This window comes from Mixophyes fleayi, chromosome 5 (assembly GCF_038048845.1).
Source record: "Mixophyes fleayi isolate aMixFle1 chromosome 5, aMixFle1.hap1, whole genome shotgun sequence".
Classification (NCBI taxonomy): Eukaryota; Metazoa; Chordata; class Amphibia; order Anura; family Limnodynastidae; genus Mixophyes; species Mixophyes fleayi.
The window spans coordinates 204001491-204053753 of NC_134406.1; the positions used below are offsets into that span (position 1 = coordinate 204001491).

The 52263-nt window shown below is 42.0% G+C and overlaps 1 protein-coding gene across 1 annotated transcript; it reads right to left on the bottom strand.

The window, feature by feature from the left end:
- Positions 1–802: 802 nt before the first annotated feature.
- VAPA (VAMP associated protein A) lies at positions 803–25022 on the bottom strand. Its single transcript, XM_075213289.1, has 6 exons — positions 24679–25022; positions 10014–10166; positions 8392–8495; positions 6252–6332; positions 5136–5273; positions 803–4280 (listed from the first exon to the last, which is right to left on the bottom strand). The coding sequence occupies exons 1-6, from the start codon at positions 24758–24760 to the stop codon at positions 4164–4166; spliced, it is 675 nt and encodes a 224-aa protein (XP_075069390.1). The 5' UTR covers positions 24761–25022; the 3' UTR covers positions 803–4163.
- Between the last annotated feature and the right edge of the window lie 27241 nt (positions 25023–52263).

The following is a 52263-nucleotide window of genomic DNA, read 5'->3' on the forward strand; positions in this document are numbered from 1 at the left end:
GTGGGAGTCCATTTTTGAAGATTTGCATTGCCATTTAATAGTCTCATTAGTTTCAAACAGTCAACAATGTGAGAAAACAAGTGAGATGTTAGACTTCCTTTATATTTTAAATTAGGAAAATGTTTTGTAAACGGAGTGGAATCAGTGGAACAATTGTGTTCAGTAAATACATAATCTATATTATTCCGGTGTTATGTGTTCATTAAGCAGGACAGAGAATATAACGTGCGACTGTATAGCCCAGTACCACCTCCAAAATATATCTTGGGACTATCAATGTTAAATACAGGAAACAGCTGTTAAAGGGGTTGTACACACCAGTGAACATTAAGTGGCTTATCACACAATTCCATAAACCTTGGATATTCTTAAACTTTGTATCTGTAATCTACCTTTCACGATTTAAAGATTACAATTTAAAAGAATGTGCTAGATTTAAAACAGAGACCAGTTTCATAAAGGAATACGTCATATATGGTCTTTCGACTGAACTCCAAAATTGAACCACGGAGATATTAACAAAAAAAAAACACAACAAAACAAAAACCTCCACAAACGAAAACAAAACAAAACACATTGTATACTATTAATCTGACAGCCCACTGCAGCTCTGTTCAGTACAGTATCCCTTCCCAGTCAAATGGGGCTTAGGGGAGTACATAGTGTTATTTATTATATAGCAAACCAAAAAAAAAAAAAATATAGGACCTGTTGACTGTTCTGCCTTAATATGTGAATATTTGCGTCATACCGTAAGATGCAAATTAAGTACACAAGTAGATCAGAAAAAAAAGAATAGACATTGAAGGAACAAAGACAGTTTAATCCATAGTTCATAATTTAGTACGATTGACTTCTTTCAAAGACACTGCTGATAGCAAAATATTCTGAGCATTACATTTTATATACAACATTAAGAGGATCACTATGAATCAAAGAACAGTCCAAATCTTACAGCACCCCGTGAAAGACTGATGGATTTTTGCACTAAATTTAAGCAAAAGTCCCACTTGGGACACTAGGGGTGAAATCAAACAATTTAAATCAAACTTTTAATATAACAGTATATCTCAAATAGCAAATAATTTCAAATAAGTAAATAATTACAATGTACATTTAATAAGACAAAGTCCTACATTGCTCTGAGAAATGGATTCTTCATTATGGTATGGTAAATACAAGGTCAGATATTCAAGTCTTCAGAATTGTAGGTCTGCCAGTTCTGTCACTTGCATATTAAAAGAAAAATAAAAGTCACATGGATGCATAAGGAACAGTCTGGATACAAGCAGCAATAGATCCATTTGCAGTACACATATGAACTGAGCACTAGGCAGCATGGATGTTTGTATGTTCAGTTTAAGATGGCAATCCTATGAATAACATGACTGATCCCTGCTGGATGCATGCGTTACATTGCCACAAGACATTCTCCATCCATTAAGTAGTGATTCAGCACTTTCAATGCTATCTTTATGACTACACAGTTTACCTTTGAAAGCTCAATGTGCAGCAGCACACCAAGGTCAGTTGAAGAGATATTGGGCTACATTTACTAAAATGTCAATAGTGAAAATCAAGCCTGGCACACGAATACATTATTACAAACACAAATTGTGCAAAATTGTTCATATTTTTACACTATTTAATCAAAATAGTGCTGAAAGGAAAAGACTATGGCCAAAATGACATGGTCATGTAAGTTTTGTTATTTTGCTGCAATTCAGAAATCAGTGGCTACCGATCGATATAAAATATGAAAACCGTTTATGCACAAAACATAACAAATGTTTACATCCCATGCCAAAATGTCAGTTTGTAAGCTACAATTTAAAGAATAAGCAGACCAAAAGCATTACACCTTCCCATAGCTAAAAATTGTGCGTATACTGTTAGGTTTAAGATACATTACTGAATGATCCACTGTGCTTTTTGAGGCAAGGTAACGTTTAAATATTCGGGCATAAGAACTAAACGTAGAACAATGAGGTATTATAGCAAGATTGCTCCCCTTTATTAAGACTAAAACAGTAGAACTCATTAAGTGGAATAATGACCACTGCATATTTCATATTCTGCAGACATTTTATGTCTGTAATAGAACACATACATTTCAATGTCAGAATACAAAACATAGTAAACCATGTAACTGCACCCACCCATTCCTGACAAAAGTACAAGCAACTGTTTGCTACATGGAAGACCATTATGTTCATGCTTCCTATGAAAGACAGGTCACTACCATGATCTTGTGAATGCAAGGTGTATAAAAAAAAACCAAAAACGAAAAACGAACCTTCTTTGATCTACAGGAAAATACCAAGGTGCATACTGAAGTCTTGTTTACCTTTTATTACATTTCAATGGTCTTTCCAAGTACAAAAGACCCTTATCACTTTGACAACACAAATAATTGCTGTGTTTGGCATACAAGCATTCTTAACAGTCAAACAAATTTAAACTCCTAAGCAGTGGTCTTGCAGTTGCCCCTCACCTGTTGAGTTGGTTGCACCAAAGCAAAGACTGAGATTTTGTATGAAACATTTTTATTAAATAAGTTGTTGCAGACATTTTTTTTTTATTCTGCAGAACAATCATTGCCACCGTAGACATCTACTTTAGCTTGCCTGGTCCGCTTGCAGACAGTTCCTCTACAATGCACACAAGCTGGAAAGCTGTGGAACACTTTCTGTGGAAACGTGACAGTTCACCAGTAAACACACATTTAGTGCAAGTGAAACATGAGGATTTTGCACACTCTAATAGGCTAAATGTACCCTTAGAACAACCAGCCCAGAGTGCCAGAGTTACCTTATACAGATAATGACTCACTGTGTAATTTTCCAGAACACAACAACACAGAACACATTATTTCTTTATGGGACAGTCAAGTGGAAAAAGAAATGGATTAAATGTAGCAGACTTATAAAAAAGAAAGGCACAAGAAAACATCAAGATGCATGGTCAGAATGAGGCCAGGTTATTGTTCGATAATAAGCAGCATATGCAGTTATAGTGTAAAACATTAGACAATGCACAAAGATTAGTAATGTGTCTAACTGGTAATGTCATCCCTACCTGCCTCAATCATATGTGCACTGGCAGATGTCTATCAGTGACAACATAAAAAGGTCATAACTGTACAAGAAATACTGCACACATTTCCTTAACAAAAGGAAAATAAATGTTTACTATAGGAAACATCACACAATTCAGCTTTGTGTATATCTGTGGACTAACTAGTTCTGTCAGAAAGGTGCTGCAAATAGGACGAGAATAAAAAATGTACATTAAATAACTTGGGCATTCTTTCACGCAATCCAAATAGCTGACCATATGGCTGAGCAATTTTTCTTATTGAATTGGGGCAGTTCTTCATTTAATACCGATATGATTTTCACAGGCTTTCATTGCACCTATATAAAATGCGGTGACCATCATAGACGCAAAGAAGACCAAATGTTACCAAAATCAGCACAATAACTGAACCGTTTCAGATGATTTATCTATTGTACAAACATAAAATACTATTAAAGTTGGGGAAAAAGATTTTGTCTTTTTTCTGGTTTTACCCTTTTCAATTTTAAGTAAAACGTGGCATGACTGAAGAGCAAAAATGAAATATGCAACATCTGCCCCGCACACAGAATTTGAACTGTCATTACAAATATACATTGCAAAATAAAGGATTTCACATTTACATTGAAGAGACACCATCCCAAGATACCTCAGTCTTATCCCTGAATGAGATTAGCAATCGAAGGAAACCATGTTGCAAAGGGTTAAGAAAATTTAAAATGATTAAAATAATATACAGGAAAGAGTTTTCCTTTAAACATATTAAAATTACAGGGGAAAAAAAATAAAAAAAATAAGTGTTTGATTACTCCCCCCCCCCCCATAAAGGACTGAGTGTGTGAGGGAGTCTTGATGCATGAACATACACTTTTTCCCATAGCCAAACAAACAGGTTTTTGTGTGTTTTTTTTTTTTATTTGCTAATTTTTGTGAATTGTGATGGTTAAAGGCATTGCCTATAGGCTGCTGTATGTAAACTGACGTGGCAGCTGAACAACCTTCTGGCCAGGAAGGGATAGTGAAGAAAAAGGGGGGGGGATAGAGGGAAGAAAGAAAGAACACGTGAAAGCACTTTATGCCTTAATTTACAAGATGAACTTTCCGAGAAAGAAACCGATGAAAATTGCTGCAATGACGACAAGAAGTGATGGAATGCAGTGGCCTTGATCTCCCAGCATTCCTCTGCCCTTTCTCCTTTCATCCTAGAAAATACAAGGAAAATATTAATCCCTTTTAATGCTGTGAATTTTATGTAAACTTAACTTCTTTTTACTTTACAAAATATGTTTTCGAGCTCACAGCCACGTGTTGGAGGAGAAATTTCTGAACAGTAGTACAGCTCAGATGAGTGAAACATTCAGGTACCCTGCTCATGGCAACGAGAGCAAGATCCCTGAAAGAGGCACAAATGCAACCTATGGTTCAGCAACATTGGTGATGATAGTTCATATAGACGTCAAGTAGTCCTCAATCACCACTCTTTACTCCTGTACACACACTAACAACTACAAGTCGCAGAGTTTAAAAATGGGACCTGAAAGAGTGCAGTTTTGAAGCTTGGGTGGTTTTTTCAAGTTATGCACCATCCTTAGTGATGCAACTAAACTCATAGTTCTAATGGGAATTTCCAACTATAAAAGACTTCTGTAACTGCAGTGTAGAATCAAACACTCCATGGGGGAGATTCAATTGTCCTGGATATGGAGGGCAGGACATTGAGCTGCGCACACTACCGGTAATTACGGTAGAAATCTATGCTCATTTTTTCCTCACACCTCTATGGGGTGAAAGGAAAAATGAGCAGAGATTTCTGACAAATCTCCACCGCTTGGTATCCTGCGGATGTTCCGGAGACACCTTGCGTAATTGAATCTCTCCCATAGCATAGTAACCCAATGGTCTTGTCAACGTATCATGTGAATGGCCTCATAGTAAACAAAAATAGACACTCAAGTATAGGACATGAAGGAGCTATGAATTCATTAATCTCTAACAATATATGAAAAAAACCAATACTAGATATTGTAAGATACAAGGAAAACAAAAAAGTATCTCACTTTCAGCCGCCGATTTTCATCTGACAGTTTTATTATCTCAGTCTGAAGTTTCTTACACTCCTCAACAAGCTTTCGTGGTTCAATATCATCAGTACTTTTTGCTGGCAGAAAAGAAAACAATCTTGTAGCTTCATGTGCCTGGGAACACAAACATAGAAAATCATTATACTATTCTAGTCTACCGGTACGACCTACAATATTAGTTTAAAAAAATATTTGCATTTTCTTCAATAATGATTTTATTAAAAAGTTTTACCTTTTGGTTACATGGTACAAAAAAACAAAACAGAAAAACATACATTGTAAATTACAAGGGAGAAAAAGGGGGGGATCGGGGATGGGAAGGGGGGGGGGCAATACACATCAATACGAGGCAAAAGCATGAAACGGTACCACTGAGCATTTTACAGATTTTACAAGTCGTTGGAGAAACAACATAGATAGTCACCCTTTGGTTTTACTGAGAGGTTACATGGGGTTCCCCCAGAGACGGGCAGGATTGAGGATTTGGCTACATATCGATTTTATTCAAACCATATGATGTGGGGACAGGAGGCAGAGGAAGAGTAAGGGACACCCAGCGTTTCCATGTCACAGCTTAACTGAACCTTAGAAATTATCTTGCCTATGGAAGGCAGCGTGGCTAATTTCCAAGCTTGAGCAATTACCGCCCGGGTGGCTTTAAAAATGTGGCTTATGACATATCGATCCCCAAATAACACTTGTGGGGGAAAAGAAATGCAGGAGAGCGACTTCTGGTGTACTAGGGATCGGGGTTCGAAAAACTTTAGAAATTAGGGCGTGCACCTCTGCCCAAAGATCTCTGACCACTGGACAACTCCAAAAAACATGGAAAATATCCCCTATCTCTCCACATCCAAGATTTGCATTTTTCCTAAATTTGTTACCATTATTTGAAGGATAACTTTACCCAAAACTAAAAATGTAAGTCTAGCGATAAACACAAAAGTGCGGAATGGGACCTATCAGGGAACCTGGCAGTAGGATTTTATTTTGAATTAAGTTATTCTTTATATGGCAGACTTCCTTTTACATGACTAGCTTGCATTAATATTACATTCCATAATACTGTAAAACTTTAAGATGGTAACATACCGGCTTCTCATGTTCATGCGGCATGTCGAACACACATTTTAATTTAGAATCCATAAGATCATCAGGTTTTGCTTCTTTCCACTGAAATCACAAAATGATCATGTAAAGACACCAAATATACTTTACAAAATCAGTACTACTACACACACATATATTATTACAGTAGATTTGTAAGGCGCCACAGTGCTTCGCATAGCCGTGCAGTAGGAAAAACAGGACACACATAAAACAAGGACATACCAGGCAGACACAAATGCAGACATGAAAACAAAGGGTATGAAGGACCCTGCTCATTAGAGAGCTTACATTCTAAGTGGAAGAGGGCACAGCTGAAACAAGAGGAGTGAGTGTGGCTTAGAGTGGAGATTGTGACAGCTGTGAGGGTGCATTAGTGTGAATAGTATCATCAGGAATAAGATAAGCTTTGTAATAAAAAAATAAAAAATTATTGTTTCTTAAAGAACGGCTAAAGGATTTAAAGGCTGTGGGAAAGCATGGATTTGGCGTGGTAGGAATTCCATAAGTGGGGAGCAGCACGGGAGAAGTCTTGAGGCGTGAGTGAGAGGTGGTTGCCAGAGATGAGACAAGGAGCAGGTCAGAAGTAGATCCAAGAGCGGGAGGAAGAGTATATTGATATGAGGTTTGAGATGTATGAAGGGGTAGTGTTGTTGAGGGCTTTGTAGGTAAGGGTGAGTAACTTGAATTAGATTCTGAAGGACACAGGGAGCCAGTGTAGAAATTTGCAAACTGATACAGCAGATGTTGAGCGGTGAGAGAGGATGATCAGTCTTCCAGCAGCATTTAGGATGGATTGAACTGTGGATATATTGGTGTCAGGAATGTCAGATAGCAGGAGGTTGCAGTAGTCAAGACGGGAGATGAGAGAATGGATAAGAGTTTTGTTAGCATGTTGAGTAAGAAAAGGGTGTATTCTGGCAATGTCTTTAAGGTGGAAATGACAGGACTGGGAGAAAGTGTGGATATGAGGAATAAAGCAGAGGGCGGAGTCAAGAAGGCAAAGGGCTTGGTAGACTGAGAAAATTGTGGTGCTAAGCTCTGTTTTTGATGTGTTGAGCTTTAGGTAACATTGGGACATCCACATGGAGATAACAGACAGTTGGTAACACGAGAGAGCACAGAATGGGAGAGATCAGGGGAAGAGATAGATTTGGGTGTAAATCAGCACAGAGGTGGTACTGGAGGCCAAATGAGCAAATTAGTGCCCCAAGAGAAGAGGTGTACAATGAAAAAAGTAAGGGCAATTAACAGAGCCTTGTGGGACCCTGATAAATGGGAGTGGAGGGGAGGATGTGCCAGAGGAAAAAACACTAAAGTAGCGGTTTGATAGGTAGGAAGTGAACCAGAAAAGTGTGTCTCGAAAGCCAATGGAGTGAGGAGTGTGTAGGAGAAGAGGGTGATCAACAATGTCAAAAGCAGCAGAGAGGTCTAGGAGAATGAGTATGGAAAAATGACCCTTAGACTTTGCAGTAAGTAGATCATTGATCACTTTTGTGAGAGCAGTTTCAGTGGAATGTTGGGGGCGGAAGCCTGATTGCAGATAGTCGAGAATGAAGTGAGAGGAGAGAAAGTGAGACAGGCGTTTGTACACTAATCTCAAGTAGAGACAGGTTGAACAGGTGAATATATATATATACACATATATATATACATATACACATATATATATATATATATATATATATTATATTTTTTTAAGCATCTCTTTTTACCTTCATAGTTTTGATATAAATCAAATTAAAATCAAATAGTGCTTGTTTAACATATTATGTTTGCCTAACATGCAAGCAAATACAATGCACTTTCCAAAGCCAGATTTTCGTGTGTATTTATCTTTGCAAGGTTATGCATTTTTCAGTATAGCAGTTTTGTAAGAAAAATACAAGTTCCTTCCTACTGTAAAACACATTCTGGCTGTCCGGGTTACTAGAATTATGTCCCAACAGACAAGAGAATCAAAGTAACAAGGTAAACATGTAAATAAATGGGGAGAACAAAACAAAAAGAAATCATGTAACACATACATAGAGAATGACAACGATGGGGACACAAACTTGAAGAGGAGCCATACATGCAGTTCAAATGACAAAATTTGTGATTACATTTATTATAAAAAACTTACCACTGTTTCAAGGTCAGATATATGAGATGGGGCAAATATTGTCTGGACCATGAACTTGTGCTTACTCTTTTCATTTGGATCATAGTCAAACGGCTGTAACATTACTGTTTAAAAGAAAGAAAACCGTTAACTGTAGTAAATACACTTCATACACCTTCCTATTGTCAAAACAAATATAAAAATATTGTTATGGTGAAATACAACCAAAAGACACAATCTAATGCATCTCAGTATTTGGTCAATTATTAATATTCTCCTAAAATGTCATTATATCATACTCATTTAAAAAAGAAACACTCATTTTATTCCTTTTTATAGACTCTGTCCATTTTATTAGGAATCTCTACCAATCTGTGTCCTTCCTCAGAACAGCTGGAATTTGTCAACTCAACTGGGATGCAGGACCACCTTAACTCCAATGTGTCCCATAACAAACTAGCTGGTGGTAGATATCTACTTCTAATAGCTTGTTACGTCTCAGAACTAGCTGGAGGCAGGTAGCATTAAACTAAACCTCCTGTTTGCAGATGGGTACGTTGTTAAATGACGTGATGCACTTGGCAAGTAATGATGTTCAGATAACCTGCGACAATCAAAATTGTGCTACTTGTATCAACGGACTAAGTGTGTCATACAAAAATACACAACATTACACCACCAGGCTGCATCGTTAACACTGAATGACTTTTTGAACCCCTCCGTTTTCATCATACCCTGGTACTCCCATAAGCGTGATACAGCAGGAACAAGGTTCAAGAGACCATAAAAGATTTTTACAAGCCTCCAGTGACCATGTTACTCAGCTAAGAGCAATCACACTTTTTTTGAATCTCGTTAAGAATTGGAACTCTGAGGTCATTGGCTGCCATACCCACCTGTAACAAAATGTAGTGAGTTATGTCCTCCAATATGCCATTTTCAATATCATTGTTGAACCCAGCAGTTGGCTGACTTGACTGTTACTCTGCATATGGAGCCAATTATATCAACAATATTATAAGACCGCCGTTGACTGGAGGCTATTTGGCTAGTATACTTCCATAAGATTGTCGTGCATGGAAACATCATAAATTGAAAGTGTGTATACTAAAGGAGTAGATTCAATTCCCTGCGCTGTTCTTTAGAATAAATAACTTATGCTGTGCAAGAATAAAACGTATCTGCAAACAATGCTGACTTGCCCTTTTACAGTTCATTACAAATCTAAAACACCTGCAGGTATGCATGTGACATGTCCCAGTGCATGGCAGTTAATAAAATTAAACCCAAAAATTAAATGTAATGCTTTGTAAATCAAACTATGGTTCAAAATGTAAATGAGGCAATTATTTAGGGCAGGTCTCGTTAAAGTTATGTGCAGTCCGTCTTTGATGTCTTGAGTTATAAAACATTGATTGGGACCTCAAGTGTGGGGCGGGAGGGGGCGTCGCAGAATCTGCTTTTGGAATCCCCATATTTACAAATACATAATAGTGTCATTGTTCTGAAATGGAACGTAGCACTTGGGGTAATTGTTGAAACAAATTGGAGCACCGCAAATTTAAACCTAAACTCTTTTTCTTCATCCTAATAAATTGCTCAAAGAGTAATGACAAAACTGTTAAAGCGCACATTACAATTACCTGAAACTGTTACTGTGGCTCCGGGATCTATGGTTCCACTGTTTGGCCGCACACAGTAGCGCCGAGGAGCTGTAGTTTTCACCTTGAAGCATACTTTCTTTTCGGACGGATTCCGCAGTTTGAGGTTTGTGGTGACAACATCTGTAAATGGACCTGAAAAGTATAAAAAGAGCAGTTTGCATTCAAAACTTATAAAAGTCATTGTATTTAATACCATTGCATTTAATAAATTACAAATCTTCAGAACTTCACTTTAGTCTATCCAAGTGACCTTTATAGATGGGTGGAGAGAAGGGAGTCATCTCCTTTAACAGCATGTCTAGTGCATCATTGTATGATCATTATAAAAAGGAACAAAAACAAACAAAAAAACAAAACATGTTTAATGTAGTCAGTCTGACACAGTGTGCCACTAGTGCACCTGCATGCAAAGAAACTGTAAAAATATATTCATGATGCTCATTGCTGGACAACAGAGGTTGTAGAAGGCTCTACTAAGACATTATATAGTATGTGCTTGCGTCATTGTTATATTAAGAGCTTATATATAGATGGTACAAACCGAGGGTTGGGGCCATGGAGTCCACCAGCGAGGAAGAGGAAAAGTAGCCTACTGTCTCATTTTATTGGGATAATACAACTAACCCCACCTGAAGCACAGGGGAAAAAGATATCTGAAAAAAAAGCCTGAAACCTACCAAATGATGAAAATATATATATATATCTATATCTGTTATAATTAAAAAAAACATTGCATGTCAATAAAAACGCAGTCAGACTTCACTTGATCAATTATTTCTAGCTAAAGAATCAAAAGGTTGAAAAAATATTGAGACAGCATGCTATCAGGCTTCTCACAGTTAATATTATGACACCAGTAAACAATGAGCCTGTACTATGGTTTCACCTGTGAGGGATCAATTTACCAAGAGCAGCATGAAAGGGGAGAAATAAGAGCAACTGCAGATTTGCAGCGCAGGTCGCTGAATACATAGATCAGCTTCCCACAATTTCTATATTCGACACAAGACTCTGGCTCAATTTTCCATGCTTGTCAACAAATAAACTTAGCTTAATATATAGGTCATCGAAATGGTGCTCTTCTTTGTATCCTGGTTATCAGGGGCAGCTCTGTTTGAAAACTAAATTATTAGAAAGGGGCCAGATTTGCATACTATTTAACAAGACTCCAACAGAGTCTGCTTTGTTGCTCGCTTTCTCATATACTACAAAAGGGTCGGTTTTGTATACTACCCACCAGAAAAGTGCACTTTTTTCTCATCCGCTACAGATCTGCATACCAGTCAAATGAGATCTGGCTGCATAACTCTATACTGGTCAAGACTATCGTTACACTATTGGTTCTGAATGAAGCATTTTCGCTGATAAATGATCATATGTGACAGTAAACTGCAATTCTTACCGAAAGCCATGCACAGTTAAAACAAGGTTGTGCCCTCCTTTCACACTGCATTTTTCTAGCTGTCAAACTGTACTAGTGTGCCTTTGCATTTACAGTCATGGCCAAAAGTTTTGAGAAAGACACAATTATTATTTTTCACCAAGTCTGCTGCCTCAGTTTTTATGATGGTAATTTGCATATACTCCAGAATGTCATCAACAGTGATCAGATGAATTGCAATTAATTTCAAAGTCCCTCTTTGCCATGACAATGAACTTTATCCCAAAAACAAACACTGCATTTCAGTCCTGGCACAAATAGACCAGCTGACATCAGGTCAGCGATTCTCTCATTAACACAGGTGAGAGTGTTTATGAGGACAAGGCTGGAGATCACTCTGTCATTGTGATTGAGTTAGAATAACAGACTGGAAGCTTTAACCATGGTTTCCTGCATGGAAACACATGCAGTCATTATTGCTTTGCACAAAAAGGGCTTCACAGGCAAGGATATTGCTGCTAGTAAGATTACCCCTAAATCAACCATTTATCGGATCATCAAGAACTTCAAGGAGAGAGGTTCAATAGTTGTGAAGGAGGTTTCAGGGCGCCCAGATACGTCCAGCAAAAGTTAGGAGCGTATCCTAAAGTTGATTCAGCTGCGGGATTGGGGCACCACCAGTGCTGAGCTTGCTCAGGAAAGGCAGCAGGCAGGTGTGAGTGCATCTGCACGCACAGTGAGACCAAGACTTTAGGAGGATGGCCTGATGTGGCATCTTTGCTGGCCTTGACTTCTCTCCAAAAATATTTTCCAAATAATACAGGGATTGGACTGCTGGGGTAAAGTCAGTTTCTCTGATGAATCTCCTTTCAGATTGTTTGGGGCATCTGGAAAAACGCTTATCCGGAGAAAGAAAGGTGAGTGCTACCATCAGTCCTGTGTAATGCCAACAGTAAAGCATCCTGAGACCATTCATGTGTGGTTGCTTCTCAGCCAAGGGAGTGGACTCGCTCACAATTTTGCCTAAGAACACAGTCATGATTAAAGAATGGTACCAAAACATCCTCCAACACCAACTTCTCCCAACCATTCAAGAACAGTTTGGTGATGAACAATGCCTTTTCCAGCATGAATGGAACACTTTGCAAAAGTGATAACTAAGTGGCTTGGGGATCAAAATATCGAAATTTTGGGTCCATGGCCAGGAAACTCCCCACAAGGTGGACAGAAAAGAAACCATGAATTCTGACAAACTAAAAGCATTGATTGGGCGGCCATCATTCAGTATGTGGCCCAGAAGTTGATCGACAGCTGCCAAAGCGAATTGCAGAGGTCTTCAAAAAGAAGGGTCAACACTACAAATATTGACTAATTGCATAAACTTAAAGTAATTGTCAATAAAATCTTTTCACACTTATACTGAAGTAAACTTGCAAGCATTTCATACCATAGCAACATCTGACAAAAAGGTCTAGAAACACTGAAGCAGCAAACTTTGTGAAAACCAATACTTGTGTCATTCTCAAAAGTTTTGCCCATGACTAAAATCACATTTACAGTTGTTTATTTTAATCAGCTGTCAATACATTTCTATGCAGTAATGTCAAGTAAATCCACACAATTCTGCTTTAAAAGATGAACTACAATGTTTCAATACTATTAGAACATACAGATGAGAACATTAGCAGTTTCAGTCTGTCATCCAATTCTTTTTTGATAGCTGAATAGAGAAAGACAGATAATACCCCATTCATACTGCACCAAAATCACAGGGTTTTGCCGGGGCGAGCTCAAATGACCCGGGTCTTGGTGCAGTATGAATGGTACAAGTCAAAAATCCCGGGTCTAAAAACCCAGGTCTGCAACCCGGGATTTATCTAGGGGTAATTCCCGGGTCGGACCCGGGTTGCCTGCACTATGAATGGTGCAACCCGGGTTTTTCAACCCGGGTTGCACAGAAAACAAGCTGATTGGCTGTCTGCCTGTCTCTGGAGGATGATGTAATCGGTGGGAGCCCGTGGAAGATTCGAGAAGGAGTTTAGGAGAAATGGTGGAGTGCAGATCAAGCCAAAGATCAAGGATAAATATATGCAATCAAATGCAATCAATATGCAATCAAATAAGGATCAAGTGCAGATCAAGGCCATGATGAAAAGTAATGTGGTAAACAATCACCACCCACTTTTGCATCATCTTTATGCGTCAAAAAACCAGTCACCTTTCAATGACATCACCATTTTTCAGCCAATGAAAACTGCTCTGGTGATGACTCCCACAAATTGCCAGGGCACAGACTTGTGCAGTATGAATGGGGTCAACCCGGGAAATTCCTGGGTCCGAGGTGCAGTATGAATGGTGTTTCTGAGCTGGGACGCTCCGAGCCCCGGCAAAAACCCGGCTTGAAAAACCCGGGATATTGCCGGGGCGGCAGTATGAAAGCGGTATAAGACAGCAGTGATAGCAATGATATAACCATGTAAACGTCTCTTTGTTAAGGAGGATTAAATGGAAATTATGTATGCATAGACCGAAACATTTTAAATGCATAAAATCTGAATAAAACATAGTCGAACTGAGATAGAGTTGACCACAATAACGTACCAAAACACCTTTGCAAAATGCATTCACTAAAAACGAGCGATTGCGGCCATATGCAAAGCTGTAACTATTGCAAGATGCATGCTGTTTGGTACCACCGACATGAGCATGGCTGCTGGCCAGTATACATCATAGATACTTAAAATAGATAGATAAAAACATGGGTGTACGTGGGATTGTTTGCAATAAACATATTTCCTATTAGACATCAATAAAACTTAAAAATACCTATAACACAGCAAAAATAACTTCCAGTCTTGTGCATGAAAGGAAGCACCCAGTGTCAGCAGGGCAACTGTATTTTGAGCCAATCACAAGCAGTTCGCTGGTGATGACAACCATGATAATCATCTCTATTTGACCCTGTCCTTGATCACCCTGCAAACAATAATACGGCTCTCTCAGGCGTATGACCTGCATCGGTTCACAATTGCACGAACACGTGTTTACTGTACCTACGTTAGCCTACCTGCCCTCCCATGCTCTCACTATAATTCAAGGTGCCAGAATCATGCAAATCTACAAGGGTGCATTTGCATGCACGGAGTGATTGCAAGTAAGATATACTATTGCCATAGTACTCAGTCTGCATCAACACTACTAGGAATGGAGTAGTATAAATATCAAGATATGTGATAGGTTTAAAAGTGATCAATTTTAAGTTCTATTGTGAACAGAGCTGTGTCAACACTGCATTTCCACATGAACAGTATATATGAGTGTTTATTACTTTGTCTCCTACCTACTCACATTCTATATTCAACTCACTCCAATAATTTTGATTAGCACTTTCAACAGAGCAATTATTAAGGATATGAACATTGTTGTTAAATGATAAATATGAACCCTTGGCTCTTGAACCTCCTCCCATTCTACATATGTATGAACCTGGGAGTGATAATATAAATGAAGATCTGCAAGCCAATGAAGACAGTTCAGTGCCAGTTCTCCCACTACACAACCTACAGCCTCAGAACTTTATCACTGGCAAATAGTGAATGGGCAAGTTAGTTGAACGCACAAAGAAGAGCATACAAAATAAGGCCATGTACATGCCTGAAATATGAAACAGGTAGTGAAGAAAAAAAGTGTTTTGTTTTCTAATTAAATTATTTCCAAACACATAGATTGATTGCTTTTGAAGCAATGATAGAATAGCTAGAAACAGAACAGATATATACTTATGGTGCACTTGTATACACGAGATAGTGTCTGGGTCCATGCCATAACAGTAGTATTGAACAGTCAGGAAAAAAAATAAAATCGAAGTTCTCAAAAGATAGACATACAGATATAGATACACACACACACAGGGTTATATCAAGGAAACAAAACAATTACAATATTTATAATACTCCCGTTTGCAAATTGTCTAGCAAATTCAGACGCAGACCACCACAGTGGGGTATAAACTGCAAAAATAGAATGTTTATGTAAAAAAACACCGTATTAACATCTAATAATTAACATCTAATTTGGCAATGCATACCAGGAAAACATGGCGGCCAAACTAACCCACTGCTAATAAGGGGCAATTGTACATGTGATCGCTGTCACCATAGCAACACTGCATAAATACCTCAGAGACACCTGACCGCCACTGCCAAGCTTCAGGCATAAACAAAACACTCCGGAAAGACCATTAAAATTAATTGGGCAATGAAATGAATGGGACATGTGACAAGGTTTTTTCCTTTTTAAAGATATTTAAAATTGTTCAACGTCACCTGATTTAGGAATAAAAATCAATATTTACTTGATTACAGCGCTTAGATAAGGAATTCACAATGGTATTATGATTTAAAAAAAAACAAAAAAAAAAAAACAACCCATTACTGGATTTCTCATTAATTTCTACACCTAGTTTTTTCCCCCATGGATATAAAATCCCATGTTGATCTCCTATGCGCACCGCCAAACTTCGGTCTAGTTTATTTTTGTTTTAATGTCCTTTTATTTATGTTTTTTTTTTGTTTTGGAAAAGCCGTACAATATGCAAGACATACAATTAGATTAAATGATTAGTGTAGTCACATTGGTAGTATTCCTGTTCTTTGTCAAACAATAAATACAAAGTGAGTGACATAGGAAAGAGAAAAAGGTATGTACATGGTCAAAGTAACACTATAGTTCAGGGGTGCAGAGGGAAGGTAGAGACTATGGGAGTAAGACAGCTTCAGGAGGTTCTGTGGAGCAAGGCATCATAAGCATATCACGGTCCAAAAGTTTGTGAAAGGAGGAGACCTTATTATTCTGGAGCCTGGTAATATCTGCAATGAGTCGTTATTTCAGTCCAGAAGGAAGTGAGAGCTGGACAGGAGTAGCAAATGTGCTTTAAGTTGCCCTGCTGGCCACACTAACTCCAGCACAAAGAGGAGGAGTTGGGGAAGGTTGCATGTAAACAAGTAGGAACCAGGTAAGGATTTTAGTAAGTAAGGATTTTTTTTTAGGCATTTTCTTTTATGGCAACACTGATGGAGCATTTGGAGACCCGTGCATGGATTATTTCTGACATTTTCTCCTGAAGGGAGGTTCCCAAGAGTTTCCCAGTCCAATACACAAATGTCAGGTGGATGCTGCCCTGAGCAGATGATGTGATAGGAGGGAAATGGCCCCCTTGTAATTGGAACTGTAAATGCAGGTGCATGGAGGCACGGTTTTAAATTAGGTCTGGACAAGAAGGCGTATTTGGTAACTTTTTTTTGTTGGGAATATGGTGTTTGTCATGCATAAGTGAGAATGGTCGGACCCCAAAAATCGCCTACAATGTGATGGAAACGCTCGATGTCTGCAGCCTTCCATTCCAGGGACATGCCAGCATCCTGTCCAGGAGAAAAGGGAGTGTATCCTAGATTGGGGAGAGTGGTGGCCTGACAGGCAGACTCTCATTTACAGAATCTCAGATAGATAGCGTAGAACGTACTGTTGGTATAGGTCAGGCCAAGACAGGTTTATGTGGTTTGAGGAGCCAATGTGTAAATGCCTGGGAGCTGGCACCAACTAGCTTATGTCCTAGGTCAACCCAGCACTTAACATGTGGAACAACTTACCAGGCCATCTATTGATTCAGCCAAGTGGCATGATAAGAGCTCAAAAATAAAAGCCAGGCTGAGGCCACCAGATACCAAAGACCTAGCCAACAAGTCTCTTTATCCTAAGTTTTTTTGTCTTGTTTTTGTTTGAGAACTCCAAATAAAGTTATTGCAAGTAGCTTGAAAAGAGGCAAGGGTACGAGGCAAGGACAGGCAAGCTCTAAAACGGATAAAGTATTTTAGGGTGAATGTTCATCTTGATGGCGTTAACTCTGCCTATCGATAAGAAAAAAAATGTTTCTGTCAGTGGAGGAGGTCTTAATTCAATCCTGTGGAAGAGACAAGAAAATTGGCCTTGTAGAGGTGGTTATAGGTCTTTGTGATCTTGACCCCAAGGTATGTGAGCGAGTCAGTCTGCACCTGGAAGCCAAAATTCAATTTCAGGAACTTTTTGAAAGAGTTGGGTAAGTGCAAAGAGAAAGCCTCAGATTTGCTGTCGTTGACCTTGTAGCCGGACACCACACCAAAAATCAGACAGTTCCTTAGAGAGATTGCTAATGGAAACTAGTGGTTTAGTAAGGGATAGCAGAATGTTGAATGGTAAAATTTTGCATACAGTAGCAGTGGACATGCCTGTGACATCAGGGTTGTTTCGGATCCTGCTGGCCAGGGGTTCGATAACCAAATCAAAAATCAAAGGGAAAAGGGGGCCGGAGGTCAAGCCGCTGGCAAGGATCAAGGTAGATGGGTTGCACTATAGAGTGTCGATGGCCAATAAAACTGAAATGTTCAAAGGAGTCATATATGGCCACGAGACCCCATCAAAGGCATTTTCCACATCCGGGGCAAACACCAGAGAAGGGATATTGTTTTATTAATGAGGTGACATCGGGTCAATTATACATCTGGTATTGTCAAGTGCTTGCCTGGACAGGACAAAGCCTATCTGGTCTGGGTGAATCGAACCTGGTAGGAAAGGATTCAGTCTGTTGGCTAAAACCTTAGGGAAAAAAAAACATTTGGATCAGTATTTAAAAGGGAGATTGGGCAGTGGTTAGAGCAAATGATAGGGTGCTTATCCAGCTTTGGAATCCCGATTATGTTAACTTTTAGTACTGTCTGGGTGGAAATACTCGCCTTCTAGGACTCAAAGAAACAGGGATCATAGCTGGGCAGATTAAGCTACGCACAAAGGTTTAATAGCATACACAACTGTAAAGGATGACTAGTGTTACATAACTGAGCAAATATCAAATAAAAAAAGGACATACAAGCTCAATTTTAGGAGGAGGGAGATGTCCAACGCGGGCAGGATCCTGATGGCATTAAAGGGCTGAAACAAAAAACATACTAGGAAAGAGCAAGATGACAGAAGACAAACCCCGCCAGTACAGGGGTAGGAAAGTACATGAAAAGCCCAGATGAAGGTGTCCACACTAAAGAGTTTAATTGTAGAAACAAACATATTTAAGTGTGGCACTACTGGTCCCAGCAACTCCTGAAAACTATAAACTGCTAGGGTATGCTGGTGGTTGTAAAACTACAAGTGCTCATGGCTGCCACTTGTAGACTTAAAGCGGCTTTCAGTTATTGAGTTTAATAAAACATAACAACCTTTCTTGGGACGGACTAAGGTTAGTGAAATTAACCATTCTCTTGGGTTTGAGTTTATGTGACATGTTAACATAAATTAAATGATAACCTGCATTAATGAATCTATTTTTATTTAAAATATAAAACCAATATCAATATGTCCAACCTATAACTACAAAATGTGCTGCAGAACTGTTTTTTTCTGTCCATGAGAAGAAATGAATCCTCAAAACTCACTGTATATGATGGGTGGACATTCAGCATTCCAAGTATAGAGGGATGCAATTACTATATAATACAATGCTCTATAATCACCTACATTCCTGTCTGCATATCAGGGAACCCATGCATGTTTGAGCCCTCACCTGGCACCAATACTGCAAAGTACCTTGTATTTGAGCTGTGGGTGTATGTTGCATGAGGCTACACTCTTATGAGCTTCCCCCCCTGTGCATGTTCCATATAAGCTCTGAATGGAATGCCAAAAGCTTAACCTGGCTTAAATTGAGTCTGTGTGTGCTAACCATGAAAGTCAAGGAACTCAAAATTCATATGGACATCCAAACAGTGAACTTTTCATATGTTAGTGTCCCTTAAATGATATTCTTGCTTTGCAAGAGGACACAATAAAATAATAGAGAAGCAGGCTGCACCTGATCAACTACTCCCACTGGAACTGGAAAAATTGCAGCACATTTACAGTAACTGTGCACAAAAGTATATATTGTTCATAGCAAGCATATTTTAACAAATTTCTGAGTATAGTTTAGAAAATAGAAGCAACTGATTGGTTACTATACACTGATTATACACATTTTTCATAATTGCACCTATTTATGAAATCAGAACAGTCTCACAATGTGTTTGGAGACCAAGTAGCAGATTAGCCCTCAGCTAGATGGTCAAGGCAGTCTCTGCCTATCGGAAGCACAGGCTACCGAAACACACCTACAATGAAAAAAAATCCCAAACTAAAAGACTATAGGCAGCATGGTGGCTTAGTGGTTAGCACTTCTTGAGTTCGATTCCCAACCATGGCCTTATCTGTGTGGAGTTTGTATGTGCTCCTCGTGTTTGTGTGGGTTTCCTCCGGGTGCTCCGGTTTCCTCCCACACTCCAAAAACATACAGGTAGGTAAATTGGCTGCAATCAAAATTGACCTTAGTCTCTCTCTCTGTATGTATGTTAGGGAATTTAGACTGTAAGCTCCAATGGGGCAGGGACTGATGTGAATGAGTTCTCTGTACAGTGTTGCGGAATTAGTGGCGCTATATAAATAAATGGTGATGAGGACTAAAAAGTTTTCCTTTATTTCCATATACAGCACATCAGATAGGGACAGACCATAAACAGGCTGTAATGCAAGCATACCGGGTGTTAGTTGTGCAACAGCAATAGATCTAAACCGACATATAAGGACTGCGATCCCACGCTTATAGGGAGGGAAATGCCCCCCGCTAATTTTGGCAACAAACTAGGATTGCAAGGAAGCACTTTACAGTGATCTATTTTTAACCACAGGCAACCTTCTCAATTTGCAGTAATACTATGTCTACAGTTAAGATATATTGCAACCATCGAAATACTTCACATCAACAAGACTGTCTGCTTGTCAAAAACAATTGTAATATATGATAATATATTATGTTAATTAAAATGGTTACTCAAAAATTACAAATGAAGCTATAGCGTTGCTTGTGTTTCCAGACATTGATATGGGAGTACCTAAACTTTTGACCTGCAATCATTAATCTACTCACTTGGCTGATATCAGAAAAAAGTTATTGAATTATGATCTTTAGAACAGGGAGAGGTGCATAAAAAAAAATCTGCTAAACTAACATAAATCAAAGGATACTAACAAAGAATAATCAAACATCACTGTATTTTTATAGCTAGATATGACTGACAATATGATAAAGAACATAGCTGGACAAAAGAGTAGGAACATACAGCAAGTACATGAAAGAAAAAAATACCATATAAAAAATGGCTTTTAGTCCCTCATTGGGAACACACATTACATATACAAAGAAACTATTCATTACACCGACAGCAGTCAGACAGTCCAACTAGCAGATTAATGCACATTTAGCTAACCATGTCAGGCACTGGGTAAGAAGACAAGGATTTGGGAAGCTCACAGAGGGTGGGCATCAATATTCACAACAATCCACAGCTGTTTTAGCAATACTTGTGATTTCAAATGGTGACAAAGTCACCAACTCAAAATTACGACTATTTTCAAATCATATTTCTAACATGGATAAACGCGTAGCCATGAAAAGATGGCCATACAGTCAGTGGGGTCCATGGCACAATTAGAGGGTTAAGAACCCCTGTGTTAGAATGAGGGAGGAACCTGGTAAATGCAGCAAACAGAGTGTAAGGCATGTAAAAATGACATAACTATATGACATAACTAGGAGTTAAACATTAGGAGTTAAAGGATTCTTCCACACTCAGCATGAATTATGCTATAAACAATTAAATAATCCCATTAAAAGAGGAAAAATAACATGCAATTCATACAATGTGCAGACCTTAAACAATTTTGCAAGTAAGAAAAGTGGCAAATAAATTACAACAACAAATACAGTTCAACTCTGCTGAGACAAAGCAAAAAATTTTTTCAATTTAGTTATGCCCTAAACATAGGCATTAATATTACGCTTTCAACTTGCGTCCTTAAAACCTATTAATGGGCATTAGAGCTAACAGCTCAAAAACAACATAGGTGAATGCATCGGTACACACACTTTCTGCATAGGTACGCACAGCGCATTTTATTAAGGTGAGCACCCAGAGAGGGATAACTCTGTGCCGCAGCTCGCCGCTGGAGAGACGTGTCTAGCACTGCCTAGGGGGGAGGGTACCGGACCTAGAAGTGCCCCGGTTGATAATAAGCCACAGGTCGTGCCCCCAATTTCAAATATACACACACATTATGATGATTAAACACATTAATAAAACATATATAGGCACTGGCAGTGGCTCTATTTCCCTAAATGTGACTCACTTTTGGAATCTGTCCAGAGCTCTTCATGTCCCGCAAAGAAATATGGGAGGAGCTGATGCGGCCGAGTGTGTGCAGCAGCAGCAGCGCTTCAACAGTGCTGTATATATTGACGCGTGAGAGAAGCGGCCATGGCGCAGACGTTGTAAATGGACTACTTGTGCCCCCACCTTAATTCGACTGTGCTTTAGGGTTGTCTGGGCGCACTCCTATAACTTGCTGAGAGGCATTTGTTTCACATCAATTTCAATGTTATTTGTAGCAGTGAGAAGCGTTCACACTTGGCGCACTGTTATATAGTCATATATAAGCATTTGTAAAGTACATTTAACTATGCTTTGGGGAGACTTGCTAAAATCAAGGACAAAGTACAACGTTTTGTATATACTTAACCAGCGTTTTTAAATGCCCATGTGTACAAGCCCTAAAGAATAGCTGGGTTAACGTGTCTTAATAAGGGTAAAGGCACAAAGGACATATTGAGCAGCAATTTTAGTCAGGATGTGACACCAGTGGCAGATTAAGATTACTTTGGGCCCTGGGAGGTAATGACCCTCTCTCTGCAAATTAACACCTTGGACCATCAATCCACTGCTTGAATTAACTTCATAAGATTTAACCTACCCATTCAATATTAAACACACCAAATTAATGAAAAAACTCTACAAATTTATATAATGTGCTCCAGAATCAAATCTAAATACTGTAAAATAAGAAATATCTTAAATTACGTTTAAGACGTTAAATTAATATAAAATACTTAAAATAAGTATATACAAACACAAGTACATATATATTGTATATACTTGTATATTTAAGTATTATATATTAAGAACTTAATACTTCCTTCTGGCCAAGTTCACTCAAAAGTCACCATGCTATAGGTCAGTGTTGGCTAACCTGTGACACTCCAGGTGTTGTGAAACTACAAGTCCCAGCATACCCTTCCAGCAATAAACTGTTATATATTGGCAAAGCATGCTTGTAGTTTCACAACACCTGGAGTGTCACAGGTTAGCCAACACTGCTATAGGTCCTACCCTGAGCCGCTTGGAGGTAGTTTGGAAGCCCACGAAGAGCAATTAGGCAAATTTTTCTACAGTTGAAAAATATAATTTAAAGAGAAAGCTTTGGGTCACAATAAGTCTGGTCAGCACTTTTACCCCCCCATCATCATATGAATTCCGTTGAAGTCTCCAGAACTTGTTGCTGTGATTTAAAAACTCATCTACAAGACATCATTTGACATTTTGATACTTTAAAAACAAAAACATGGCGACAAATTGCCTATCTCCCAATAACCTAAGGCAGGCATGAAAACTAAAATGTAAAACTAGCCCCTAAACTTTAGGGCATTTTCTGTAGTTTAAAAGCTGCAGCTTAGTTTAAAACAAAAAGCTGGCCCCTTTAACTTCAGTGTTATTGGCTCAACAGCCTGTTAATTACGGAGTTAAAAAAAGAAAAGAAAAGAAATAGTTGAGTTTACAAAGATAGCCATGGGTTCAATTGGAACCTGAGTACTATCTGTAGTATTTGTATTTTCTTCCTGTGTTTGTATACTCCGATTTCCTCCCACAGTCCAAAATCATGCTGGTAGGTTAATTGGTTTCTGACAAAAGAGACGCAAATGTGTGGTATGGAACATTGACTACAAAATTTTTTTTATTTTTTTTTCCTGTGTTTATGTTTTTCCTATGTAATTTAAAGCTATACAAATCCGTTGTGAAAGCGATAACTAGTTTTAGTCAGTTGGCAGAATTGTAAGGCGTGTAGTGATAACCAGCGCTTTCACATGCAGTCGGAGAGGGCATGAATTTTAACGCCAGTGGGCAACCAGCCCTAATCAGAGAAGGTACATGAAGAAATATGGAACATTGGGCCAAAAGAATATAATCAACAAGTTAATATGAAAATAAAATTTAAACACACACTACCAGAATGTATGTGAATAACCATATGCGCAAAAAAAACAGAAATCTATATAAATACCCAAAGGTCTTTAAGATTGCCAACAATCACAAATTGAGAGACCACTTACAAAATGGTAAGATAGCATGAACATAATATCGTTCTTTCTGCATGCAAACCTCTACATGTAAGTCCCCTGCATTTCCTAAACATTACCAACTTCACAGCCATTATTCCACATCACAGATGTAGTTTATTAGTCTGATGAAAATCAAGGATGACTTTATTCTGGTTGCAGGTTTTCTTCTAGATACAAAAATTCCCTTTTGGGCCATTTAGTCAATTTTGGAGCATTTAAAATTTCAACAACACATGAAAGACTACTGATATTACTCCTATGACACGATTGAAGACTATACATCGAAATAGAAAGCTGCCTTCTAGGGATCACTGACAGAGCCATTCCAAATCTCACAGGGGTGCCACAGCCAGGGATTTGGAATCCACTGTCTTATACCCTTCCTTATCACATAGGAGAATCTTTACACAATGTCATGATTAAATATTTAAGTGTCTTGCAGACATATCCCAAACTAATCAATGTATTAGTAATGAAAACAGTTTGGAAATTAATACTGGAATGAAGGCCAAACAAAGGAAAGATCAAATCAACTAGAACTGTCATGTTAAACCTACAGTTTACTTCAATGAAATGTACTTTTATTTGAATGCAAGCTCTCTCAGCTTGCACATACTACATTCCCTTTAGCAAGGAAATTAAGCCCATATTGGCTATGGCACATTTATAATTGTTATTCTTTATAGATTAACATCAAAACACATAGGATGAGGTGTTCAAACTTTTTCCTCAGCTTGGTGCCTATAGCATACATAAATACAGACAAGAGATAGAAGACTTGGAAGACACCATACTACACAGCCGCCTTCCCTTCGCTTGGACACTTTATATACCCTATTATTTACATACAACACTGCTGACAATGAGCAGCAGACAACACATACTGGAAGGTGTGAACTGCAGTCGCCACTCATTCTGCTGGCGATCATAACAAATAATAATAATAATAATAGTAATAATGCGTCCTCAGTGGTTACCTTTGAATTTTAGCTCGTGTGGCGGGTCCAGGACCAGGACCTGATCGTGCTTGGACATGTTGGCTCCACCGGCTGCACACATGCACCTTTGAGCTAGAACACGAGAGAATAAATGCGGGAGGAGGCCTCCGATCCAGGCAGCAGCGGGCCCGGCAGAAGATGACAACAAACCGGGTGGTGAAGGAGACAGCGGGGAGGGGGGCAGTGGGCTATGGGGGCCGTGGGGTCGATCTGCTGGCTCCGCCCCTGTGCTCCGTGTCACAGCTGACTCAACACACAACACAGTTGCGGCAACCGCACAATACCCCGATCACGTCAGCGCCGGTAGTGACAGGCACTATGTGACGTCAGCACGTATCTCCAAGCTTCACTGCCCACCTGTAACCACGCCCACCGAGTGTGTAGCCACGCCCAAGTCGACCGCCTTTCTGCTGGTTTTTTTTTCTGCAATACAAACTTTATTTAAAAAGATAACTGTCACAACCCTAGGTAAGGTTGACTTAACTGCCAGCGTGATACATGTTATACCCGAACACTGCTTCTTTCCACCTATTGAGTTAACTCGGGCTGAATTAAGTAATTTTAGCATTCAGTTCGAAAACGGGCATGGAATTGTTCTGGGTAAAGGAATCCGCTAAGCAAGATGTTAACGTACTTTTAACAATTTAAATAGGGTGTGCTTGCTGTTGGACAGGTGACTCACCTTCCTAGCATGTCAGACTCTAGACATTGGTATAATCTGGTTTGTTTGCCTTTTAAATAATTATGTAGCGTAAAACAGATAATGAGACAATAATAAAAAAAAATCCTAGAACCATACTTGCCTACATATTTTACCTCCCCTCCAAGAGATCCCACAGTGTTCCTATAAGAATTTATGTTATCTTGCACTAGGTGGCAAGGCCTTGAAGCTGTGCTTAGCACCATCAGGCCCCATACGCTACTGCGCAATGGAGTGAAGTGTGTCATCAAGGTCTCTTCCACTTCACAAGAAAGTGGATCTGAATCAAGTTGGTTGGCCTAGTCTGCCGGGAATCTGGGAGCACAGCCCGAAATACAGGAGACTACCAAACGTTCCATGGGAGTAGGCAAGTATGTCTAGAGCACTGTTTCTGTAGACAAGAGCATAACACTCAATCGTCATGTCCCATTGAAAAATTGGGGTGGGCCACTCCAGAGGCCCCGCTTCGCTCTAATGAGCAAGGACAGGCGCATGTGCAGTATAGCTCTTTTTAAGCTTTCAGTTCAGAATAGCCCCATAGCAGCTGTATGTGCTCCTCCCGTGATAGTTCCGCCGCTAACTATAGGTGTATCTCAGCCAGTAGTGGCCAACATGAGATTTTTTGGTCCAAAAATTTGACTACAAAAGATCCATTAATTATATTTAGTGACCCCAGGCACTTTAATAAAACAGAACATGTTTATTTAATGAACAATAAACCAGTTTTGGACTATTAAGTTAATTATAGGAAAACATGAACAGGTGCACGTGATCATGTCACAGATCCGGAAGTGTTTGCCGTTAGCAGCTGTGTAGCTGCGATAATCGGCAGTGATTTATTTGCTAATCCTAATGTTTTTCCCCCCATATGTGACCTATATTAAGCCTGCAAATGTGAAATAGAGAGGTGCTTTGGTAGTATACCACATATTAGTTTAGCTATAGTGGCTTGATTACCCAGTGGTATAGGAAGATTCCCTGCTGCCATATCACTAATTAGTGGGACAATACAATCTGAGTTTATTGCCACTGTATATTGTGTAGCACAGGGTTTCCCAAACCCAGTCCTCAGGGCTCCTCAACAGTACTGGTTTTCCATATCTCCTTGCTGGAGCACAGTTGTAGTCATTACTGACTGACACATTGTAACAGATTAACAGGTGGTCCTAATTATGTCACATGTGATCCGGAAAACCTGCACTGTTGGGGAGCCCTGAGGACTGGGCTTGGGAAACCCTGGTGTAGCAGCAGAGTTGGATCATAAACACTATAAACTAGTTTGCATGTATGAGACCACTTTTTTGATTATATTATTATCTTTAATTTATAAGGCGCCACAAATGGTCCGCAGCGCTGTACATAATACAGAAAGAACAAAACAAGAATAAAAATATATACACAGGTAACATGGTAATGCAAATCAAATTGTTACTGGGACAATGAGTGAAAATGATGGTATAAATCAGCGAGAAGTAGGCCAAACCTTAAGAAAACAGGGCTAGGGAAGTAGGCCAAGAGGTACAGAGGGTGATGAAATAGTAGAAGAATCACACAAGGAAAGAGAGCCCTGCTCCTGAGAGCTTACATCCGAAAGGAAAGGGGGAGACACAAACAGGGTAGTACAAACTGGGGGAGAGGGCCAGGACAAGGGAGTTAGGAGGAGGGCTGATAGACTTTTATAAAGAAATGAGTCTTAAGGGCATGCTTGAAGCCTTTGAGAGTAGATGCTATCCTGATGGAACGTGGTAGATCGTTCCACAGCTGGGGAGCAGCCCGGGCAAAGTCCTGGAGACAGGAGTGAGAAGAGGTGATCAGTGAAGCAGTGAGGCGGCAGTCACAGGCAGAGCGGAGGGGGCGGCTAGGAGTGTAGGTAGAGAAGAGATTGGCGATGTAGGGAGGGGAGGATTGATTAAGAGCTTTGAGGGTGAGGATTTTAAATTTAATTCTGTAGGCCATGGGGAGCCAATATAGTGACTGTTGGAGGGAGAAAGCAGAGGTAGAGCGGTGGGAGAGAAAAATGAGGCGGGCAGCAGCATTGAGGATAGAGTTAAGAGGGTCAAGGTGAGAATCAGGTAGGCCACAGAGAAGGAGGTTACAGTAGTCAAGGCGAGAGATTACAAGCAAGTGAACAAGGGTTTTCGTAGCTTCCGTGGTGAAAAAGGGGCGTATCATGGACATATTCCGAAGGTGGAAGTAGCAGGATTTTGAGAGGGACAGAATGTGAGGCTTGAAGGAGAGGGAGGAATCAAGGATGACCCCAACGCATCGGACTTGAGGGACAGAAACGAGGGTAGTGTTATTAACAGAAATAGAGAGGGGGGAGGTGGGAGAGTCCTGGAAGAGGGAAAGACGATAAGTTCAGTCTTGGAAATATTGAGTTTAAGGAAGCGTTGGGACATCCAAGATGAGATGGCCAAGAGACAGCAGGAGACACGAGACAGTAGGGAAGGGGAGAGATCAGGGGATGAAAGATAGATTTGGGTATGATTAGCATAGAGGTGGTACTGGAGGCCAAAGGTGCTGATGAGGACACCTAGGGAGGAGGTGTAGAGGGAGAAAAGCAGGGAGCCAAGAACGGAACCTTGAGGAACGGCAACAGGTAAGGGAAGAGGGGGGGGGAGATGTGGAGTCGTGTAGAGACTGAGAAGGAGCGGTTGGTGAGGTAAGAGGAAAACCAGGAGAGGGCAGTGTTACAGAGGCCTATAGAATTGAGAGTTTGCAAAAGGAGTGCTTGGTCAAAGGTAGTGAAGGCAGCAGAGAGGTCAAGAAGGATAAGAAGGGAGTAGTCTTTTGGATTTAGCGAGAAGATGGTCATTAGTAACCTTAGTGAGGTCAGTTTCGGTGGAGTGGAGGGGGGCGAAAACCAGATTGGAGCGGGTCAAGGAGTGAGTGAGAAGAGAGAAAGGAGATGCGACGGTTGTAGACAACCCGTTCAAGGAGTTTGGAGGCAAAAGGAAGAAGCGAAATAGGGCAGTAATTAGAGAGAGAGGCGGGATCAAGAGACAGTTTCTTGAGTATGGGGGAGACAAGAGCATGTTTAAAAGAGGAGGGGAAGATTCCAAAAGGAGAGGGATAGGTTGATGAGGTGGGCAAGGTGGGAGCAGGCTTCAAGAGAGAGGGAGAGCAGGAGGTGGGAGGGGATTGGGTCCTGAGGGCATGTGGAGAGGGGTTAGTTAGAGAGAAGGGTAAGGACTTCATCTGCAGATACCGGAGTGAAGGAAGAGAAGGAGGGTGAGCTAGCAAGAGGAGAGGGGAGAAAGGAGATAGCAGTCGCAGAGGAGGGTGGGAAGGGGGACAGAGTGGGCAGGGAGGAGGGAGAGGGTAGGGTAAGAAGGGATTGCTGGGAGTTGTCCTGATGTATAGAATCAATCTTGGAGGTGAAGTGGGTAGCAAAATCAACAGCAGAGAGCGTGACGGGGAGAGAAGGGAGTTGAAGGTGGCAAAAAGCCGACAGGGATTGGAGGATTGGGAAGAAATGAGAGCTTTAAATAAGGATTGTTTAGAGAGCGATTGTCACGGGCAATAGGAGTCTTTGCCCAGGATATCACCAGATGATGTTCTTACCAGAGTAATAAAGCTGGTACTATGGTCCTCTGGTAGCAGGGTGACAACGGAACAGGAGAATCAGCAGATGGTGAGAGAATGCTCAAGGAAAGTCTATGACTAGCAGCAACTGGTAATGACTTAGATGTATGTACACGAGGAACCAGATGGACAAGGAAACGTGAGGAGAGTCAGTGGTCTGCGTACAGCAAGTTGTACCACTGCTATAGTGAGGAGGAATGTCCAGGAGTAGAGAGGAGGTAGTGAGAGTCAGTGGTCTGCGTATAGCAAGTTGTACCACTGTCTATAGTGAAGGTATGGATTCCAGGTGCAAGTAGGTAACGGGGAAGTCAGTGGTCTGCGTACAGCAAGTTGTACCACTGCTTATGTGAGAGGATACTTGAAACTGGTGCCAATGGGAAACAGGAGTCAGTGGTCTGCGTCAGCAAATTGTACCACTGCTATATATATGTGAGGAGGGGCACGAGGAGATGAATGTAATGCAGAGGATACACGGGGCATACGGAACTTGATCCCACGATGATAACCACAATACAATACTAACTGACAAGCGCTGCTTGAAGTATACAAAGTCACTAGAGCAATCCAGGTAATAGGAAACAAAGTCAATAGTAACAATAGCTTCAGTAGATAGAAGACTCCGGAGATGATCACAACACGGTCCAGACGGATATGCAATACAATAGCAAAGTCAATGGAAATTATGCATACCGCGGTTCAGGAGAGCAGGCTGTCAAGGAGATGTGCAGGGATACCTGAACGGCTGAACGCCGGCAGGAGGAGAGACCACTGGAGGATGGAAGCGGTAATCAGGTTGGTGCAGCGCACGGAAGGTAACCGGTAATCAACGGAGCAATACTCAGGAAGCAGTAGTAAGTAAAACTGGAAACATGATGAACACGGGAGAGTTGAGGCTGTCTGGAATCCGGCAGAGTAGCGGAGGCAGCGGAGGGAAGGTACGCTGAACACAGGAGAGTAGAGGCGGTCTGGAATCCGGCAGTAGTAATGAAGGCAGCGGAGGGAAGGTACGCTGAACACAGGAAAGTAGAGGCGGTCTGGAATCCGGCAGTAGTAGTGAAGGCAGCGGAGGGGAGACACGCTGAACACAGGAGAGTAGAGACAGTCTAGAATCCGGCAGCAGTAGCAGATAGGAATCAGTGGAGAGCTGACACGCTGAACACAGGAGAGTTGAGGCAGACTGGAATCCGGCAGCAGTAGCAGATAGGAATCAGCTGAGTGCAGACACGATGAACACAGAAGAGTTGAAGTGGTCTGGAAACCACAATCGTAGTAGACAGGAATCAGCTGGAGCTGAATACACGAGGAAACACAGGAACACCTTCAGAGGCTCATGGGGAATGAGACTCCAAGATCAGGCAACCAGGTAATGATCACAGGTGGTTTAAATAGGGAGGGTTGCCTGATCATCCATTCAATTAAAAGCAACATGTACTGAAGGTTTCATAAGGGCTGCACATGCGCAGACCCTCAGGATGGCGGACGGCCACGGTTCCTGAACACAGGAGAAATGGCACTCACAGTCCGGTGAGTGACAGCGATAGGGCCGAACTGTAAGAGGAAAGTATGAACTTAAAGTAGAGGAAGTCAGCATGACTGCATGACTTTCTCCAGAGCCGTTCTGCACTGCGGGAGCATTTTTGAAGATAGCGGGTAAGTTTTGAGTGCCACGGTTGCGGCAGGGACCGACGAAGCTTGATGGTGACAGCCGGGGCGACGGAGTCAAGTGCAGTGGCAAGAGTGCGATTGTAAAAGGAGACAGCCTCATCGGGGCAAGAGAGAGTGGTGATGGGGAGAGCAGTGATCCCAGGTAGGAGGAGAAAGTGGTAGGATCAACTGTGTCAAGATTACGCCTGGTGAGAGTAACCTTGGGGGATGGGGACGGTGAGAGGGGTGGAGAGATGCTAAAAGAGGGGAGATGGTGGTCCGAGAGAGGAAAAGGTGAATTAATGAGGTCGGAGACAGTACCAAGGTGTGAAAAAAACAGATCAAGGGAGTGGCCACTGCGGTGGGAGTGTGCTACATGAAAAAACGGTCAGTATTTAACTTATGTGCAAAACAAAATACTAATTTGCACCCCTTGCATTGTAACATGGTTTTGTCCAGGAGACTGAAATAATAAGTTTCTCAAGTTAAGATCCTTAATGAATCAGGCCCAAAGTCCAGATGGTGCTGGGAATGAATTGAGCTGGTTGTTTGTGGAGGTAGAGGATACCATTTCATGTCGGATCTTATCAATCTTGAAGTAGGACGCAAGATCTTGGACACAGATGGTAGTCCGAGGCTTTGGGGAGTGAGGGTTTAGGAGAGACTTAATGTATTAAAGAGGAATTTGTGGTTAGAAACCTGAGCGGAGATGAAAGATTGGAAATTTAATTTTTGGTAGTTGTCAAGCCTTAAATGAGCAGATGTGATTTGTAAATGTGTAAGAATTAGTCAAAACAAAAGTTCCTGGTCTGGCTAAAAATTAATAAAATCCCCCAAATCATATCTCACTCTATATTAATATACCACCCTTATGATATGGTTCAAGAACTGCCACTGTTTAGGGAGTCTTCAGTTACTCCCTGACTTATCTCAAAATGCAATCCGAACATTAATTTAATTAGAGTTCTTGTAAAGCCAACAATTATATGTTTTAAAAGCTCCTGTCATGACAAAAAGTAATTCTGATTGAAACTCTCAGATAACCACTTCACCTTTCAACTGCCATGCCCCTAAAAGCTCCTTAAGAGCAATGTTTCTACTCACCTCACATGCTTCCTTCCCTCACAGGACCTATTGAACTTCAGCATAAAATTGTCAATACTCCACAGAGACAGCACTGACTAAGGTGAGCATGCGTAATATCTGTATGAGTTAATAAAAAATGACCGCCTGGGGGTAAATGTATCAATCTCCAGTTTTGTCAACTAGCGGAAGTTTGGCGAGATGACAGCTTAAATTTAAAGCGGCGCTGCCTTGTAAAGGGAAGTTTCCCTTTACAAGGCAACTCCCGGAGATTGATACATTTACCCCCTGGTCTGTTTACAAATGAGTAAAACCAGAGGCGGAACTAGCGAGTCATGAGCCCAGGTGAACAAAATTCCTTTCCCCCCCCCCCCCCCCACACACACACACACAAACAAAAACTACCCCCATGATAGCCTATTTCAAATATGAAAAACTATTCACCAAGAGTTGGATGTCAAACACTCTTTTCTGTGTCACTAAACACCATAATGTTGCACTGCGCATGTGCAACTGTTTAAATTAAATTAATAGCAGTCACATTTAAAAATAGACCATTGCCACCCCAACCTACCAAAATATTAAATAGCATTCATATTTAATAAAATGGCATATTCCCCCTAGCCTGCTCCTAAATTTAAACAATAGTATTGACATTTTATAAATACCCATATTTCCTCCCACACAGCCTTAAATAGGCAACACTATGACCCGCTTACATTAAATATCCCCCAATATTAAATTAATAGACTCAACAATCATCCCACCAATAAATTAATAGTCCCCTCCCACCATTAAATGATTAACCTCCACCCCCCATTAAATGAAATCAACTTCCTCCCCGTAAGTACACGCCAGGGGAATAATGAAATCACCTTTGTAAACCTTCTAAATGCCTCTTTTGCCATCTAACACACATAATCTTTCACAGCTAATAATGGTATAACAAGTGTTGGCACAGCACTCTAGAGACAAACCTTCCCAAGAGAATTATAACATATTACAGAAGAGAGTCGTGTATATACACAAGTGCAGAAATACAAAATCTGCTGACACAGACCCAGATATCTTATGCAAATGCTAAACTAAGCATTAGACAACCACCATTGAGTGATAAACCCCCACGCCACCATTAAATTATTAACTTTAGCCTCTACCCACATTACATTAACCCCTACTCCCCCCACACTTACCTTCTTCTATTTGTGTCTACCTCTCTTGCTGCTATCACACTTGGGATGGCACGCATATCAGGTGGTACATGCCCCATGTGTTACACATAGGTGTGCGCAGTACATTTCATTAGGTTGTGCACTGCTGGAGGGGCGTATCTATCACTGCTTAGGTATCATATTATGCCACACAGAAGCGCCTCCAATTCATACTATGCCAACTGAAGTGCTGTCCTTTCAAATTCTGCCACAGTTGTGCCCCCAGTTCAAATTATACCAGACCGTGGTGTCTCGTTGACAAAACTCTGAAAGACAGCTGGGGCATTAAGAGTCCAAAGGGCATTACTAGATACTTATAGTGACCATCGTGGGTGTTAAAGGTAGTCCTCCAGTCATCACCAACTCGAATTCTGATGAGGTTGTAAGCCCCTGGCACGTCTAACTTGGAGAAAATCTTAGCTCCTTTAATGCGATCAAAAAGTTCAGTTATCAATGGGATGGGATAGCGATTCTTTATAGCAATCACATTTAAACAGCGGTAATCAAAGCAGAGCGGCAGGGACCCGTCTTTTTTCTTTACAAAAAGGAAACCTACTGTCACGGGCACTAGGAGTCTTTACCCAGGGATCACCAGATGATAGGCTTACCAGAGCAGTATAGGTGGTAATATGGTACTCTGGTAGCAGGGTGATCACGGAACAGGAAATAGCAGATGATGAGATGCTCAGGAAAGTCTATGACTAGCAGCACTGGCAATATGGAGGTAGTAATACACGAGGAACTGTATGGACAAAGGACACGTGAAGGTAGTCAGTGGTCTGCGGTAGCAAGTTGTACCACTGCTATAGTGAGGAGGAATGTCCAACAGAAACGAGGAGGTGATGAGAGTCAGCGGTCTGCGGATAGCAAGTTGTACCGCTGTCTGAGTGAAGGAATGGAATCCAAATGGAGGTATCCGGGGAGTCAGTGGTCTGCGTTAGCAAGTTGTACCACTGCTATGTGAGAGGATACTGGAACAGGTGAAACTGTAAACAGGAGTCAGTGGTCTGACATCAGCAAGTTGTACCACTGAATATATATGTGAGGGGGTGCACGGGGGAAGACTGCAACACAGGATATACACAGGCACCTTATACACGATCCACAGTAATATGCACAATATGGATATACATATATATAAATGACTGATCAGGTCTGCAATCTAGAAAGTCTCTTGAAGTAGTCCAGCACAATGATAACACAGTCAATGATGGCAATAGACTCAGCGGATAGCAGACTCCAGAGAGAACCAAACACAGTCCAGCAAGATATGCAATACACAGCACAGTCAATGAGAAGTATGCATACCGTGGTTCAGCAGTAGCAGTCAGATGGGATTGCAGCGGTACCTGAGCGGCTGGAGGCCGACTGGATAGGAAGTCCCTGGATAGGTGAAGCAGCGGTCTAGCAGGTGCAGCGCACAGGTGAGTAGACCGACAGGGACACGAATCCACAGGAGTCAGCAACACGTGGAACTGGACTCATAGGAAACCCAGGAGAATGGAGATGATCCAGCAGAGGGTAGTAGAAGAGATACAAATCCAATGCTGACAGGAGGGTAGAGGCCAGTGGAACACGTGAAGGCGTGGAGAGTGGATCAGCAGGAGATGGACGATAGCGCTGACCACAGCGGCAGGACTCAGCGGCACACGGAGGTAACCAGTAGCAACCACAGGAACCAACAGCGATGGGAAACAGGAGTGCAGCCCAGGGCAGGAACTGTAGATCACGAAGTGTAGCAGATGGTAATGAAAAGCGGCAGTCTCGAGGAAGTCACAGCAAAGATGAGATGAGAGTGTAGTGCACGGAGGCAGCGGATAGTAATCAGCTGGCAGTCACGATGTTGAACACAGGCGAGTTGTAAGCAGGAGACTGTAGTGCACAGAGGCAGCGGATAGCAGTCAGCTGGCAGTCACGATGTTGAACACAGGCGAATTGCAAGCAGGAGACTGTAGTGCACAGAGGCAGCGGATAGTAATCAGCAAACAGACTTGATGAGAAGCAGGTGAGTGAGGTAAAAGCTGGAGTGCACGGAGGCAGCGGATAGCAATGAGCAAACAGTCACATTGATATAAAATAACGTTGAAGTGGTGTAGAAGACTGTAGTGCACGGAGGCAGCGGATAGGAATCAGCAAACAGTCATGATGATAAAGTTGATGGTAGAAGTGGTATGGAACCACAGTAGTAGAAGTGGTTTTGGAAACCACAGGAATCAGCAGCACTGAATACACAAGTAATACAGGAACACCTTCAGAGACTCATGAGGAATGAGACTCCAAGATCAGGCAACGTGGTAGTGACCACAGGTGCTTAATATAGGGAGGTTGCCTGATCTGCCAATTAAGTTAAAGGGGTATACACTGAAGTATAGAAAAGGGCTGCGCATGCGCAGACCCTCAGGATGGTGGACGGCCACGGTTCCTAAATGTCCGGGAAGAGGCACTCACGGTCCGGTGAGTGACAGTACCCCCCCTTTTAAAGGTGGGCACAGAACGCCTGGAACCGGGCTTGTCCGGATTTTTGGAGTAAAACTTCTTCAAAAGGGCAGGAGCATTAAGATCTTCAGCTTTGATCCAAGAGCGCTCCTCAGGACCAAAGCCCTTCCAATGAACGAGGAAGTGGAGGACTCCTCGCGAAATTTTTGCATCTAGTACCTCGGTAATCTCAAAATCCTCCTCCTGATGGACTTGAACTGGCTGCGGAGCTGAGGGAGGAGTTGAAAAACGGTTGATAATAAGAGGTTTGAGCAAAGATACATGGAAGGCATTAGAAATCCGAAGACTCTTAGGAAGAAGGAGTTTCACACATACTGGATTGATAACTTGAATGATCCTATAAGGACCAATAAAACGAGGGGCGAATTTCATGGATGGAACCTTCAAACGAATATTTTTTGTGGATAACCAGACACGATCTCCAATTTTTAGTGGTGGAATAGCCCGCCTCTTCTTATCAGCGAAAGATTTATATTTGACAGATGTCTTCTTCAAACAGGTTCTAACCTGAGACCAGATATTTTTAAAGGTCTGACAAACAGTCTCCACCGCAGGAACTTGGGTGGGCGGGAGGGCAGGAAATTCCGGAAAAGACGGATGGTGACCGTAGACCACAAAGAATGGAGTTTTGGATGATGACTCATGGTACATGTTGTTATGGGCGAACTCAGCCCAAGGGCGTAACTCTACCCAGTTGTCTTGATTGGCTGATGAAAATATCCTTATAAAAGTCTCAAGATCTTGATTGACACGTTCGGTTTGTCCATTGGATTGTGGATGGTAAGAAGATGAGAGTGCTAATCGTATGCCCAAGGTTTTACAAAGGGCTCGCCAGAATCTGGACACGAATTGTACTCCTCTATCAGACACAATCTCAGATGGACATCCATGGATACGGAAGATCTCTTTAATGAAATGTTCAGCCAGGATAGACGAGGAAGGCAAACCAGACAGAGGGATGAAATGAGCCATCTTCGAAAATCTGTCCACTACGACCCAAATAGTGTTATGGTTCTTACTAGGTGGTAAGTCAGTAACGAAATCCATACTAATATGGGTCCATGGTTTGGACGGAATGGGTAGTGGTCGCAGCAACCCTGCTGGGGTTCTGCGGGAGGATTTGAATTGCGAACATAATTCACAGGAAGCAATGAACTCTTTGACGTCTCTCCTCATTGAAGGCCACCAGTAACTTCGAGAGAGGATCTCAAAAGTCTTGTGTTCACCGGCGTGTCCAGAAAAACGAGAGGCATGGAACCACGAAAGGATTTTCCTCCTTAGAGTAGGAGGCACGAGGGTCTTCCCAAATGGTAGCGTTTTGGTGGATGAAGCAGCCAGTGAGATACATTTGGGGTCTAGAATGGTATGGTTGGAAACCTCTTCTATATCAGAGGACGTAGCAAAGGCTCTAGATAAGGCATCAGCTTTTTTGTTCTTGGCAGCTGGTTTGAAGGTAATTATTAATTCAAAACGGGAAAAGAAAAGAGACCATCTTGCTTGACGAGGGTTCAAGCATTGGGCAGACTGGAGATATGACAAGTTCTTATGATCCGTGAAGATCGTCACCGGATGGCGAGCTCCCTCCAACAAGTATCTCCATTCCTCTAATGCGGCTTTGATAGCCAGTAATTCCTTGTCTCCGATGGTATAATTCTTCTCTGCGGGTAGGAGACCCCGAGAATAGAAGGCACAAGGGTGGAATTTTTGCTGTTCCGAGCGTTGGGAGAGAATAGCTCCTAAGCCCACATTAGAGGCATCTACTTCTAGGAAAAAAGGGAGTGTCACATCAGGCTGACGAAGGATTGGAGCCGAAGAGAAGGACTCTTTTAATGTTTGAAAGGCTTGAATAGCCTCAGTAGACCATTGCTTAGGATTAGCCCCTTTACGAGTCAGGGCCACAATAGGAGATGCAATGGAAGAAAAGTCTTGAATGAAGCGTCTATAGTAATTGGCAAAACCTAAAAAACGCTGGATGGCACGAAGAGTAGTTGGCTGGGGCCAATGTAGTACAGCATTTACTTTGTCAGGATCCATCTTCAGACCAACTCCGGAAACAATATACCCCAAGAATGGAATCTGGGGTAATTCGAATGAACATTTTTCTAATTTACAGAACAATGAATTTTTCCGTAGCCTGGAGAGGACTTCTGCCACATGTTGGTGGTGAGAAGGCAGGTCCTGTGAAAAAATCAATATGTCGTCCAGGTAGACGACGACACATACATATAATAAGTCCCGAAAAATCTCATTGATGAAGCCCTGAAAAACAGCGGGGGCATTACATAGCCCGAAAGGCATTACCAGATATTCGTAATGCCCGTCTCTGGTGTTAAACGCCGTCTTCCATTCGTCACCGGAACGGATTCTGATTAAATTGTAAGCACCACGAAGATCCAACTTAGTAAAAATACGGGCTCCCTTAATGCGGTCAAATAGCTCAGTGATCAACGGAATGGGATACCGGTTCTTGATAGTAATGGCATTGAGTCCACGAAAATCTATACAAGGGCGTAATGATCCATCCTTCTTTTTGACAAAGAAGAACCCAGCTCCAGCGGGCGAGGTGGAAGGTCGAATAAACCCACGCTGGAGGTTCTCCCGTATATATTCAGATGTAGCTTGAGTTTCAGGTAACGAGAGTGGATAGACCCGGCCTCTGGGAGGAGTCTTGCCAGGAAGAAGATCAATCGGACAATCCCAAGAACGATGAGGAGGAAGACGTTCAGACTGAGCTTTATCAAAAACATCGGTAAATGAAGCATATTGAGGAGGGAGTCCCGGTGAAATAGCTGAAATGGAAGCTTGCTGTACCTTGAGAGGAATGACTTGGGAAAGGCAATGATGGTGACATTCAGGCCCCCAAGACGTGACTTGAGGGGTGCGCCAGTCAATCTGGGGAGAGTGACACTGAAGCCATGGAAGGCCTAGGACAATCGGACTTGTCGTAACAGGAAGAATTAAAAACGATATCTCTTCATGATGCAGAGCACCAATCTGAAGGGTTACTGGAGACGTACTCTGGGTGATGAGACCGTTGATGAGACGTGATCCATCGATAGCCGTCACAGTAATGGGAGTTTTTAAGGTAATCATTGGTAGAGACCATTGATTAACTAACGATTTGGAAATAAAATTTCCTGCTGCTCCGGAATCAATCAATGCCTGTGACTCAAAGGTCTTGGTAGCAAAGGAAATAGTCACATCAAAAGCGCAGACTTTAGATTTCATAGACGATGGAGAGGACTCCAGGGACCCTAACTTCACCTCTCCAGAACTAGTTAGGGCCTGGCATTTCCCGATCTCTTAGGGCAGGAGCTGAGGACATGAGTGGAATCAGCACAATAGATACAGAGTCTATTCTTGACTCTTCGTTTCCTCTCCTCAGAAGATAACTTGGAACGTCCAATCTCCATGGGAATCACAGCGGGTGACACTGGACGAAATTGAGGGTTAGAGCGAAAAGGTGCTTTAGCAGAAGTCGTTTTCTCAGCCTCTCTTTCACGAAATCTCATATCAACACGATGGCAAAGAGAGATCAAATCTTCAAGTGACGAAGGAAGCTCTTGGGTAGTCAGTGCATCTTTAATTTTATCGGAAAGCCCCTGCCAGAAGGCGGCAACTAGGGCTTCAGTGTTCCACTGAAGTTCAGAGGCTAAGATCCTAAATTGAATGACGTACTGGCCTACAGTATGAGATCCTTGTCGCAGACGGAGGATGCTGGAAGCAGCGGAGGTCACACGACCTGGTTCATCGAACACACTTCGGAATGTGGAAATGAATTTGGCACTATCTTGTAGAATTGGATCGTTTCTTTCCCACAGGGGGGAGGCCCAAGCCAGGGCTTGACCCGAAAACAATGAGATAAGATAGGCCACTCTGGAACGATGGGTAGAAAAATTTTGAGGTTGGAGTTCAAAATGGACTGAACATTGGTTAAGGAAACCTCTACAAGTTTTGGGGTCCCCGTCATATTTTGACGGAGTAGGCAGGTGAAGCGTAGGAGCTGTAGACACCTGGGATGGCAATGGGGAAACGGAGGAAAGCACAGGAGCTTCAATATTAGCTGTAACAGTCTGTCCAGATGTTCCTTGGGAGGTGAATGTCCAACAGAAACGAGGAGGTGATGAGAGTCAGCGGTCTGCGGATAGCAAGTTGTACCGCTGTCTGAGTGAAGGAATGGAATCCAAATGGAGGTATCCGGGGAGTCAGTGGTCTGCGTTAGCAAGTTGTACCACTGCTATGTGAGAGGATACTGGAACAGGTGAAACTGTAAACAGGAGTCAGTGGTCTGACATCAGCAAGTTGTACCACTGAATATATATGTGAGGGGGTGCACGGGGGAAGACTGCAACACAGGATATACACAGGCACCTTATACACGATCTACAGTAATATGCACAATATGGATATACATATATATAAATGACTGATCAGGTCTGCAATCTAGAAAGTCTCTTGAAGTAGTCCAGCACAATGATAACACAGTCAATGATGGCAATAGACTCAGCGGATAGCAGACTCCAGAGAGAACCAAACACAGTCCAGCAAGATATGCAATACACAGCACAGTCAATGAGAAGTATGCATACCGTGGTTCAGCAGTAGCAGTCAGATGGGATTGCAGCGGTACCTGAGCGGCTGGAGGCCGACTGGATAGGAAGTCCCTGGATAGGTGAAGCAGCGGTCTAGCAGGTGCAGCGCACAGGTGAGTAGACCGACAGGGACACGAATCCACAGGAGTCAGCAACACGTGGAACTGGACTCATAGGAAACCCAGGAGAATGGAGATGATCCAGCAGAGGGTAGTAGAAGAGATACAAATCCAATGCTGACAGGAGGGTAGAGGCCAGTGGAACACGTGAAGGCGTGGAGAGTGGATCAGCAGGAGATGGACGATAGCGCTGACCACAGCGGCAGGACTCAGCGGCACACGGAGGTAACCAGTAGCAACCACAGGAACCAACAGCGATGGGAAACAGGAGTGCAGCCCAGGGCAGGAACTGTAGATCACGAAGTGTAGCAGATGGTAATGAAAAGCGGCAGTCTCGAGGAAGTCACAGCAAAGATGAGATGAGAGTGTAGTGCACGGAGGCAGCGGATAGTAATCAGCTGGCAGTCACGATGTTGAACACAGGCGAGTTGTAAGCAGGAGACTAGTGCACAGAGGCAGCGGATAGCAGTCAGCTGGCAGTCACGATGTTGAACACAGGCGAATTGCAAGCAGGAGACTGTAGTGCACAGAGGCAGCGGATAGTAATCAGCAAACAGACTTGATGAGAAGCAGGTGAGTGAGGTAAAAGCTGGAGTGCACGGAGGCAGCGGATAGCAATGAGCAAACAGTCACATTGATATAAAATAACGTTGAAGTGGTGTAGAAGACTGTAGTGCACGGAGGCAGCGGATAGGAATCAGCAAACAGTCATGATGATAAAGTTGATGGTAGAAGTGGTATGGAACCACAGTAGTAGAAGTGGTTTTGGAAACCACAGGAATCAGCAGCACTGAATACACAAGTAATACAGGAACACCTTCAGAGACTCATGAGGAATGAGACTCCAAGATCAGGCAACGTGGTAGTGACCACAGGTGCTTAATATAGGGAGGTTGCCTGATCTGCCAATTAAGTTAAAGGGGTATACACTGAAGTATAGAAAAGGGCTGCGCATGCGCAGACCCTCAGGATGGTGGACGGCCACGGTTCCTAAATGTCCGGGAAGAGGCACTCACGGTCCGGTGAGTGACACCTACTCCAGCAGGAGAAACAGGGTTCAATGAAGCCACGTTGTAATGGCTTGTGTCTCTTGCAGCAAAAGAAGATAAATTCAACCCCTAGGGGGAGTCTTGTCTGGAAGAAGGTCAGTCGGGCAATCCCAAAGGCTATGGGGTGGTAGAGCTCCGAGCGGCATTTATCAAATACATCAGCAAAGGAGTGGTATTGAGGAGGTAGAGCTGAGGATGAATGGTCGGAAGAAACAGTAAATACTTGAAGAGGTTTAATCCGTGGCAAGCAACATGAATGACAAGAGGGGCCCCCAAGCCAGAATTTCCGAGACAAGAACAGTCAATGGTTGTGATGACGATAGGATCCTTCAAAGGAATTGTAGACATGGACCACTGGGAAACAAAGGAGTAAGAAATAAAATTACCAGCTACACCAAAATCCAGCAGAGCAGAGGTATTATGAGTAAAAGAAGAATTCCACATGGAGGCAGGTATGGTACAAATACCCGCAACAAAAGAGGGTTTAGACATCCCCAGCTTGACCTCTCCAGGACAGGTTAGGGCTTGGCGTTTCCCGATCTTTTGGGACACAAACTGAATAATTGACCAGATTCAGTGCAGTAAATACATAGGTTATTACTATGCCTTCTCTCTCGCTCCTTGGGGCTTAAACGTGTCCGATCAAGTTGCATTGGCATCATGAGGAGTGGTGTGCTGGAACTGGGGGGCCAATTTGACAGTGGGCTGGTGAGGGTTCTTTTTCAGCAGATCTTTCTCGGAACCTGAGGTCTACCCGGTTGCACAAGAATATCAGGGCGTCTAAAGTGGGTGGTAATTCTTGGGAGGCTAAGACATTCTTTACCCGGTCAGATATCCCCTGCCAGAAGACAGCCAGAAGAGTGTCATTATTCCAGCGGGTTCCGATGAAAGCGTGCAAAATTCAATGACATATTGTGCCACAAGACGAGTTCTTTGATGGAGCATAAGGATACTAGCAGTTGCAAAACAAACGCGACCGGGCTCATCAAAAATACTTCAAAAAGTCTATATGAAGGCAGCACAGTCTCTAAGCAGAGGGTAATTTTTCTCCCACAGAGGAGAGGCCCAACCCAGGACTTGTCCGGTTAACAAAGATATTATGTAGGCGACCTTCATCCTTTCTGTGGGAAAATTCTGAGGCTGAAGTTCGAATTGAATTGAACATTGTTTCAGGAAAAACGCGGCAGACCTTTGGGTCTCCGTCGAATTTGATAGGAGTCGGAAGTCAAAGAAGTGGACACAGGAGTGTGCGAAGGGCTAGATTCAGAAGCATCTGGGACCGGCACTGTAGACTGAGCAGCCTGTAAAGTGTCTAGGATTACAGCTAGAGCTATACAGCTATTACAGCTAGACACTGCAGCAATTGACACTGCATTTTTTTGTTGTTCTACTCTTTCTACCAGGTGTTGAAACATATCCTTCGCTGATGGTTAACCGGCAGGATCCATACTTTTGGCCTGTTTTTATTGTCAGGATCCGAAGCTGAAATATAGGATCCCTAGGTCTGTCTAACTTGGTACTACTCTACCCAGAGGCGCAGAATCAAACAGGACAGGTTAGCTTCACTAGGAACCCCCACAAGGAGTTATGGGCTTTGCAGCCACTGCCCCGCAAGTCGCGGCCCTCAAGGAGAACACAGGAGTAGAAGAAACTCTGCAGCGAGGTGAACAGACTTGATAAGGAGGTAGCTGTGGGTGAGTGGTACTGAACAGCAATTGAGAAATCACTGGAAGAGTGCACTGAACAGAATGAAGTGATATCAGAGGATGAGTAGCACTGAACAGCAACCAGGAAATCACTGTAACAGCAAGTTGAAGCAGCAGGAGCAAAGGGAGCTACGTCTGTGCACTATCAGGGTTTGACACACAAAGAATAGGCACCTTTACTGCAGGTTCAGGTGCCTTAAATACCCTGCTAATAAGAAAGGCACCAATAGTAAAGAAGAGGTTTTAAAAGAAGATCTGAGGCTAGATTTACTAAAAATCGAGTTTGGTGGCGGTTTGAAACCGCCACTCATCGCTGGTGGTTTTAGTGGTCCAAACCACTGCATTTACTATAGGGCGGCTTGAGGCTTCATTTTAAAATGATTGGCGATGTATGGTGGATTGAAAGAGCTAAACCGCTGGCGGTTTGGTTGAAACTGGCATCAAAACCGCCAACCAAAAGACAGCACAGGACAGTTTTAATACCTGCTTCAGAGTGGCTGAATAGCTTAAACATGCTGTTTGAACTGTTTTGCTATTCAGAACATAAGAGAAGCACCATTGACATTTAAATTAGGTTGTCAATCATTATTTATTGATTAAGGGCAAAATGAATTAAATGATAGCTTATGAGGGAAAAAAAAATTCATTATACTAAGGGGATAAAATTATTTCATTATTATATTATTCGGACAATATGTAATGACAAATTGTGCAATATAAATAATTATATTCACCTTTAAAAATCAGTTAGTATTATATATTCACATTTCCCACATAATATAATGCTATAATAGTGTCCCTTTAAAAAAATATTAAAAAAAAGTTAATGTTAAATTCATTTTGTCCCTTTATCAAATAAATAATGATTTTCCAAATATTTTAAATGTCACTGGTGCTTTCTCTTATGTTCTGAATGGTAAAATAGATCAAACAGCAGCAGTTACAGCAATCGCCATTCACAACCACCTCTTTTGGATGCTGGTTTGCGGCAGTTTTGAAAACCTCAGCATAGTAAATCCGGGTGTTTGTATGTTCATGATTGTGAAAATCAGGATGGTGGTTTGTAAAGTGGTTTTGAAAAATGTAATTTCTGGTAATTTTGACGCCGGTTTCAAAACAGCCGGAGAAATAGCCGAAAAGCGGCGGTTTGAGCAAACTGCCTTTTAGTAAATCTAGCCTCTGGTCTGCACATGCTCAGACCCAAATCCAAGATGGCCATCACCATCGGACAGATGCGACACTCAGCGCTGAAAGGGACCCTTGCGTTGAACAGGTAAGTGTGCCAGGACCCGAATGTGGGCCTAGTGTGTGATATAAAGGTTGTGAAACAAGTACATATATGTGAGTGTTATGAGTAGACGTCTTACAGTACAACTACAAGTAAATGTTTTCTTTTCATTGCAGCATAAAGGAAATGCTACAATCAGAGTTCTATGAAACCGGTGATAAAACAACTGTCAGTTCATCTCTTACCATGTACTGTTGCAGCCATTAACCGTCTGTAATTAATAATGTATTTGTGTAAGTGATACTAATGTAATGAGAAACCATTAGATTGTAAAATACACTCACTGTACATTACACAAACCATAACGAGACTACAGCTTTCCCCAGTTGCAATTTTGTTATTGCCAAGTATGTAATATTTATTTTACTTTGAATATGGAGTTTCACTGTTTCATTCACAGTCAATATTACACAATTCAGGGGCAGAGCAGTGATTTGCTGGGCCCCATAGCGAAACTTTAGTAGGGACCTGGAGGTGCGGCTGTAGTGTCCCGCGCCCTTTGCTCTGCTCTGCATGTGGTACTCAGAAGTGGACTCCACCCCGCTCTTTTCAGAGCAGAGAGGGGGCATCATTGCCAGGCTTCGTTCAACTCCAGGCCCACGTAGCACTGGACCCATTGCACAATGTGCTATCAAAGAAGGTGTTCCTCATCTTCTTGCATATTTAATGCAACTGGAATTCCAAAAAGACACTTTGTAAAAAAGTTCCAGGTTCACTTTGCTGTCTACATGACATGTTTTAGCAGCAGAAGCAAGATAATCATATTCCTACTCAGGACAATAAGCTTTGATTTACTTAGCAACACAGTTATATAAAATAGGACTAGTCTGTCAATAGCAGCCACTGGTTCCAGAACTATGGCCAGAATCCAAAGGAGCAGTTCCTGGTCATCAGCTCACCTAGGTACATATGCAGCACAGCTGGAGACACACTTATGCATATGGAAGAAATCATGTTGCCATAATCACCACTTGGTTCTTAGAAGACATAGTTAGGATTTCTCATAGTGGCTGCGAAGATACAGAATGGGGTATTGTGAATTTAGCTGTTATTGACATTTAAACTTAGGATATTGCATGTAAACAGATGATTGTCAGGGATAAGCCCTCTCTAGCCCCTCCCTAACTTAATATCATATATTCACACAGTCAGACGATATATCACCTCTATTTTGTGAGGAAAACCTATCCTAACTATTCACTTCTGTCTTGCCACCACCTATTGAATAAGGGCAATAGGACCCCAATATCCTATCCCACACTGGCACGCAATGAGCACTCCTTGTTACATACAGTTAGCAAGGCACACACCAGCAATCAAAGAGTTAACACTTAACCCCTCAAGGTTGTATGACACAAATGTACATGCAGGCGCAAACTAGGCTTGGTATACAAATGTATTCACAATTCACACCAGCAGTGAAAGGTTTAGCATGGTCAAGCAATTTGTCTCTTCTACACAGGCAATCTCTTTCGGCTGTGCCGCTGGTTCTAAGAACTTACGCTCTATTCCTCTCAGCTGTACCGCTGGTCACAAGAGCTTACACTCCATCTCATTCCACTGAACCGCTGGCCACAAGAGCTCACGCTCCATCTCTCTCAGCTATACCGCTGGTCACAAGAGCTCACGCTCCATCTCATCCCACGGTACTGCTGGCCTACAGAGCCTATGCTCCACCATTCCGCAGCACTAATTCTCCACAAGAGCTTAGGCTCCATCATTCAGCTACACTACTTGTCTACAGAGCTTACGCTCAGCTATTCCATTGTACTAATTGTCTACAGAGCTCGTGCTCCATCTTCTCTGCTGTACCCTGCTAATCTCATTCTGTTCATTCCCCTAAAACGTCTCGCCTGAAACTCCTGGTAAGGGCTGCGACCTCGGACGGACGCAGCTAAGACCAAACCGCCTTGCGGCGGTTCCTGGTGAACACCGTCCGTTCGTTAGACTCCGCGCCTTGCTAGGAGTAGCGCCAAGTTGGGCAGATCAAAGAATCCAATCCTCCAAACCGTGACAGACATGTGACTACAGCTGTTCTCTGATACCGCTAGTACCTGTAATTCACAACCCTAATGTGATTTGTGATTTCTGCTCCTCAGTATGGAGTGTTGTCACACGCCGATCCCATAGTTATGTGCCGGCGCTGTGACTTTCCCTTTAAGAACCATGATTCTGCTTGCTTCTGCCTCAGAGACATTACTTTCACAGGTGTTCCTGGCTACTGTGATCTGGACCTCCTCCTGTATCTCATTGGTCCTGGAGCACTATATTAACCTCCCAAGGTTATGGGCTCATTGCCTGTTCTTCGTGTTACTCTGATTGCATTTGGATCTGCTGTTCAGCTACAAGCTGCAAACTCCTCTCTGCTGTTCAGCTACAAGCTGCAAACTCCTCCCTGCTGTTCAGCTACAAGCTCCTCACTGCTGTTCAGCTACAAGCTGCAGACTCCTCACTGCTGTTCACCTGCAAGCTGCAAACTCCTCACTGCTGTTCAGCTACAAGCTGCAAACTCCTCACTGCTGTTCACCTGCAAGTTGTAACTCCTTACCACTGTTCATCTACAAGCTGCAAACTCCTCACAGCTGTTCACCTGTAAGCTGGAACTCCTCTCCGCTATTCATCTGCACGCTGAAAGAGTATCGTGAGTTGTTGCTAAACCTGTGCCTTATCTATTGGTTCAACTTTACTGCTGGCTGGCTAAGATCGCTGCATCTCACTGTTAGAGCTACTATCAAGTTACCTGTCACCTGTAGTTCCACGTCTGACACGGGTTATCCTTACTCTGCTGTTACCCGGTTACTGAACTGTTATTGTGAACTACTTGTTGTGCCAGTGGCTAGTACTTGGGCTCAAGTTGCGTGTCTCTGTTCAGTTGCTCCATACTACAGCGAACTTACCATTGCAGTTACAACGAATTCTGCTACCTGTAGTTCCACGCATGATTCAGATACTACTCATGTCTCTGCTACTTCTAGGCAACATTCTACTGCATGTGTCAGTGTTCATCCAAGTCCTTGGGTGATGTTTACCGCTTACTGCTTTACAATATAAGAATCAGCGATTCCAGTACCACCTGCTATGTTGAGTCATCTCTGCTCTCGGATCAGCTAAAGTTCTATATACTATTCTGTTTGGACTGTAAGCTGTACCAGTGATTCACATTCATCTGCTGTGTGGTTCTCTATTGGATCCTAGTGTTCTTATTTATCATCACTGCGTTGAACTGTATATCATCTCATCTCATGCTGTTGCCAAGGGTTACCGACTATGAAGTAGCATATGTGAATTGTGTGTGCATTACTATGAATTGCCGTGTATTCATCTCTGCCAATATATATATATATATCCATTCCTGTTGTACCAATATTCAATACACTACGTTGCAGCACTACTACTTTCTCCTGTGTTATCATTTGATGCTTGTAGCCGTGAACTTATCCTGTGAATATCATTGTATTCTGCCTCCACCATCATCGATAGTAGAGGCAGGGGATCTGCAAAAAACCTCAGAGCCGTGACAAGTGGCACACAGATTTCCCAATATGAAATATGAAGAAATTTTCTTTGACGTTCATATTTCTATATACCTGTATAGGCCGCTTTTAAATGCTGCCTTTGTCTGCAAGGATGTCAAGCTGTGAACGGCTCCAAAAGGTCTATTCAGGTGTCCAAAAAACTAACTTGTATAAGGATATAGCTCACCACAGGAGCCTTTGAAGCTGCCACAGGTGACACTGCTTCTAACTCCGGGATGTGCAAAACCACCAAATAAACATACAACAGTCCTTCTGACTTCACATTTTATGCCATAGTAGCTCAATTTATCAATGAATTCAGTTGATATATCAAATAAACACTGCAGTTATGATTTAGGCCTTATTCCTCACAACTATGTGATGGTTTATCCCTTATAACTGTAAGTTCTCTATGTTCACGACAATGATCTTATGTCGCTTATGGGTTATGTGTGAAAAAAATTATAAACCACCCATACATACTGTATAGGAATGATTAGGACCTGAATAATGTGTGAAGGGCTGCCAATTTTCACCCAAAGGTAAAGCACAAACATGTGGTTGTCACAGGCACTAGGAGTTCTACCCAGGATTCACTAGATGATAATGCTTACCAGAGGGGCGGGGTTTACACAGCGATCCTCTGGGCAGTAGGGTGAATAGTAGGAACGTTATACAACAGCAGGTGGAGAGAGAATGTCAATGGAGTAAATAGGAGTCAGCGACTCGCAGCTATAATGGTAGGAAAGTCAGCGACTTGCAACTATAGTGCAGAGGCAGGTATCAACCAAGATGAGCCGGGCGGACGTGAATAGGTGAAGGAAGGTAACGTGAGAGTCAGTGGTCTGCGGATAGCAAGTTGTACCACTGCTGTGATGAGAAGACTTGTCTAGGTGCAGGTAGGTAGCGGGAGAGTCAGTGGTCTGCGGATAGCAAGTTGTACCACTGCTGTGATGGGAAGACTTGTCCAGGTGCAGGTAGGTAGCAGGGAAGTCAGTGGTCTGCGGATAGCAAGTTGTACCACTGCGAGGAGGTGAGGAGTTGTCCAGGTGCGAATAAGTAGAGTTATAGTAATAGTCTATGGCTGTATGTATACAGCTGGAGAGCAGAGAAGCTTGTCCAAACAGATGCAGGATAACAGCTAATAGTCCATAGCGGGTATGTATACCGCTGCTGAGTAGAGAAACTTGTCCAAGGCAGATATGCAGGATAACAGCTAATAGTCAATAACAAGTATGCATACCGCCGCTGAGTAGAGAGGCTTGTCCCGGTGCAGACACAGCAGGAGAGCTGGGAGGCTGTAGCGGGTATGGGAACCGCCGGTGAGCAGAGCAGGCAATCCAGCAGGAAGCAGAAGACACGAGCAGGAGAGCTAGGAGTCTGTAGCGGGTATGGGAACCGCAGATGAGCAGAGCAGTTAATCCAGCAGGAAACTGAAGACACGAGCAGGACACAGGAAACACCTTCAGAGACTCACAGGGAGTGAGAATCAAGATCAGGCAACGATAAAAAGGCCACAGGTGTCTTAAATAGGGTGAGGTGATTGATCCACCAATTAAGTTAAAAGCAAAGTCATAAGAGTTCAGGGATCCTGCACATGTGCAGTCCTATCAAGATGGCGGACGGCCGCGGCTCAGGACAGGTGCCGGCAGGAAGGAGAGAGAACCACGCACAAGAGCAGAGGCACGGTCTGGTGAGTGACAGTGGTCCATTGTATGCAGTCCTATCTACTGCACATTTTTGCAGTCATGGGCTATTATGGAAAGGAATATGGATGTTAGGTAGCCATGGTGGTTGCTTTGTAAGTTTGTGGGACAGGAACAATTAGGCAAAGACCATTTGTATAGCAAAAAATACATTGGATTGAGTAAGTACACTGCATTGAAACAAAGGTAATACAAGATGCGCAATGTGATGAAACAAGGTGTTTCCTTTTCCCCCAACATGTCTGTCTCATTTCACCCAAGGAAAGGCCTTTAGTCAGGAATAATTTCTAGCCCTTCAGTTCTACAGACCCCCAGGTTGCAGGAGAGGCGGGAATTGGCATGGTCAAAAGAGGGATGACGCAAGTGAAGCAAGACCACTGCTTTGCTGGCAGCATCAGAAGAGAAACCCCTACACCCCAGGTTCAAGCTCAAAACGAGTACTCAAGGGTTGACTACTAAGAGACTGGTACAGTATTGCCTTTTTATCCACTTTTGTGATTACATTCCCTTTATCCCGTTTTGGTATGACTCTGTAACCAATCCTTGAAGTGGACATGTATGCCTATTGTGCTAAGGTCATCTCTGACTGCAGTATGACGTGTTGACCCTTCACTAAGACTGCTGTAATTGTTATTGGTGTTTTAACCTTATCCCGCCGTTTCCACTGCTAATACCCTATTTATTAATAATCCTATATATTCTAAAATATTACTGGATTGTTGCCTACTTTATTTTGTTTCCATTTTGCACCAAACAGTCATCTGGCAAGGAAAATGGGCTTAATATAAGCCTGGTGTGTACACACACAGACACACACACACACACGTTATTAATCAAGTTAGCCATTGCTTAGCAAAAATTATTTCGTCACAGATTGATTTAGTGGTTCTTTAAACTTCTGTTCGCTGTACACACAAACACAAATAAGCATAAAACACACATTAACTATGCAAATAAAGGCAAAAAACATCATAAATTCCTTCATATTAAATTTAGCAGCTAAATAAAATAATTAACAGACCCGTCACATCACACTGTTCCCCAGTGTGACATACAGTTTGTGTACATATCTCAAGTTTTGTTCTCTTTTTAGAAGATAGCGACTGGCCTTTTGGCCAAGTAGTGTCACCTACACTGGTGTTACACCACCCTTAATGTCCCACGCAATGTTTCTATGTAAGCAGAGTAGAAGTGGTGGAAGAGTGGACCAATATTGTAGCCACCATTGCTATCCCCGGGACTCCATAAGGACCTAGCGTACCCATTCACAGAGGGGATGAGATTCTATCTGGTTTAATTTGATAGGTAACATTTCCTATTATTTCATCTAACACCGCAACTAGACAGTCCACCAACCAACTATGAAATGCACTAACCCCCACAGCCTACTTTTCCCATTCCCACAGCTATTCTATTTATTAGTACTTTCTATTAGATGCTTACTTTCATTTAGCCATATGATGCTACTGGTGGTTTTCTACAGGTGAACCTGAAAGTGGTAATTCTACTGTCTTCCCGTTTGTTATTTACTATGTAGATGCTCTCTGTAATTGGTGCTATTTAATGAGCCAGGTGAGAATATGCCTCTATGAATCAGTTACTGTCTGTAGCTGTATATGTAGTATAACTAATGTGTTGTTGCCTGTATATATTTTTTGACAATTGGACACAACATTTTGAGACATTATCTAATGAAAAGGGGACAAGATCTTCCCCTTCTTTATATACCTTATTGCTCTGCTGGCTGTCCACATTGCTTTGTTATATTGCTTTAATGAATGACTCCCAGGTCTCTTTCTTTGTTGTTGTTTATGAATACCATACACTGTATCTTTCAGGTCTAAATGCATGACCCTCCAGATCTAAACAAGCCCACCAGCTTGTGGTGCTTACCACTGTCTGAAATTACTTCTCACACTTCAACCCATATTAAAAAAAATCTTTATTCTGGTTTAATATTGTTGAATAAAGTTATAAGCACATAATGTAGAATATAATGATGATAATGAACATATTTTCTGGGTGTTATACATTAAGGCAAAAATTGGGAACCAGCCCAGTCGTAAATTTACAGAGTAACAAAATCAAAGCATAAACACTGCACATAGTAACACTTATATTTCATAAAGTGGAAAAAAGTTTAAATAAGTGAGGTTAAAGTAATATATTGTAACCTATACATATGAAAGACTAAATCAGACTATTTTGTATTCACTGCACCAGTAGACACAAAACATAACAAGTTTGGTCAGTCAAAAAGACCGCTCAATACTCTCAGGGACAGTCACTAATATTATAATTCTGTTGATACCATCACGTTTCAATGTATTTTACATGCACAATTTGTTTTTCTATTGACAACAAAAGATATATCTATCTTATAGGTTATTTCATCACATAGAGTTATTGCATTACCAGTGCTATTTTGGATGTACCATTGTTGCCATCATTACAAGCCATTTTCAGCAACAGATATGCATTACTGGAAAGTAGTAAATTGTAGACTTTAAAGCAGTTGTCCGTCTAAAGCAGTTGTCTGCTTGTGTATAAGATCTGCTCTTTATGTATTGCCTTCCCAAGTAGTAAAGAGGGATAGTCTATCCACCCTTGGTACACACATTGTTATCTGTTCCTAGGAAACAAACAGCAGAATTGATCACGGCAGCTCACACAATCTATTGAATATGATAAGATAGTTCTCTTGCCGTATGTGTTGCAGAATCTGCCTGTAGTACATGACATTCTGTGAGCTATGTGTTAAGTAAATTAAATAATGTGCAGTAAATTCTGCTCCAAATGTAAATCATGTGGTCTGGCTGCAGCCGGTGTTCCAGGAGAGATCCACCTTCTAGGGGAAGATCCCTTTCCAG

What these genes read in the sequence shown, in the direction of transcription:
- VAPA (XM_075213289.1), bottom strand. Translation starts at nt 24,760, where the DNA reads ATGTGTGCAGCCGGTGGAGCCAACATGTCCAAGCACGATCAGGTCCTG. An exon ending in TATCTGACCTTGAAACAGTG is followed by an intron (nt 6,333 to 8,391) that starts GTAAGTTTTTTA and finishes TTGTGATTTCAG; the next exon opens with TGGAAAGAAGCAAAACCTGA. An exon ending in CGCATGAACATGAGAAGCCG is followed by an intron (nt 5,274 to 6,251) that starts GTATGTTACCAT and finishes TTGTGTTCCCAG; the next exon opens with GCACATGAAGCTACAAGATT.